At 47.1% G+C, this 69,831-nt stretch overlaps 4 protein-coding genes across 5 annotated transcripts; 1 reads left to right on the top strand and 3 right to left on the bottom strand.

Moving 5' to 3' along the window:
- Window positions 1–279: 279 nt before the first annotated feature.
- On the bottom strand, window positions 280–17,950 carry LOC121457862 (eukaryotic translation initiation factor 3 subunit C). Its single transcript, XM_041666913.1, has 20 exons — window positions 17,845–17,950; window positions 16,385–16,450; window positions 16,103–16,292; window positions 15,375–15,500; window positions 14,787–14,841; window positions 13,887–13,993; window positions 13,233–13,360; window positions 12,364–12,523; window positions 12,130–12,233; window positions 11,138–11,279; window positions 10,832–10,957; window positions 10,426–10,519; window positions 9,913–10,103; window positions 9,461–9,685; window positions 3,832–4,195; window positions 1,127–1,286; window positions 968–1,033; window positions 794–881; window positions 542–704; window positions 280–447 (listed from the first exon to the last, which is right to left on the bottom strand). The coding sequence occupies exons 1-20, from the start codon at window positions 17,943–17,945 to the stop codon at window positions 365–367; spliced, it is 2,739 nt and encodes a 912-aa protein (XP_041522847.1). The 5' UTR covers window positions 17,946–17,950; the 3' UTR covers window positions 280–364.
- An 8,207-nt stretch (window positions 17,951–26,157) lies between these two features.
- On the bottom strand, window positions 26,158–41,834 carry Cln3 (CLN3 lysosomal/endosomal transmembrane protein, battenin). Of its 2 annotated transcripts, XM_041666989.1 has the most exons (16): window positions 41,389–41,834; window positions 41,077–41,177; window positions 40,848–40,926; window positions 39,752–39,848; window positions 38,799–38,870; window positions 38,321–38,400; window positions 38,131–38,216; window positions 37,419–37,491; window positions 37,191–37,334; window positions 35,266–35,378; window positions 32,588–32,634; window positions 32,444–32,512; window positions 32,301–32,356; window positions 32,093–32,186; window positions 26,574–26,714; window positions 26,158–26,489 (listed from the first exon to the last, which is right to left on the bottom strand). In XM_041666989.1, exons 2-16 carry the CDS (start codon window positions 41,120–41,122, stop codon window positions 26,370–26,372), a joined length of 1,317 nt encoding a protein of 438 aa, XP_041522923.1. In that variant the 5' UTR covers window positions 41,123–41,177; window positions 41,389–41,834; the 3' UTR covers window positions 26,158–26,369. The 2 variants fall into 2 exon arrangements, with proteins under 2 accessions (XP_041522923.1, XP_041522922.1); XM_041666988.1 differs by lacking the exon at window positions 41,389–41,834 and having other exon boundaries at window positions 41,077–41,326.
- A 1,218-nt stretch (window positions 41,835–43,052) lies between these two features.
- On the top strand, window positions 43,053–47,306 carry Apobr (apolipoprotein B receptor). Its single transcript, XM_041666986.1, has 4 exons — window positions 43,053–43,147; window positions 43,445–45,937; window positions 46,023–46,285; window positions 46,370–47,306. The coding sequence occupies exons 1-4, from the start codon at window positions 43,091–43,093 to the stop codon at window positions 46,437–46,439; spliced, it is 2,883 nt and encodes a 960-aa protein (XP_041522920.1). The 5' UTR covers window positions 43,053–43,090; the 3' UTR covers window positions 46,440–47,306.
- Window positions 47,254–52,566, bottom strand: Il27 (interleukin 27). Its single transcript, XM_041666990.1, has 5 exons — window positions 52,536–52,566; window positions 50,733–50,893; window positions 50,546–50,644; window positions 49,181–49,339; window positions 47,254–47,631 (listed from the first exon to the last, which is right to left on the bottom strand). Exons 1-5 carry the CDS (start codon window positions 52,564–52,566, stop codon window positions 47,389–47,391), a joined length of 693 nt encoding a protein of 230 aa, XP_041522924.1. The 3' UTR covers window positions 47,254–47,388.
- Window positions 52,567–69,831: the final 17,265 nt, after the last annotated feature.

Here is a 69,831-nt window from a genome sequence, read left to right as displayed (position 1 = left end):
CCCTGGAACTCACTCTGTAGTCCAGGCTGGCCTTAAACTACCTCTGCATCCCAAGCGCTGGGATTATAGGTGTGAGCCACCATCAGCTGGTTCATATTCTTGTTAAACACGCTATAACATGTTCCTGAGAAGACTGAAGATCAGCAGCCCTCACAACTGACGAGCATGTAAAATTCATACTGCATCTGAACCTGGCACCTATCATGGGTGGAAACTCAAAAACATGTTTGGCAAATGAGTCCAACACAGCTATATGGCAACAAGCAGACAACAACTATATAAATTCTCAACAGACCTTTAATGACTGGGTGAATTTAGGAATGAAAAGCTAAGTAGTCTGGTCACAGGAACAGAAGTGGAGAATTCAGTAGGCTGTCTGAGACTGCTGCTGGCGGTAGCCTCCACGGCGCATATAGCCTTCATTTTTTCGGTAACCATCCTTTTGGTCTGCAGGTGAAAGGTAAACAGGAAAGAGGGGGTGAGTGAGTGGAGAGACAAAGGTTCAAGGATCCTCGAAGAATGGAGAGATGGAACCACTCACCTCGGAAATAGCCACCATAGGTTCCCTGCTTATGGTCAAACACCCGTTCATTATTCTCCACTAGGCTGCCAAGCTTCTCAGCCAGCTGCAGAGCCAAGTTCTGCTGTGCAGTGGGCTCAGTACGGTGCATCACCACTGTCTGTGTCGGCTGGTCCAGGGAGGCCTGACAGGAGTGAGAGGGACAGGCAGGATATAGGTCAAACTGTATTGCCTTCTTTGTGACCTGCTCAACCCACCACCTCTGGCCCTCACCATCAGTTCTTCATTAATGATCATCTTGCTGATAATGGAGTGAACAGTGGGAAGATCCAGCTCGAACATATCTGACAGTGTCTCCATACTGGGGAAATAAGGCAGGAAAGAGGGCTGTTAGGAAGGAACCCCGCTGACAAAGCTGGGACTTTGCACCCCCAGAGCCCGTTCTACCTGATCGAGTCATAGACACTGCTGTAGGTAAAGAGGTAGGTCCTCAGTGACTCTTCCTGGATCTTCCTGTGAGGAGAGGGCAGAAAAGGTGAGGTCCCAAGAGAAGGAGACCAGCCAATCTTTTCCTTCCCACCTACCACGGTTTCCTGTACTGCTCACCGAACTAGCATGGTGCGAACTTTGTCAGCCTCAGGGAAAAGGTCCCACACTTTCCCATTCATCTTTTCATTAATGATGAAACTGTGACAGGTCTTCCAGTCACCCATCTTCATGGCCTTGGAGGCAGCAACCACATGCTCCCTCATGGATTCAGGAGGACCTGAAAGGCGAAGAATAAGGAAGGACTGAAACAAACTTGGGACCACGACTCCTGCCCACATAAGTATTGTTTAAGGAGAAGCAGAGGCCAGAAGGGCAAATAACCGGACTAGAGACTTTCCCAGCACTCCACTGAGTAGCCACAGGACTGTTCAAGTCACTTAATAGCTGAAGACACTGACTTTAGTATGAACCAATCCATACAGATGTTTCAAAGGATACTGACTCCCTTGAAACTGCTGACGAATGGTTGCTTGTGGATACACTCATATGCATTTTCCTAGGAAAAAGGCCCACAGCTTTTCATCAGATTCTCTTAAAGTTCTTTGCCCTTAAAAAGAGTTACTGGGTGGTGGTAGAGCATGCTTTTAATCCCAGCAGAGGCAGACAGACCTCAGTTTGAAGTCAGACTGGTCTACAGAGTAAATTCTGTGACACCCAGAGCCACACAGGGAGCCCATGTCTTGAAAAACAAAACAAAAAGTCTAGGGGCTGGAGAGGTGGCTCAGTAGTCAAAGGCACTTGACTGCTCTTCCAGAGCACCTAGGTTCAATTTTCAGTACCTACACGGCGGCCCCACAATCCTCTGTACTTAAGTTTCAGCAGATGCAACACCTTCTTTTTGCCTCTGTGGGACGTAGTGTGCGGGCATACATGCAGGCAAAATACACACACATAAAATAATTAAAAAGAAAAGGGTGTAAGATCTTGGGGCTGGACAGATGGCTTCTGCAGTTAAAGTGTTCTTCCTGCTCTTGAGCAGGACCTAAGTTCGACTGTCAGCATCCATAAGCATCTATATCTCTAGTTTCAGAAAATCTGATATCCTATTATGATCTTTGCTGGCACTTGTATGCATATGGCGCACATAAAGGCACACAGGCAAAGACATATACACATTAAAAAAATGTTTGAGCTGTGTAAAATGTTTGAGGTGGTGTACGCCTTTAAACCCAGCATGCGGGAGGCAGAGGTAGGAGGACCTATGAGTTAAGAGGCCAGCCTGGTCTAGAGTTAGTTCCTGGACAACTAGGGCTACACAGGGAAACCCTGCCTCAAAAATCAAAGCAAAAAAGCTTAACATATTTCAAATAGGATAATATTTACCAAGCTTTACAATTTTATTCATTTATGGTTTTTCGAGACAGGCTTTCTCTGTAGCTTTGGAGCCTGTCCTGTAACTAGCTCTTGCAGAGGAGGCTGGCCGCGAACTCAGAGACCCACCAGTCTCTGCCTCCCAAGTACTGGGATTAATGGTGTGTGCCACCACCACCTAGCAACCTTATTTTTTTTTTAAATATTTACTTATTTATTATGTATACAATATTCTGTCTGTGTGTATGCTTGCAGGCCAGGAGAGGGCACCAGACCTCATTACAGATGGCTGTGAGCCACTATGTGGTTGCTGGGAATTGAACTCAGGACCTTTGGAAGAGCAGGCAATGCTCTTAACCTCTGAGCCATCTCTCCAGCCCCCCCCCTTTTTTTAATCTTACTTATTTTTATATTACCTGCTGTGGGGTATTTATACACTGTGAAGTTATATTGCTGTGATTGCTTTAATAAAGAGCTGAAAGGCCAAGAGCTAAGCAGGACTCCTAGGCAAAGAGGAAACTCGTGACAAATCTAGGTGTAAGACAGAGAGCCACCAAGAGACAAGAAGCAGGATAGGTTGGGGGCTGGAGAGATGGCTCAGTGGTTAAGAGCATTGCCTGCTCTTCCAAAGGTCCTGAGTTCAATTCCCAGCAACCACATGGTGGCTCATAACCATCTGTAGTGAGGTCTGGTACCCTCTTCTGGCCTTCAGGCATACATACAGACAGAACATTGTATACATAGTAAATAAATATTAAAAAAAAGCAGGATAGATGGTATGTGACAGAATATAGATGAATAGAAATGGGCATACACCTTTAACCCCAGCACCGTAGAGAAGGGCAAGTAAATCTTTTTGAGTTTAAGGCCAGCCTGGTCTATACCGTAAGTTTCAGGTTGGGCACTATACATGGTAAGACTATGCACTAAAAAACAAAAACTAAAAAATCAGTGATTAAAGAAACCAATGTTAAGATTCTTGGCTGATAAAACCCTATTATGCTTGTTTTGGTCCAAAGATAATGCACATGAAGTTGAAAAAAAAAGGAAAGTATTAACTGCACTAAACAAGGATAAACCATTTATGTTTTCCGTACTGCAGATTTATCATCAGGTGAAAGGTAACAAAAATACTCACACATCATGTTTTATTACTTGATGAAAATCTAATAAATATTGTTTTATTGAGACAGGATTACTAAGTAGCCCTGGGTAGTCTGGAACTTTCATTGTAGACTAGGCTGATCTCAAACTCACTATGTCTTGAGTAACAAATTATTATTTATCAGAGACTGTGCCAGGCAGAGGAGGCATCAATATAAAATAGAAATCAAATGCAATCATCTTGTGAGGAAGTTATACCATCAACTTCTCTTAATGCTTACGGGCAAGCAAAGATGCCTGTAAACAAAGATCCACTATGTGTACAGATTCCAGAGTGTCACACTCACCAAGCAGGGGCTGCCGCTCGCCTACCCGCAGTTGGTGATGGAACTGCTTGCTGATCATGCGTCGTCGGGCATCACTCTCATGGGCAGCCATGTAAGGGATCTCCAGGAGCATGGCAGACACCAGATAAACACACTCCAGCAGTTCCAGGTTGATGTGCAGATGAAAGGGTACTTGTCGGCGTCGCTCTACCTTCTCCTGTTCCTGGTTGCGTTCCTGCAGGCTGCGTAGCAGCAGACCCTGCCCCAGAAGTTCCTTGGCACGACCGCTTGACTGGATATCCAGAAGGGCATTGTGTGCATCCTTTGTCAGGCCTTGGCGGAAGGCACAGATGCCCAGCTGCACCATGGTACGGTTATACAGGATCTGAGCACAAAGAGCAGAGGTGATAGCCACAGGCAAACTATTCATTTATTCAGCAAATACACATAAAGCATCTATTATGTTTGAGCAGTAGGCCAGGGCCAGAGATAAGGCCTATCTTCCATTCTAGAGGACAAAATTACTCAACAGCGTTACTCTGGTTGTCATACTAAGAAACTCACAGAAATACAAAGGGGACACGAAGGCGAACCAGAACAATGTTCAGGAAAAGGGGAAGGAAAGGACGATCTGTTAAGAAATGACAGGGGAAGCCGGGCGGTGGTGGCGCACGCCTTTAATCCCAGCACTCGGGAGGCAGAGGCAGGTGGATCTGTGTGAGTTCGAGACCAGCCTGGTCTACAAGAGCTAGTTCCAGGACTGGCTCCAAAATCACATAGAAACCCTGTCTCGAAAAACCAAAAAAAAAAAAAAAAAAAAAAAAAAAAGAAATGACAGGGGCTAGAGAGATAGCTCAGTGGTAAGAGAACTGGCTGCTCCTCCAGAGGACCGGGATTCAGTTCCCAGACTACATGACAGCTCACAATCGTGCACTCCTGTTTCAGGAGACCCGGTACACTTAGACATACACGCACATAAATAAAAATAAATTAAAAAAAAAGAAAGAAATGATCACACAGACTACAAAGAAAAGTGTGAAGCACGATTGAAAAAACTAAGAGACAGAAACTGGGATTTCAAACTGAAGGTCAGAAAAGCAAAGCAGCCAGTCACTGGCCCTTACCTCAACCTCAGTCTGAAAATGGCGATCCTGCCTTCAGAAAACCTCAGAATGAAACTGAGACTGAGAGCTGTCTCCTCCTGTTTTATATTCCTCTCTAGTTCTGGGATTAAGGGAGCGCACCACTACTGCCTGGTTTCTATGGTAAACTAGTGTGGCTACTGGGATTAAAGGTGTGTGTCATTGCTGCCTGGTCTGTAAGGCCGGTCAGTGTGGTGTTTTACTTTTCTGGTTTTCAGGCAAGTTTTATTTATTAAAATACAAATGAAATGCCACTACAAAAATGACTTAAGAATCACACGTAACATGAAAGAAAAGAACCAGGCATGGGCCAGGCAAGGTGACACACAATGGCAATCCCAGCACTTGGTAGGCAGAGGCAGGCAGATCTAAATGAGACTTTGTCTCCAAAGAAAGAAAAGAAAACCAGCACTCAATAAGGCACTGAGAATTATGGTCAACGAGATGCAAAGATGTGTGGGCTTGCCACTAATCAAGACACAGACAACTGTAAACCAAAAATATGCAAGGAGGGGATTAAGGTTTCTTGTTTGAGGGTCTGGCTATGCTTTGAACTTATAACCCTCCTGCTTTAGCTTCCCAAATTCTGGTGCAGAGATTATAGGCTAGTAGAACTAATGCTGCACCCCCCAGGTTGGGGATTAAATTTAGGGTCTTCTACGTACTAGCAAGTTTTCTACTACCTCTGAGAACACAGCCCAACAATAAGCTTTATTAACAACAATAATAAAAATATTAAGGAATCATGAACATAAATTCAAAAAACCTCAAAAAAAAATATTACCAGACTGGGCAGTGGTGATGCACACCTTTAATCCCAGCACTCAAGAGGCAAGAAGCAGGTGATGTCTGTGAGTTCAAGGACAGCCTGCTATAGAGTGAGTTTCAGGACAGCCAGGGATACAAAGAGAAAACTTGTCTCAAAAAACAAAACAAAACACTACTACTCGAGCTAAACAGACAGCTCAGGGGCCAAGAGCGCATACTACTCTTGCAGAGCACCTGAGTGTGGTTCCCAGCACCCACATCAGATGGCTCACAATCTACCTCTTGCTTCAGCTTTGGGGAGCCTCTGGCTTTTTTGGGCACCCAAACTTATGTGCACATGCCCACACATAGATACACATGCAAGGCCCTGGGTTTGATTCCCAGAACGATAGTAACATGGAGGAATAGGACTACATTCCCAGCATTCAGGTGGTAGAGGTAGGAAAATCAGAAATTCAAGGTCATTCTTAGCTACGTGGCAAGTCTGAGGTCAAGGCTACAGATACTGCTTAAAAAAATATTAGCAATTGGGGTTGGGGAAGAAAAATAAAGAACGACTAGCAGGGCCAGATAGATGGCTCAGAGGGATAAATATTTGCCACCAACCCTGGTGACCTTAGTTTAATCCCAATGATCTACATGGTAGAATTAAGGAATCAACTCTTTAAAACTGTTCTGACTCCACATGTATGTGCTCATGTACACACCATAATAAATAATCAGAAAAACAAGTCCAAGTGTAGGATGGGGGACTGGCACAAGTTCCAGGCCAGTCTGGACTAGGGACTCACTGAAACTGCTCAAAAGCCAGGAGGGGTGGTGCACACCTTTAATCAAGCTCCATCAATCAACCAATCTGTCTATCTGCCTGTCCTTCCATCAGTCCACCCCTGAAACTGTTGGTCTCGTATAATGCTAGACAAAAATCAGGATCAGTGGAACAGAACAGAGAGCCCAGAAGTGCGACACTCCAACAGCCTTATGGTTGTTTTTGCAGTTTTTCACAAAACCACCTAAACAAAATAGTAGGGCAGGAATTTTTTGTTACAAATGATACTGGCACAACTGGGTATCATGTGAGCAGGAGAGAACCGACTCTAATCTCACACTGCATGAGAATATTTTGTTTTTTTTTTTTTGGTTTTTCGAGACAGGGTTTCTCTGTGGCTTTGGAGACTGTCCTGGAACTAGCTCTGTAGACCAGGCTGGGCTCGAACTCAGAGATCCGCCTGCCTCTGCCTCCCGAGTGCTGGGATTAAAGGCGTGCGCCACCATCGCCCGGCTACTGCATGAGAATATTAAGATAAACTTTAAACTTAAGATAAACTTATAAACTGTAAGTCTAAATGTAAAAATTAAAACTACAAAAGCTTATGAAAGGAGATAGGGAAAAAAGGTGAAAATACCTTCCTGAACTTTATTTTTATATTTCTCTCCTTTTTTTTTTTTTTTTTTTTTTTGGTTGTTTGAGACAGGGTTTCTCTGTGGTTTTGGAGCCTGTCCTGGAACTAGCTCTTGTAGACCAGGCTGGCCTCAAACTCACAGAGACTCGCCTGTCTCTGACTCCCGAGTGCTGGGATTAAAGGCGTGCGCCACCACCGGCCGGCCTATTTCTCAGTTTTTTTTGAGACCAGGTTTTTTGTTGTAGCTTTGGCTGTTCTGGAACTTAATCTGTAGACCGGGCTGGTCTCGACCTCAAAGATGCCTAAAAGGTGTGTGCCACCACTGCCCGACTATTTACTTTTATTTATTTAAAATCTTAGGAGCTGGAAAGATGGCTCAGCTCAGGGTCCTGCGTTCAATTCCCAGTAACCACAAGGTGGCTCACAACCATCTGTAATGAGATCTAGTGGCCCCTTCTGTCCTGCCGGCATATATGAAGACAGAACACTGCATACATAATAAACAAACAAATAAATAAACAAAACTAAAACAAACAATCAAAAATCCTTAAGCTGGGCATGGTGGCAATAGGCCTTTAATCCCAGCACTAGGGAGGCAGGTGGATCTCCACGAATTCAAGGCCAGCCTGGCCAAGTGTAACACAGTGAAATCATATCCCTAAACAAATAAATAAATGGATGAATGAATAAATGAACAAATAAAGTACTCTGACAAAAAAGCATAACTAAGACAAAAGAGGCAAACTACAGTGTGGAATGAAATATCTGAGCTTTGATAAAGGGGTGGTCATCCAGACAGACATGGTGGTGCAAGCCTTTAATCCCAGCACTTGCACAAAGATCTTTGTGAGTAATGAAGCCAGCCTGGTCTACAGAGTGAATTACAGGACAGAAAAACCCTGCCTCAAACACCCCAAAGGAGCGGCCATCCAAATATAGAATTCCTACCTCTTCATAATAAAAACATAAATACTCAAATGTAAAAGACTAAGCAAGAGTTGGCTTTTCATCAATGAAATAAAAGAATAAAGAGAAGATGGCGCACGCCTTTAATCCCAGCACTCGGGAGGCAGAGGCAGATGGATCTCTGTGAGTTCGAGACCAGCCTGGTCTACAGAGCTAGTTCCAGGACAGGCTCCAAAGCCACAGAGAAACCCTGTCTCGAAAAACCAAAAAAAAAAAAAAAAAAAGAATAAAGAGAAGATACTGTCTAAACCACCACAACTGGGCTAGAGAGAAGGCTCAGCGGGGTATGGTTCACTTGCTGTGCAAATGTGAGGATCAGCATTCGAATTCCCCAGAACCTACACAAAGCTGGATGGAGAAGAGTGCATTTATAACTGTACCGCTCCTACAGGAACAGAGGAGACAAACTCCTGGGAAGCCATGGGTCAGCATTAACAAAACACCTCAGATCTCTGGGAGTTCGAAGCCAGCCTGGTCTACAAGAGTTAGTTCCGGGACAGGCACCAAAGCTACAGAGAAACCCTGTCTCAAAAAACCAAAAAAAAAAAAAAAAAAAAAGAAAAAAGAAAAACACCATTGTTTTAAAAAAGGTGAAAGGTGAGGACCCACACCTGAGATTGCCCACTGACCCCTACACATGTCATAGCACACACATACCGCCACAGGTACTTTAAATTTAAAACCACCATTATAAGATAGGTTTACTAAATGGAAATGTAAACCGGGCAGTGGTGGCACACACCTTTAATCTTAGCACTAGGGAGGCAGAGGCAGGTAGATCTTTGTGAGTTCAAGGCCAGCCTGGTCTACAGAGTGAGTTCCAGGACATCTAGGGCTACACGAAGAAACTGTGTCGGGGAAGGGGGGAAGAACCTAAATGTATAAACGTATTTCCCGCTTGTCTTAAATACACACAAAAGGGGATCTACACCTCAAATATGGCTTTTGGTAATTTATATAAAAAGTTCTCAAAATGTTGCTATGCCTTGTCATGAACTCAGCTAATTTCACTGTGATAGTGTCCCAATAGAGCAGTTATCTAGGTTCCTTTTTCCTCTAGCTGAACAACTGCTTCAAAATCCTTTTCATCTTTCTAGAAAAGATCACCTCCTAATACTTTAAACCCAGACAGTAGGCAAATAAATATTGAACCCAAATCTAAGCAAATTATAATGTGGGATAGCACAAATTTTATGTCCATGTGTGAAAGCATCAAACAATGCTGGGATCTGGAAAAGACCAAGCACCTGTCTGGGTCTGCACTAGCTAAACAGGTGATAATTCTTATTGAGTCTATTTACCTAACAGAGGACAGCGGCCCAAAGCCTGGCTTCTCCTTCACCATGAAGGCCAGAAATCTCCCCCACCTACCTGTACTGGTGGATCTGCATGCTGAATGTTATCCTGTAAGTGGCTCATGAGCATGAGGTCACGGGCCTGATACCAGCGGGAGTGGAGAGCATGATGGTAGATATGGCAGAGGATGGCACAGGTACGGATCCGGTCTGTACGGTCCTTGGCATAGATGTATTTGCAAAGTCTTTCCATCAACACAGCTGAGTCCTCACCCTCATTTTCTGCCTGGTCTTGTTCAGACTAGAAGAATGGAAGATATCAGTGATGGCTATCCACCAAAGACCATGGCTTTAAATAGCTGAGGCTCCAGCAACAAAACATGGAATTCTTTCCAACCTCAGTGCAATCTCTCCTATCCTACTTCAGAAGTCCCCTGGGAGACAGAAGACTTACCATCAAGATCTAACAGATATAGAGGACAAATTCACACTTCTCTCACTCCTCACATGATTGCCAAGTGGTCTCACCTTTGAGGACCCTTCAGGAGGAGTAAGCTGACGCTGATGGGCCTTGTAATCGAACTTGTAATAAGTGTGCAGGATGCGCCTCAAGTAGATCTGGCAGATTTCCTCAGTGGTACCTTTCTCCTCCAGGTAGCGCTGCACACGTTCAATGATGGCACATACTTGTGCCTCATCCTTCAGGTGCTCCACATACTCTGGTAGGGAGGATATCCACACTCATCTCAGATGTGAGTACTGGCTTTCCCAACCATCTGTCTGCAGTCTATCCAACCACTCTGATTTGCCCTCTACAATTACACCCTGAAAACATCACCCTCTCCCAGGAGCTTACCACCTCACTGCTTAGGAAAGTATCTGAGTTACCACTCTGGTCAACAAGGACTATAAATCTAACACTTGCCTCCCCAGGGTTGCCCTTTCACTCTGACTTTAATGCTTATAAAACCTCTAAGTTAGTATGACCACCTGCACTGTTCCTTAGTATGACCACCAAAGCCCCTGTTTCCTTAGGCTTACCTTGGGAGTGAGGATCAGTATTTTGCATTATTTTGGTAAATTCTTCATCCATTCGCTCCACCAGAGTTAGGATGCAGCCGCGTACACGCAGTGGCTGAAGGATCCAAAGAAGAAACACATTAATCCAGGGTCCTAGCCTAAATTCAACTATTTTTTTAAAAAAATATTTATTTATTAATTAATTATGTATACAATATTTTGTCTGTGTGTATGCCTATCGGACAGAAGAGAACACCAGACCCCATTACAGATGGTTGTGAGCCACCATGTGGTTGCTGGGAATTGAACTTATGACCTTTGGAAGAGCAGGCAATGCTCTTAACCTCTGAGCCATCTCTCCAGCACCTAAATTCAACTCCTATCTCCACCAGGCCTTCCCAGTTATCCTGCCAATCCTTCCCCTTACCTGATCAAAATTGTTTAAGTTCTCACTCTCTTCCAAAATGTTCTCTCCAACAAAGATGTTGGAATGCGCAACCAAGATATCCATCAGTTCATTGATGCAGTCCAGGCACATCTGCCACATCTCTGGCTGTCGAGAGATGAAGGGACAAAGTTAAAGAATAGATAAATGTTGTTTCTGAAGAGCTATTCACCAAGAATCACAGGGCCTTCAACAAGGCTGTTGTGGGCCCCAAACCTTAAAACTCTAGGTATTTCCTCATGAGCCCCCCCACACCAATATAACCCTGTACGCTTCTGTTATTCTCACCTTCATGTATGTGGCCAGGTTAGGGTTGTAGTCGTAGAGAGAGGCAATGATATTGAACTTGATCTTGACAATGACACCCTCCCCTAGGTTGTTTTCAGAAGCAATTTGAACCAGCAGCTGAAGCAATTCAATCTGGGTAGCACTGGAGGGACACAGAACTGGGTAAGGCTTTGAAGATAAATCTGCCAGTCTCACTTATGCAGGCTATCCTTTCAGACCAGCAAAGCAGCTAATTCCACATCTTTACCATCTGTGTATGTGCTTCTTGTTTATTTATGGGTTCTTTTGAGACAAGGTCCCACATAGCCCAGGCAGACCTTAAGCATGTTATGTAGCTGGGAAAACCTTCAACTTCTGATTCTCAAGCCTTCACTACCCAAGTGCTGGGATTACAGCTCTTTTTATGTGCTGTCAGGATACAAACCCAGAGCTTCATGTATGCTAGGCAAGCACTCTACCAACTAAACTACAACCAACTGAACTACATCCCCAACCCTTGCTTCTCTTTTAAATTCCCAACAGAAACAATGGTAATGCCAGCCATCCTGAAGTGCTATTTACAAAAGGTCTTGATTATTTTCATCTTTTTGGTTACCTAATAACTAAAGACACGTATCATTTCCATAACAGAAGTTCAGTGGTTCAAAGTTATAAAAAGAGCATGTAGCAGAAAATGGACAGGTATGCTCCCAGTATACAACCACATATAATATTCTCTCAAAACAGAATAATTTCCACATCAATGTTTGTGTTGTAAAGAAAGCTGTCAAGAGAGGACCCTAAGAGAGACATGTATGGATCTACACAGGAAGGAGAAAAAAGACAAGATCTCCCGAGTAAATTGGGAGCATGGGGGTCAAGGCAGAGAGCAAAATGGGAGAAGGGAGAAAAAGGGGGGAGCTTAGAAAAATGTACAGTTCAATTAAAATAATTAAAAAAAAAAGTTGTCAAACTCTGAAAACATAGCCATGGGCCAAGGCCACAAATCTCACCGGTCTGTTCCCTTCTTGCCTCTAGCCTGCAGAATCTCATTCAGTTTCTTGATGACGACAGCATGAGTAATCTCAGTGCCCTTGGCAAACATTTTTGGTTTTTCCTGGGCAAAAATATATCCTGTCATACATACATCAACAGAAACCTATTCTTGCTTTAAGCTCCTTCCCACTCCAACAAGATGGACCCTGTGCACCTTCCTAAATCAGTCTCCTTTACTCCAAAACCCTCACCTTCACAAGTGGCACACCACCACGGACTCTTTCCCACTCCCCGCCTTCATTGTCTTCCTCTTCCTCATCCGGGCGCTTTATCTTCCTATCATGCTTCTTCTTGGCTTTGTCCTCCCGTTTCTTCTCAGCTGCTTTTTTGTCCTCCTCTGTAGTGGGTGCCCTGACAGGAGACAAGGGAGATGAAGAATGAATCCTCTCCTCGCCCCACCTCTTAGGCCTCTTTCTCCCCACAAATGCTGGGGTTACAGATATACACCAATATTTAATTTACGTATTGCTTAGGGATCGAACCCAGGGCCCCCTGCATGGCAGGTAAGCACTCTATCAACTGAGCTACAAACCTAGGCCCAAAACTGACTTGCACATATGACAAGCATACTCATTAAGTTGAATTCTCTTGGTCTAAAGTGACTATAAATTATATCAACAGCTCTGACATAGAACTTCTTGTTCCTGTTCCTTGAGTTTGCCCCTTATAATAAATAACAATAACTAGAATCTTTTTGAGTTAGCTTGGGATTATGTGACCCGCATCCTCACCCCCTTTTCAGTAACACTGAGCCACTCCCTACGCTACCTCAAACAGCTGTCCTGGGAGACAACTCAAGACTGCAAAGGTGCAGCTTGTCCACTATCACATAACTAACAGATGCCTAAATCGTGAGTTTTGTAATGAGAATGTGGTTAAGATCCGAACTACAAATCCTGTATTTTCAAGACAAGCTTTGTGATCAGGCACTAGAATCTAAAAACTGGCTATAAAAGGGGAGCAGTGGGATTCCATGAAAACAAAGAGCAACAGCCTTCAAAATGATTATAAAGGCTTTTCTACCCTCTCACTGTAACACTCAAACCCACGACTTCCTTACTTTTTAAGGAACTTTGAAGCCAGAACAGTTTGTTTTCCTTCTTCTTCTTCTGAGTCTGAGTCAGAAGAGGTAGAGCTGGTGTCCCATTCCTCATCATCTTCAGAATCTTCAGAGTCCTCATCATCATCCTTAGAGGAAAGAGAGGATCAGGAGAAAACGAGAGACCTTCACTGCTCTTGCTGACACACATTCCAGGCATTTGATTACCAGAAAAAGAGCAGTTACTGATAGAACCAAGATATTACATAAAACCGACCACTAAAACTCTCGAGATCATAAATTACCCCAAGAGGTCAGGTGATGGTGGTGTGTGTCCTTAATCCCACCACTGAGGAGGCAGAGCCAGGTGGATCTTGTGAGTTCGAGGCCAGCCTGGTCTACAAAGTGAAGTCCAGGACAGACAGAACTGTTACACAGAGAAACCCTATCTCAAAAAACCAGAACACACACACACACACGAATTATCGCAAAGCAAGTACTACAAAGCTCCCCAGCACAGTGCTGGGCCTGGCAGCTAGATCCCAATTCACCTAGTGTTCCAATCCAAATTCCCTAACTGTGAACTGCAAGATTTTATTAGATCAAGTTTCTTCTTCAAAGGACCCAAATAACCTCTGGCAGCAAATCACCTCCCAGTCTAACTCTGGATCTTACTTCCATCTTTTTGAGGAACTTTCGGCTGTCTCCAGAAGATTCTTGTTTCTTCTTCAAGAAAGCTGCAGCACTGACTCCATCATCATCCTCATCTTCATCGGAAGAGCCTGGTAGGAGATGGGAAGAAAAGAGCTAGAACATTAAAGAGCAAGACTGAAATGAGAAACTAGTACAAAGGAACCCATGACTTTCTAACTATCAGTGAGAGGAGGGTAATTTTAAAATGGAGAGGCTTGTGTTAAGGCTCTGCACAGTCTAAGGCATTAACTGTCGATGACCCCTCTTCTCTGTTTTGAAAACCTGACCAGTTCTCAGAATCAAGAATGGGGAATCTTTTGTTTTAATTAAGATGGAGACCCGCTGATGCGCTTCACATCCTTGACATCTGTCCAATGTCTGGGAGTGGACGTGCATACTGGACCAGGTGTTTGGACGATTGCTGATGACTGGGCAATGAACCCCTTTGTTCCTGAGGCTTAGAATCTTGCCTCAGAATGCCTCTAGCTGCTGCTGTTTCAACCCGGGAGAGACATGCAGTCAGATGAATGTAAGCCTGTGCCTGTGATGTTGTACTTACTGGTGATGCATATTCCCATGTTGTTCCAGTGATGTGTATGTAAGGCCTGCTCCCGTGACATTTACTGGAATGTGTATTTCCATGTTCTGGTGCTGTATACAGAACGCCTAGTGGTAATTCCCGGGTGAAGCACCCTGTCTTGGGGGTTTCCCACTCTATTCCTTTGTTTCAGTTAAGCTTCTTTATAGAGTAAATCTCTCTTTACTAATTTCACATCTCGTGGAAGTTCTTTCTCACGGATCGAATCAAAAATAAAAGTCTGCATAGCAAAGTGGGTAAAATTATTCACTCTTACTATCTGCAATCAAGTGATCTTCTCTCACCTTCTGAATCTTCCTCATTCTTCTCTGCATCTTCATCTGCAGACTGTTCAGGGTTCTGTATTGAAGAAAATCAGAGAATTCAGGATGCCTACCATAAACCAGGCATGGTGGTGCACACCTTTAATCCTAGCACTCAGAGGAGGCAGAGGTAGGCAGATTTCTGAGTCTGAGGCCAAGCTGATCTACACAGTGAGTTTCAGCAGAGTCAGATCTACATAGTGAGACCCCCATCTCAACCACAACAAAAAAAGCCTGTTAAGGGGGCTGGAGAGATGGCTCAGTGGTTAAGAGCATTGCCTGCTCTTCCAAAGGTCCTGAGTTCAATTCCCGGGAACCACATGGTGGCTCACAACCATCTGGAATGAGGTCTAGTGCCCTCTTCTGGCTTGCAGACATACACAGACAGAATATTGTATACATGATAAATAAATAAATAAATATTTAAAAAAAAGCCTGTTAAATATAACCAATCCTCCTCACACCTGTGGAGTTTGCTAAGGCTTTCTCTGGCCACGGCACCATGTACTAGTACTGAGTTTGGTCACAGAATCATTTTCCTAGTCTGAAGTTAGCCTCGAGCTGACTCACCTGCTTGTAGTTTGTGATATGTGACTCAAAATCTCGATTGTATTTTCGGATCTTCTGCCGCAAGGTACTCAGAGCCTTGGCATTGTTCTTATTCATCTTCTTTTTCCCTTCTTTATCTTCCCAAAGCTAGCACGGTAAGAAAGGAAGAACAGGGATCCAAGACTGTGGCATTTTCCAAAACTCAGGCTTTATAATCACATTTTGGGATCTTGCTATCTAGATACCACCCAAACCATCTATTAACCAAGACTGTAACTTTATTTGTAATGCTGGGGACTGAAACAATGCAAGTGTGCTACAACTGACCTGTATCTCCAACACTAACTAACATACGTTTTTGAAGATTCTTTATATATCACAACTACAAATACAAAACCATAAGTAAAAGGTAATTAAAAAAACAAAACAAAACACAACATGGGCAGTGGTGTCACACCCCATCAATCCCACCACTCAGAGACAAAGGTAAGTGGATCTCTGAAGTTGAGGCCAGCCTGGTACACAGAGCCAATTCTAGAACAGTCAGGGCTACAGAGAAACCCTGTCTCAAAAAGACAAAACAAACACTCCATAAATACAATCGAGCTCTTGTTTAAAAAAAAAAAAAAGTTTCTCCTGCTTTATCTCATTTTTTATGAGAACACGGTACTGTATGTAATAAGGCAAAGAACCCCGAGGAAGAGCATAGCCGGGGTTGCACCCTCCTCTGTATCCTCACGGAGTCTCACCTCATTAAGATAGTCCTCAAGGTCAGCCAGGATGCGGATATAGAATCGGGGGACACCTTCCTTATCCACAATACTCTTGGCTTTCCCATATGCTTTTCCCAGGAGCTCAAACTCTTCCAGACACTTGGTGACATCTCGAATCTTCATGGCATTACGGATGGTTCGTATAAGGTTGGTCAGCTCCTCAAACCTAGGCAGAGAGTTCAATATCAGATTGCTTGTTTCTATCATGGAGAAAATAACATCAGAACTCCCTTAGTACAGAGCCTACAGTGGCCTCACCTCTTGTCCTTGGCACTTCGGACAACTCTCTTTGTATCCTCCTCATCTTCACTCAGTAACAAAGGCCTGCATGGAAGAAACAGAGACCATTAACCTTCATTCTTATCTATCGCGATTCCTTTTCTCAGAAGAACCAGGAGGAGAATTAGAGCATCCACAATCCTCTTTTCTGATTCTGCTCTTCATACTCAGCTTAACAGCCATAACTTTTTCAACATGGCCCTAAGTCAAACCCACACAGCAACTGAAGAGTGTATGTATATACCCTATGAAACTGGTTACAAATGGGCATACATGGCTACAGAAGCACCTAAGAAAGAAGCAGAGAAAAGGTACTTCAACCCTAACAAATGGAAAAGCCTTCAAGGAGCTGGTACCTGAACCAGGTCCTAAAAAGAAACATCTTGTAAAACAGGACAGGCCACCTAGTAAAGAAAAGCTTTAGTGGATTCCAGGGTGGTGGTGGCACACACCATTAATAAGAGCATTCAGGAGAGGAGGGTGGATTTCTGAGCTTGAGGCCAGCCTGCTCTACAGAGTGAGTTCCAGGATATCAGGGTTACACAGAGAAATTTTGTCTGGGACATAAATAAATAAATAGAACCTTTTGCAGCTGGATAGATGACTCAGAGGTTATAAGAGCACTGCTCTTCCAGAGGTCCTGAGTTCAATTCTCAGCAACCACATGGTGGCCCACAACTGTCTATAATGGGATATGATGCATTCTGGCGTACAGGCAGGTATGAAGACAGAACACTGTTTACATAATAAATATTTCTTTAAAAAGTTTTGAGACGGGCCAAAGCATTCATTCACAACAGTTAATATTTTAAAATATTTTTTGTTAATTTTCCCTGATGGTTTTTCACTTTTGAACAGTTACGGAATTGTAGTCACATGAAGGTTATATATATAAAGATTTTATGTGTGTGTATAAATGCATATATACACATAGTTATATATAATACTACATTATTTTATAACACATCCTCATCTACAGTTCTTCATAAGTCTCTGTAGAGGTACATAAATAATAATATTAAAACACTACAGGCACACAGAAAAATAACTGAAGCTTTGAGAACTTTAAAAATTTTCAATTTGCAGAGATGGGGGTTAAGACAGTAAAATAAAGGCGAGCACAGCACCGTTTAACAACTTGTACGCAGACTCCAACAACAGGACAACAGACCAGACACTGCGCGGCACTCAATGGTTCCGTGAATACGAAGTCACTGAGGGCTGCTTGGTGGGAAGAGTTTTACCACGCCTAGTGCGACGCAGACAGGGAGAAGAGGACACGGGCAAGGCAATGTGGAGACGGAATCTCAAGATGCAGGCGTCTGATGCAACACCAAGAGGCGGGAATCCTCGGGTCCTTGGTCCTCAGCACCGCGGCGAGGACTCCCAAAGTCGGCAGCCGCTAGGAGAGCTGCCCTCCGCAGACGCCCCCAGCTCACCGTTTGCCGTGGGTCCCCGAGAAGGGCTTGGTGTCTAGCTCCTCCCCGGACAAGGACGACTCGGACTCACTGTCCGAACCAGTGGTGAAAAACCGCGACATGGCGACGGCGCAGACGCCCCCAGCTCACCGTTTGCCGTGGGTCCCCGAGAAGGGCTTGGTGTCTAGCTCCTCCCCGGACAAGGACGACTCGGACTCACTGTCCGAACCAGTGGTGAAAAACCGCGACATGGCGACGGCGCTGCTGAGGGGCTGAGGCTCGCGCGGCCGGAACCTGAGAAAAACCGCGGCGTCAGGGCTGGCGGACAACCGTGGCGACCACCTCCCGACCCCGACCCGGTTCCGCCTGAACACCGCCCCCCTCGCCCGCCGGGGAACACGCGGCCTAAGAGACACAAACCAGCTGAGCGACGGACTCCCCGGGAAAACACGAGTCAGCCCCGACGACGGAAAAGGAACTGATGCTGCGTTACTTCCGGGAAGCGCCAAAGAATGCGTCAAATAACTACAATTCCCAGCGGTCTTTGCACCATCTAGTTGCTGTGCAGGCTCTTTTTTTTTTTTTTTTTTTTTTTTTGGTTTTTTTTTTTTGGTTTTTCGAGACAGGGTTTCTCTGTGGTTTTGGAGCCTGTCCTGGAACTAGCTCTTGTAGACCAGGCTGGTCTCGAACTCACAGAGATCCGCCTGCCTCTGCCTCCCGAGTGCTGGGATTAAAGGCGTGCGCCACCACCGCCCGGCCACTGTGCAGGCTCTTTGACTTGCTGCTTCCAAAAACCGTTGCCCCTAGGCTGTAGGACTGAAAAGAGAATGTGGTTCCTGCCTGATGGTTTATGTCTGTAATCCGCAGACTAGGGAGGCTGAAGCAGGAAGATACTGGGTTCTGTAGAATCCTCAAAAAGTCACCAGAAGACCTCCAGTCACAATGCAATCAGCAACAGCATTTATGATACCACATGCAGGTGGGGTCGCAACAACCCAGAGAGGAATCTGTCAGCTCCTTTTAAGCATAGCTGTGGGGCTGGAATAGCTTGGTCACACAGCTGATGTCACAGGCTTCATAAAAAACAGTTGCCTGAATTTACTGGGAGGCAGCACTGGATTCCAGGAAAAGTCATAAGCTGACGTCATTCAGAAAAGCCCAGCGTCTAAGGGAAGTAACTGACATTCCAGACCTCTCAACTGTTAGATAAGATCACCAGTGTTCTTGAGTCCAGTACGCACCTATTCTCCTTTCACGTAGACAGCTTTAGACAAATCAGGGTCCTGAACCCTGAAAATCCCATCACTACCAACAACTATTATGATAAAAACCCTACCCTGCACAAGTTGGTCACTCTCTGATCTCCTACTCCTACTTAGGACACACGGAGGCTACAGGCTCAAGCTTGAAATAAAGGTTCTTCACTTTAACATACGGGATTCGGTCCCCATGGTGATCTTTTGGAGGTACCCGATCTGGGCATAACATAGCTACAGGAATTTTAAAAGCCATGTGATCATTCTACTTAGGATTGACTTATGAAAGTGGCAATCATATTAGTATATTACTAATTGGTTAAGTCTGGTCTGGACATGTCCCAGACTGTCATTTTTTGGTTATCGCCTGTGTGTGTGTGTGTGTGTGTGTGTGTGTGTGTGTGTGTGTGATTTAGCCCAGGCCAAGTGTGTGTAGGAACTGAGGCCTAGATCTTAACTGTGTTTTTAGGGACCTGCCATGGTACTTGCCTGGCCCTCTCTGTTTTGAGACCAGACTGGACCAAGAAAAATGCTCTGGCCTCCCATCTGATCTTCAGAGTAAGAATCTATGGGCAAAATGAGCCTATACTAGCAATAGGACCCAGGAGAAAATTCAGCCGAAAAGGCACTTGTCACCAAATCGGAGAACCTTAGTTCTCTGGGGTCACAGAGTGGAAAAGGAGAACGGACTACTGATGTTTGTCTCCCTCTCTCTATCTCTCTAAATGTAATGAAAATAATAATAAGCCGGGCGATGGTGGCGCACGCCTTTAATCCCAGCACTCGGGAGGCAGAGGCAGGCGGATCTCTGTGAGTTCGAGACCAGGTCTACAGAGTTAGTTCCAGGACAGGCTCCAAAGCCACAGAGAAATCCTGTCTCGAAAAACCAAAAAAAAAAAAAAAAAAAAAAAGGAAAATAATAATAAAAATACACCCTCACATTCAGCCATTATTTCATGCATACTTGTTAACGAAACGTTTTCTGTGACTGAGCGATGGTGCAGCCACAGGACACAGCTGTGAGTAAAAGTGGGCAAACTTAAAGAATTCACATGTGTGTTCCGGGAGGAACTACTGCTCTCCCAGGTGCTTTCGGCTGTGGAAAGACAGTGATTTCACAGCCTCTGTCGAGTATTCCAACAGTGACGTGATCATCTTTGTAGGATGCGCTGAAAGAGGAAATGAGATGTCCAAAGTTCTTCGGGACTTTCCGAGCTCACTATGGAAGTTGAGGGTAAGGTAGAGTCGGTCATGGAGAGGACAGCACTGGTGGCCAATACCTCCAATATGTCTGTAGCTGCAAGAGAAGCCTCTGTTTACCCTGGAATTACACTACCAGAATATTTCTGTGACGTGGGCCACCACATTAATATCGTGGCTGACTCTACCTCTAGATGGGCTGAGACCCTCAGGGAAATCTCTGGTGGCTTAGCAGAAATGCCTGCAGATAGTGGATATCGTGCATATCTCGGTGCCCAGCTGGCCTCTTTCTATGAACGAGTGGGCAGAGAGAAATGTCTCGGGAACCCTGGAAGAGAAGGAAGTGATAGCATTCTAACTTGACTACAAGTTTGATTATTACTACAGATGACTAACTACTAACCACTTGGGAGGATGAGGCAGAAGGAGAAACCTGGGCTACATGGTAAGACCCTGCCCCAGTCAAACAAATAGCAGTAAAACCCACACACATCCCCCCACCCCTTTTTGGGCTCATCCCAAATCAATAATTGCAGTGATGTGGGTAGCAAAACACACATTTCCACCATCCTTTGGTAAAGTTTTGGTTGTTTTTCTTTTTGCTGACTTAGGATCCTGAGAAGGGTATGATGAAACACACATGTGCACACAAAGCCACTATTACTGGAAGCAAACTTGGAGAATTACTGAATTATGCTTTTCCTTTTAAAAAGACTTATTTGTTTGATGTGTATTGTCCAAGTGTATGGGAACCGTGTGCATGCAGTGTCATCTATGGAGACCAGAGGAGCACAATAGATCCCCTGAGAAGTTTCCCTACTCTTCCTCCTTTCTCCTTCCTTCCTTCCTTCCTTCCTTCCTTCCAGGAAGGACCTCAAGACTGGAGAGATGGTTCAGGTTGGAAGCACTAGCTGCTTTTCCAGAGGACCCAGGTTCAATTCCCAGGACCCACATGGCAGCTCATAGCTGTCTGTGGCACCAGTTTCATAGGATCTGACACTTTCACAGACATACATACATGCAGGCAAAACGCCAATTAATGCACATGAAATTAAAAAAAAACAATCAAGTAACACTTTAAAAAAAAGAAAGGACCTCAAGCCTTGCTGTGGTGGTGCACGCCTTTAATCCCTTTAATTGCAAAGGTAGGTGGATCTCTGTGATTTCAAGGCAGCCAGGTCTACACAGAGATCCCTTTCTAGATAGATAGATAGATAGATAGATAGATAGATAGATAGATAGAGAGTCTCACTCAATAGCCCAAGCTGGTCTTGCCTCATGTTCCTCCCATTTTAGGTTCCCAGTGCTGGGATTACAGGAATGAGCCACATACCTGGCATTATATTTCATTTTGATGAGTGTCTACATCCTGTCTTCTTTCCCTTTCTTCGTTCACTATTAGGAATTGATCTAGGACCTCATGGATGTTAGGCAAGCACTCTACTCCTGAACTGCATTCTTTCATCTCTATATGGAGAGGGGAGGGACGACCTCATTGTGTAGCTCTGGCTGACCTGCAACTTAGTAAGCAAACCACGCTGGCCTCAAACTCACAGACATTCTCCTGCCTCTGCTCCTTTAATGCTGGGTCTAAAGGCATGCGCCACCATGACTAGTTTTGTTTGTTTGTTTGTTTGTTTTACATTTAAAAAATATTTTAGCTGGGTGGTGATGGCACAGTGCTCTAAATCCCAGCACTTGGGAGGCAGAGGCAGGTGGATCTCTGTGAATTCATCACAGTCTGGTCAACGAAGCTAGTTCCAGGACAGTCAAGGTTACATAAACAAACCTTGTCTCAAAAAGACCAAAATCCAGACTCAAGGTTTATTTTGTATCTGTACTGGTGTATTACCTGCATGCATGTCTGTGCACCACATGTGTGCCTGATGCCCATTTGGCCAGAAGAAGGCATCAGATCCCTTGACTCTGTAGTTGTAGACAGCTGTGAGCTGCTCTGGGGATGCTGGGAATCAAATCAGGGCCCTTTGAAAGACCAGTAAGTGCTCCAAACAACTGAGCCACCTTTTTAGCCCTTTATTTTTAATTTTAAAAATTATTTCTATGGATATTTTATCTACCTGTATTGTATGTCTGCGCACTACGTCCATGCCTGGTTCCTGCAGAAGTCATAAGAGGGTGCTGGATCCTCTGGAACTGGGGTTACAGTTGACTCTGAGCCACCGTGTGGGTGCTGGAACCATACCTGACTCCCCTCAGAAGCAGCAGGCGCTCTTAACTACTGAGTCATCTCCTCAGTCCCAACTAAACTTTTTTTTTTTTTGTAAAATTGTTTTTGCCTTGTTTTGGGAGACAGGGTCTCACTATGTATCCCTAACTGGCATAAAACTCACCTCACCCAGTCCCAATCAAAACATTTTTTTTCTTTTCTTTTTTTTTTTTTTTAGTTTTTCGAGACAGGGTTTCTCTGTGGCTTTGGAGCCTGTCCTGGAACTAGCTCTGTAGACCAGGCTGGCCTCGAACTCACAGAGATCCGCCTGCCTCTGCCTCCCGAGTGCTGGGATTAAAGGCGTACGCCACCATCGCCTGGCTCAGTCAAAACATTTTAAATAACTCTATTGAGACACACTTCACAGGCTATACAAATGGTCTTTATTTTTGTTTTTTTTTTTTTTTTTGTTTTTTTGTTTTTGTTTTTCGAGACAGGGTTTCTCTGTGGTTTTGGAGCCTGTCCTGGAACTAGCTCTTGTAGACCAGGCTGGTCTCGAACTCACAGAGATCCACCTGCCTCTGTCTCCCGAGTGCTGGGATTAAAGGCGTGTGCCACCATCTTTAGTATAATGAAAGATGCCTGTGAGTGTGTCCACGCAGATGTGAGTGTGTCCACGCAGATGCCTGTGAGTGTGTCCACGCAGATAACTGTGAGTGTGTCCACGCAGATAACTGTGAGTGTGTCCACACAGATACTTGTGTGTCCACAATCTGAGATCACATTTATCACCTTCAGTAGAAATCCTGGCTGGGCATGAAAGAACTCAGGTTTGAAGCCAGCTTGGGCTACACGGTCCCTGTCACAAAAACAAAACTAGGTGGCCAGAGAGATGGCTGAAGGGTTAATAGAACTTGTTGTTCTTGCAAAGGACCCAGCTTCTGTTTCTGTGACCCACATGGTGGTTCCCAATCATCCATAACTCTAGTTCCAGGAAAGGTAATGTCATCTCTGGCCTTCCTGGACACCAGGTACATACATAGTACACATACATACATGCAGGCAAAACACTCAGAAAACAAAACAAAAAAGTTGAAAGCAAAACCACCCTTTTCTTTTTGTTAAAAAAAAAAAGTGAATTGAAAGAAATTCTGAGCCAGGCATGGCAGCACACACCTAAATTCTGAGCCAGGCATGGCAGCATACACCTAAATTCCAAACCTTCAGGAAACTGAAGGTTCTCAAGTTTAAGCCAGCCTGGACTTCATAGCGGAATTCTGGGGATTGAGAACAAGGAAGGAAGACTTCATTTGCTGATAGGGTCTTACTGTGTAGCCCAGGCTGGCCTATACGCCCAGTCTCCTTGCTCCAGTCTCCTGACTGCTGGGATTACGCCCGCACCAGTCTGCTGGGCATCTGTGCCATTTGTTTTCTGTCCTCTCTCTGCTCAATCACTCATAGCCCTCCAAGCTGCAAGCCTACTTCCTTCTCAATACATCATTTTTTTATGGCTGAATATTATTTCATTGCAAGGCTATGCAGCTATATTCATCCATCTGTTAATTGATGGACATTAGGATTTCAGGGTTTTTTTTTTTAGTATGAACAATGCTGTTATAAACACTTACATTGGATAACATCAAGGAGAATTGCTAACTCCTTTCCCAGTAGTGTAGACTCACTACACCCTCCCCAGTACTTGCTATTCTGTGTGTGTGTGTGTGTGTGTGTGTGTGTGTGTGTTTGGCTAGTTTTGATTTTGTCTTGTTATAGCTATTCTCACTCTGATTTTGATTTGTATTTACACTATTGGTAAAGATGTTAGACATTAAATCTTTTTTTGTTGTTTCTGTTTGTTACAGGAAGTCACACACATGTGAAAGATTTAGAGTTGTGGTCTTGTCAGGCTTGGCGGACCACCCCTTTAACTGCAGCACTCCAGAGGCAGAGGCCAGAGGGTTTCAGAGTTCGGGGCTAACCTGGGTTATAGAGCAAGTTCCAGAACAGTCAGGGTACAAAAAGAAACACTATCTTAAAAAAAAACAAAACAAAACTAGAGATAGGTGTGGCCTTGTTAGAGGAGGTGTATCTCTGAATACAGGCTTTGAATTTCCAAAGCCCGTACTTTCCCCAGTTTCTGTCCCTGTCTCTCTCCATCTGCCTCTTTGTTCCATAATCTCTGAGCTCCTGCTCCAGTGCCGTTCATGCCTGCCTGCTGCGACACTCCCTGCCTGATGGTCATGGACTCACCCTCTGAAACGGTAAGCTCTAAGTTAACTCTTTCTTCTGCAAGTTGCCTTGGCCATGCGTGTTTTCTTCACAGCAACGGAAAAGTGATTTAGTCCTGGAAGCTGCAAAGGCATATGCATACACATAGACTAGCACTCGGATCAGAGAGGTAAGCGCACAAACCCACAGACCAATGCACACAGCCAGGCAGGCAAAGGTGAAGCATCAGGCCTCTGATGCCGTGGGATATTTGTGTGCTGTGTGAAAATGTATCGCTGTGATCGATGTAATAAAAAGCCACATGGCCGACACCTAGGCAGGAGGTATAGGTAGGACTTCTGGGCAGAGAGAGGAAGGAAAACAAGGAATCTTCGCATGGGGAAAATGCCAGGAGACCCAGAGAGGAAACAGGAGGTGTAAGATGGAAGAGAGGTAATACCGTGTGACAGACTGTAGATTCCATATGAAAGGGTTAATTTAAGTTGTAAGAGCTAGAGGGACAAGCCTAAGCTAAGGCTGTGCCTTTATAATTAAGTCTCTGTGTCATTATTAATGAGCTGGCAGCCATCCCCCCCGCCCCCAAAAAAATCCAACTACATATAGAGGAGACTTGAATAGCCAAACATAGGGTCTGAGAAAGCTAAGAAAAGTTCTGGACAAAGAGCTGGATGTGGATTCCTAATCTTGCAGTCTCTCAGGCAGGCCAGTGCTCGGAGTGCACAGAGAGACACAGCTCCTAGTCGTTGCCTATAGGCTGGAGACAGCTGCCAACACCAGTTTTCCTTGTTACCAAATTCTAAAAAGAAACTCACCAAAGAGATGTAAAGTGCGTAGGGCTGAGAGACATAAAAGCTTAAGTGGTTTGTCTAAGAAAATGTTTTTAAGTTTAAAAAGATATTTTTCAGTTAGTAATACAAGTTATGATAGAAAATGGTTTGGGAATAAAACTCTGGACTCACCAAGATAGGATAAATTGTGAAGTAATTTCTTTAAATATGCCAAATACAAATGGCCTGGACATGTGGATGTAATTCTGACCAGATAACTGTTCTTATTTTATATGGTTTTACTGTGGTAGAGTTAAAACCTTCCCTTTCACTTAGACAAAAGGAGGGAGGTGTTGTGAATATTTGTGGACACTGTGAAGATGTGTCACTGTGATTGGCTGAATAAAGAGCTGAACGGCCAATAAGTAGGTGAGAATAGGCAGGATTTCAGGGGAAAGAGAGCATGCTGGGAAGAAGAAAGGCAGAGACACCAGGAAAACACACAGCAAACTGGACATGTAGCACAGAGGGTCCAAGCCACATGATAGAAGATAGATGAGTAGAAGCAGGTCAACTGAGCAATAAGAGCTAGTTGGGAACAAGCCTAAGCTAAGGCCAAGTTTTCACAACTAATAATAAGTCTCTATGTCATTATTTGGGGACGGGGGCGATACAAAGATAGTCCGACAGAAGGCTTGTTACACGGCACAAAAGGTAAACTGATAAAATAAGCATTTATTAGAAGGGCATGAGGCTGAGGGAAAACTCCCAGAGACCAGCTCAGGGGTGGGAAACAATGGGGGCTCCTTGCTGAAGCGGGGCAGGACTGTAGCTCTTCCCACTCCCCAGCCTGCTAGGAAGGGCTAGAGCAGAGCTCACAAGTGTGTCTCATCTGTCTGCAGGTCAGTGAGTCCCGAACAACCCATGTCAAGGGAGATGGCAGAGGAAGTCATGCAGAGGCAAGGCCAGGACCCCTGACATGGAGATTCCCAAGGTGTCAGAGATACAGGCAGCCTCCATGGCAAACTCTCGATGCTTGTCACTGGTCTAGGAGAGCAAAGAACAAGGCGTTAGGCTTCCACCCACAAGAATCTGGAGGCCACCCAAAGCCCTTACCCAGCCAGCACAGACCTCTAGAGCAATGTTGTGGAAGGTGTTCACGTAGGCGGCCCCACCCAGGAACCCTTCATACAGAATGATGACGAAGATGAGGTAGATGTTGGGCAGGAAGCTCAAGCAAACATCAGCCAGTAGGATGGCCAGGTTGAGGCACTGTGGACAGAGGTAAGGGGAGGCTTGAGACCGAGCCACAGCACAGCACTGAGGTCACAAGTCTCAAAGCTGGGGAAGGAAAAGAAGGGACTAACAGGTCTGGGTGGGATCCCAGTGCCCAGCCGGGCCTGCACGACCCTGAGATCTTGGTGGGCCTTCCCTTGCCCCATCCTCATCCCCATACAGCTTGTAGGTTCCTCCCTTCCTTTGCTCCCATAACTCCTAGCCTAAAGTGCTCCTCAACTGTCCCTCACTGGTGATCTCTCAACTTGGAACTTGGATCATGGTCATTTCCACTGAGGTCAGTGGTCATCTCATTTCCTCCTTGGCTTTTTTGTTTTGTTTTTCTTTCTGGCATGAACCATCACACCTAGACTCCCCCACACTGCTCTCCTCCCCACTGCCTGACCCCCGCCAGCAGATGGAAGTCAGGACCTTGTGCTTCACAGGCAAGTGCTCTACCAGTGTTATCTTCAGCTCCCCAGGGCTCCCCTGAACACCCCCATTCTCCCCTCATTACAGGATGGAGACCTCCCTGTCTGTCTCACTGCATCTAGTCAGGGACACCGCTAACCACCCACGATGTACAAGACGACAGCACAACAAACTATCAGACTAGGAAAATGGAGACTGGAAAGACGGCCCAGTGGTCACTAGAGCTTGCTGCTGTTGCAGAAGACCTGAGAGTGGTTCCTAGCACCTATGGGACTCAGGAATATCTGTAATCTCAATTCCAGAGGATCTGACACCCTTTCTGGCCTCCACAAGTGCCAGGCACACAGGTAGTTCATACACACACTCTCACACACGCATGCACATGCAAGCCAACGTTTATATAATAAATTAAAAAAAAAAGAGGGTCGGTAATGTGGTAGAGCACACCGTTAATCCCAACACTCCAGAGGCAGGCAAATCTCTCTGAGTTTGAGGCCAGCCTGATCTAAATAGTGTATATTCCAGGCCACTCAAGGATACATAGAGAGATCTGGTCTCTCTCTCTCTCTTTTTTTTTTTTTTTTTTTTTTTTTTTGGTTTTTCGAGACAGGGTTTCTCTGTGGTTTTGGAGCCTTTCCTGGAACTAGCTCTTGTAGACCAGGCTGGTCTCGAACTCACAGAGATCCGCCTGCCTCTGCCTCCCGAGTGCTGGGATTAAAGGCGTGCGCCACCACCGCCCGGCCTTTTGGGGGGTTTTTTGAGACGGGGTTCCTCTGTAGCTTTGGAGCCTGTCCTTGAACTAGTTCTTGTAGATCAGGCTGGTCTCGAACTCATAGAGATCTGCCTGCCTCTGCCTCCTGAGTGCTGGGATTAAATGCATGCACCACCACCGCCTGGTGAGAAATCTGGTCTTAAAAAGTCAAAAAAATTGTTAAGAGTCCTGGTGTTTGAGAAACCATAGTTTTCATGTTCTCATTTCAAGAAGCCTCCTTGATCCCCCACTTGACGATGCCAATCCCTCCTCTGTTCCAGGTTCTGCTATTTTAGGACACTGTATGCCCTCCCTCGAGTGTAGGTCACCACCTGGAGGCTCACAGGATCCACATACAAAGTCTTAACTGGGGATGTGTTAACCAGGGACCAGGAAGGCCTCCTCATTCTGAAGCCATCACTACGTCATCTGGAAGGGCTCAGCGATCTGCATTAAGAACGCACTCCGGGGCTGGAGAGATGGCTCAGCGGTTAAGAGCATTGCCTGCTCTTCCAAAGGTCCTGAGTTCAATTCCCAGCAACCACATGGTGGCTCACAACCATCTGTAATGAGATCTGGTGCCCTCTTCTGGCCTGCAGACATACACACAGACAGAATATTGTATACATAATAAATAAATAAATATTAAAAAAAAAAAAAGAACGCACTCCGTTGACAGAGATGCAAGGGGAGGAGCTGCAAACCTACACCTGTGGCATGAGGCCTGGTGCTGTGGGTAATGGTAGGGATCAGGGATAAGGTAACTCCTTAGCCTGTAAGCTAATACGTCCGGCGACTCTAGAATCTTCCATGTGTAAATGCTGACAACTATTGACCTAGCCTTGGGCTAATATCACTGATCGGATTTATAGGAGGATCAGAGGCTATTGAGCTTCAGAATATAATCTATACTTCTGTATTTCATCATAGAATTAAGTTTTCTTACATTAAATTATTAAGTTATTACATTTATTTGGTGTATACGTGCACTTATACACATGTATGGAAATCAGATATCAAACTCAGGTTGTTAGGCTTGGTGGCATCACTGAAACATGCACCCCACTCCCCACTTTCACTTTTTTGTTGTTGTTGTTGTTTTGAGACAGGGTTTTGTGGTGTAGCTCTGGCTGTCATGGGACTTAGTTTGAAGACCAGGCTGGCCTTGAACTCACCAAGATCTGCCTGTCTCTGCTTCCCCAGTGCTGGGGGAAAGGCACGTACCACCACCTCCTGGCACACTTTTTGATTTTGAGTGTACAAGTGTGTGTGTGTGTGTGTGTGTGTGTATGCCAGTGCACATGTGTGTAGAGATCATAGAATTTTCAGTAGTTGATCCTCTCCTTCCACTGTGTGGGACTTAGGGATTGCACTCAGGTAGTCAGGCTTGGTGGCAACAGGTACCCTTACATCTTTCTGGCCCATCATCTTAATTTAAAAAATGATATTTTTAATTACACATATTTTTTGAGGGGTGGCACATGGCACCTGCGTGGAGGTAGACAACAACTTCTGGGAGTCCCTTTTCTCCTTCCACCATGTGGATTCCAAGGATCAAACCTGGGTGGTTAGGCTTGGTGGTGAGTAAGCGCCTTTACCCGCCGAGCCATCTCTTTAACCCCATGAATTGAGCTCCTCAATGTTAAGGGCAAAAGTATTTTCCTGTAATGCAGGGAACGAACCCCTTAACATTTGGAAACAGAAGGATTTTTTAGATGTTTTTAGCTCTTTGGAGTATTAGCATATACATAATGATAGATCTTGGGGATAGAGTCAAGTCTAAACGTGAAACTCATTTTTCATGTATACTCATACATGTGACCTGAAGGTAGTTACTACAGTATTCGTCGGCATTTCCCCATGAAATGAAGCTTTGTGGTGTCGTATGCATTAGTACATTCTGCATTTTGGGTTTCAGATGTTTACATTAGGGATGCTCAACCCATAGTCAGAGGTTTAAGTCACTTTAGGGTTGGAGATCTCTAGATGAATGCTGGTGCGTGAGGCTCCTCTTGGGAGACTGCTACAGAGAGCCATATTTACTAAGAACCACAGATCTCTGTCAGGGCAGCTGAATTTGTTTCCAGCAATTATTCATGGATAAAAACACTCATCTGACCAAAAATGCCACTGACGTTATTCTAAGTAACCTAACCTACCGTGAAAGAAGCATGCATTTGCTCCCAGGTGCAAGCAGTATGTCTCTGTCTGATTTGAAAATATGTCTCTTTGCATAAAGTGTTGACAAATAATCATGAAACACATTTCGACCAATTAAAATGTGGAAAAAGCCAGACATGCGGGCCTATACCTGAAATCCTAGCACTCTGGAAACAGAAGTAGGAGGATCATCAAGTTCAAGATCAGCCTGGGCAATACAGTGAGACCCTGCCTTAAAAACATGGGGCCAGGCGGTGGTAGTGAACACCTTTAAACTCAGCACTTGGGAGGCAGAAGCAGGTGGATCTCTGTGAGTTTGAGGCCAGCCAGGCCTACAGAGCTAATTCCAGGACAGGCTCCAAATTGACGGAAAAACCTGTCTTTAAAAAAAAAAAATGGGAGCTTGGTGAGAAGGCTTGGTGGTTAAGAACACTCTGGATGTGGGTTCAGTTCCCAGCACCTACACGGCAACACACAACCATCTGTAACTCTAGTTTCCCAGGATCTCATGCCCTCGTCTGGCTTTCGTGGACACTGAAGCATGTGGTGCATAGACATACAAGCAGGCAGATAAATAAAAAACACCCATACACATACAAACTCAAAATAAGCAAAACCGACAAACTCAAAACAAAACAAAACAAAACAAACCCACTAAGGCTGGGGTGGGGAGTAGGGAACGTGGGAAGATGGCTCAGCAAGTAAAGACATTTGCTGTGCAGGTCTGACAACCTAAATTTGAGCTCCCAAAACCCAGAAGGAGAGACAAAAAAAAGGTGTTCTCTGGCTTCCACATCCAGGCAAGTGTGTGCACACCCCTGTGGGCAGATACACATACCATATATTATACATACAATAAAAATACATACATATGATTTTATTAAAAAATAAATCAGCCAAGTGGCACATACTTTTAAAGCCAGCCCTAGTAATCTGGAGGCAGAGGCAGACAGATCTCTGAGTTCTAGGCTAGTCTGATCTACAGAATGAAGTCCCCAGCGCCAGAACTGTTACTTAGATAAACCCTGTCTTGAAAAACAAACAAACACACGAAAAACAAAACAAAACAAAAAATTTGCCTCCAAATAAAATGCTTGGGCTGATGAGATGGCTCACTGGATAAAGGCCCAAGCTTTTATCCATTGCTCCCAAGCTGATGACATGAGTTAGATCCCTAGAACCCACATGTGGGAGAAGAGAACCAATCTGCAGGTTGTTCTCTGACCTCCATACACACTACTTGGCAAGCGCCTTCTCTCCCAATAAATAAGTAAAAATCTAATTATAATTTTTTTAAATTGTAAAAATAAATAGAAAGTTTGAAGGTTTAAGATGTACCTCAATAAGAGCACCGACCTAACATGCACAAGGCCCTAGGTTCAATCACAAGGACCATAAAAACAAGCGACAAAGAGGCCAGGCATGACGGTACATGCCTTTAATGCCGGTATTTGTGAGGCAGATCTGGGAGCTCCAGGACAGCCTGGTCTACATACTGGATTCCAGGCCAACCAGAGCAACACAGTGAGATCCTGTCTCAAAAACAAAGAAAAAAAAAACCCTAAAAAATAAAACAAACAACAACAATGAAACCAAAATAAACCAAAACAATATCTTATTCTTCCACTTGCCCCTCAATGCTGTTGTACAAAACCATGAGAAATAGTTGTTGCCCACAGCTATTAAACATTTTAGTCTCTGCAGTACTAAGATGGAACCCACAGCCTTACACAGGCTAGGCAAACACTCTGTCACTGGGTTACATATCCTGACCCACCACATCTGATTTCTCAATGGGGAAACTGAGGCTCATTAGAGGTTCAAAGACCTGCTCTGAGTCACACAGCTATTCAGTACAGAAACTGGTATTTGCCCACAAGTATGGCTGGCTTCTGATGCCACCACACCTTTTCTACGGAACCCTGCCGGCGTTTACTACTGTACTTAGGAATGCTAGTGTACACTAAGATCTTCTGAGTGAGGGATGCTGGGAGTCGAGGTGAGAGTGGAAGAGAGGGCAGGGGCTCAGTACCTGCAGCAGGGCTAGGACCCAGGTGAACCGGATTCGGCAACAGTTCAGAGAAGAACGGGAGACAAACACGCCAGCCTGGTAGAGCATCTGGTACCTGAGGTGGGGGCAGGCAGGATGAGGACGCTCCTCTGGTCCTATGGGGTTAACTCCAGGTCCCCAACACAGAGGGATCCTCCTAGCCCATCGCCCACCTGCCAACTTCTCTCACCATCGGTACTGCTCAGCGTGACTCAGGGATGTGTTCCGGAAATACAGGAGCTCAAACTGCAGCAGAGACCAGACAAGTGGGGATTTGTGGAGCCTCAGCCCTATTTCTCCTCCCGCGCCCTCTTCCCAGCAGCCCTCACTCACAAGACCCTGGTTGATGAAATACTCGGCAAAGTAAACCAGCACCAAGGGGGTGATATATCTCAAGAGGCCCTGGAAGAGTGGGAGAAGTAAGTGGGAAGCAGAGACAGAGGCTCCTCACGGCGCACCCACAGCCACCGTCCAAACCTTGAACACTGTCCACCGTTCCTGGAACGAGAGGTCCCAGCTGGAACCTAGAGAGCAGGGAGAAAGGGGGAAGAAGTTGAACGCAGAATACCTAGCTGGGCACCATCATGCGGCGAGCAACCAGACACCAGAGCAGTGCGTTTGTATTAAATGGGGCTGGGATGCATACTTAGTAGCGGCTAAAATGATAGATTTCATAACTTGTACACATGTATACACACACACACACACACACACTAAACTTTTTTTTTTTAAAAAGCAGCAAGACTGTAGATCAGTGTACAGCTTCCCTCTGCTCACCCCATCCCAGACTCTGGTTCTGCTTTCTGTCTCTAAAATAGTCAGACCTTTTCTACCACAAGGCCTCAGTCAGAGATGTTTCCTGAGCCCGGAACATCTTCACCTACACATTCACAAGGTTGACTCCTGGACAGACAAGTTTCAGTCCAAAACTGTCCTTTAAAGAGCCTTCTGGGGCTGATGAGATGGCTCACACGGATGAGGGTACGTGCTGTCAGGCTTGACTGGGTGGAGTTCAATTCCCAGAACCTCTGACCTCCACATTTGCGCACATGCCCTTTCCCCAGCTCACCCTCCCACTCCCAGTAAATAAACGGTCTGTTGTTGTTTTTAAAAGCTCTCTTGGGGGCTGGAGAGATGGTTCAGTGGTTAAGAGTTCTGGCTGCTCTTTCAGAGGACCCAGGTTTAATTCCCAGCACCCACATGACAGCTCACAACTGGCTGTAACTCTGGTTCCAAGGGATCCAACACCCTCAAATAGACATAACATGGGCAAAACATCAGTGCACATAAAATAAAAATAAACAAAACATTAAATAAAGAAAAGGTTTCTCAGAGATGTAGGGATTGCTAGGAGGTTAAGAGCACTTGCTGTTGGACAGTTCTAAGACGGTTATTTTTACTTTTATACTTTTTTTTTTTTTTTTTAAAAAAAAGAGTCTCGGGCTGGAGAGATGGCTCAGTGGTTGAGAGCATTGCCTGCCCTTCCAAAGGTCCTGAGTTCAATTCCCAGCAACCACATGGTGGCTCACAACCACCTGTAATGAGATCTGATGCCCTCTTCTGGCCTGCAGAGATACACACAGACAGAATATTGTATACATAATAAATAAATATTTTTTTTTTTTTAAAAAGAGTCTCTTGCAGGGTGGTGGTAGCACACACCTTTAATCCCAGCACTCAGGAGGCAGAGGCAGGCGGATCTTTAAATCTGACGTCAGCTCCGGTTCACAGAGCAAGTGCCAGGACATCCAGGGCACACAGAGAAACCCTGTCTTGAAACAAAGAGCACTTGCTGCTCCATCCTGAGGACCAGAATTAGAATCCCAGCCCCACATCAGGTGGTTCACAACTGCCTGCAACTGCAGCTCCAAGGGATCTGACATCCTCTTCTGGTCTCTGAGGGCACTCAACACATTCATAGTGTAAATTCACAAAAACCACTTACACATAAATAAAGATAAAAATAAATCTTAGCCAGGTGTGTAGATGGCACACACCTTTAGTACTAGCATCTGGGAAACAGAGGCTGGTGGATCTTGTGAATTTGAGGCCATTCTGTTCTACAGAGTGAGTTCCAGCTCAGCAAGGGCCATACAAAGAGACTGTTTTTGCTTTTTTTTTTTTTTTTGGACAGGGTTTCTCTGTGTAGTCCTGGCTGTCCTGGAACTTGCTCTGTAGATCAGAGCTGACCTCAAACTCAGAGATCCACCCACCTGCCTCCCAAGTGCTGAGATTATAGGCACGTGCCACCACTGCCCTGTGAGAGACTCTGCAAAACACACACACACACACACACACACACACACACCACACACACACACACACACGGCTGGAAAGATGGCTCAGAGGTTAAGAGCACTGACTGCTCTTCCAGAGGTTCTGAGTTCAATTCCCAAGAGCCACATGGTGGCTCACAACCATCTGTAATGAGATCTGGTGCCATCTTCTGGCATGTGGGCATACATGCAGGCAGAACACTGTATACATAATAAATAAATAGAACCTTCTGTAAAGCAGAGCCCTTAATCCCCCCTGGTAATTTTTTTTTTTCTGAGACAGGGGGGTCTCTGTAGCTTTGGAGCCTGGAACTTGTTCTGTAGACCAGGCTGGCCTCAAACTCACAGAGATCGGCCTGCTTCTGCCTTCCCAGTGCTGGGATTAAAGGCATGCACCACCACTGCCCGCTCCCCCTGGTCTTCTTAACTATCATTTTCTGGTTTTGTTTATTTTTTTCTTTTGCAGGTGTGTATTTTGGGTTTTTTTTCTTTCTTTCTTTTCCTTTTTTTTTTTTTTTTTTTTTTTTTAAACTTTGAGACAGGGTCCTGTTGTGTAGCCCTGGCTGGTCTGGAACTCCTATGTAGATAAGGGTGGCCTTTAAGTCATACAGATCTGCATGTGTCTGCCTCCAGGGGTCGGGATTAAAGGTATGCACCACCACTCTGGGCCTGATCGCTGTTCTCCGTTCTGTGAAAATGTCCTCATATCATCTTGAACACCATGGTCTCAGCAACTGGAATGCCTGGCATGTGGTCAGTAAGTACACATGACTGCTTTGACCCAAAGCTGCTCATTCAGCCTGTCCCTCTCAACAGTGGACACAGTTGAGACCAAAACCCCAGGGGGAAAGTGACCCTGGGAGGGCCTTTGTCTCCTACCTGGATTTGACTCTGGGGTCTCAGTGCCTATGAGTGGCTGCCGGGCAGCAGTCTCTGCCTCGTCTTCCCTTCTAGGGTCCTGGGCTTCAGGAGATGTGAGCAACAAGAAGTAGCTGGGATGGAACAGAAAAGCAATAGTCACTGAGCTCTTGTTCTGACAAGAGCCCCAGGGGTCCTGCAGGCCACACCTTTTTGGGGACCCCTATACATCTGTATGTATCTAAAGATGGGGAGCTCAGACTCTCAGGTATCCAATCCTGTGCTGTGAGAGCCTCAAATGCATCCTTTTGTTTTGTGGGTTTTTTTTTTTCTTGGTTTTTCGAGACAGGGTTTCTCTGTAGCTTTGGAGCCTGTCCTGAACTAGCTCTTGTAGACCAGGCTGGTCTCGAACCCACAGAGATCCGCTGTCTTTGCCTCCCGAGTGCTGGGATTAAAGGCATGCACCACCACCACCCCGCCAAATGCATCCTTTTGGAGCCCAACTTTGGCTCTTTGTTTCTACCAGGGGGCCTCATATGACTGGGTTCACACCAGCAACTCAATTCCATTTCCTTGTTCTCATTAGCCAACAGCTGCTCTAGTACCACTTCTTAAATATTTACCGAAATTCTTACTAAATGTGTTCCTTCACGTTTTAATACATGTCTCTACTGCACTCTGGTTCCTCTCACCCCACCCTCCCTGTCTTCTTCCCGCACCTCACAGATTGTATGACCATGGGCTTTTATGTCTTCATTTAGTTTTTCTGAGACAGAGTCTCACTATCTGGTCCTGGATGGCCTGGGGCTTGATATGTTTACCAGGCTGGCCTCAAGCTCACAGAGATCGGCCTGCCTCTGCTGCCTGAGTGCTGGAACTAAAGGCATTTGCCATCAGATCCAATTATCTATATTTAGTTTTTGAGCCAGGGTCTCCAACATGTGATCCCTCTGCTCCAGTCGCCCAAGTGCCGGGATTAGAGACTTTCACACTACACACATCCTGACTTCTTTTTTGCCTTGCCCTTCTAACAGGCTTCCAGACCTTAGCATGACTGACTCCATGACGGAGGTGCCACTCAGGCTATAAAACTCAGCATGCAGACAGCACCACCTGCCAAAACTAAAACAATGACCTAATCCATCAAAGTCCCTAGTTCTGGGGAAGTCTCTAAATGTACTACCCTCAATTTTTAGCTTCTGTACTTCTGTTTCTGGGTAACTGTTCTTGTGAACTGAAGTATATCAACCCAGACCATGTTTTTTTGTGCTTAAAAGTTCACCCTGAGAAAGGCTCGGTGCTACACTGGGATCCTGCACACCCAGAGTAGTTGTCAGCTGACTAACAAATACTTTTTACTGACTTAAGACCATGTTTGAGCAGTCTTCTCTGGTAAATACCCCACAACAGTCCTAAGCTATAGATGAAATTACAGCTTTAACTGGCTAGGTAATGTTTTCTTTCTTTTTTTGTGGGGGGGGAGGGGAGGGTCTCACTATATAATTCTGGCTGTCCTGGGACTCATTATGCAGTCCAGGCTGGTCTCAAACTCACAGAGATCCCCCTCCCTTTGCCTCCTGAGTGCTGGGTTTAAAGGCGTGTGCCAACACTCCTGGTTTAATGTTTTCCCTACACACAGATCCACACAGAATAAACACTGAGCGCGCTCAGCCCTAGTCCAGTCTCAGAGCCCCACTGTGCTGATGCTTCACGTCACCATTGACACGAAAGGACAACCACTGTGACGTTACAGAGACAACTGGGGGTCAGGAATGAAGTTGTCCAGAGTCACCCAGCTAATACATGCCCACTCTGGTACTTAAATTGAGGGCTGTTGAGAGCCCAGAATCCACATGCCCTCAGAAAGCTGAGCAGATCTCAAGACTGGAATGGGATCAAGTTTCTCCTCCCCCACAGTTTTGTCCTTTGGGCCCAAGGACACTCACCTGGCCAGCAGCAGAATGGGAATCCCCAACATAGAAAGCAGGGTGTGTTGCGGGGAAAGGCCAGCCTGCGTGAGTCCCAGGTATGACAGCGATCCAAGGAGCCCTGCACCCCCAGTCCCCGAGGACCACCAGGAGATCACAGCACTGAGGAGAACACAGGAACACTTAGGAAGATGGAAGCCAGCAGGGGGCATACCTCTCCTCTTCCTTCCTGACCAGCCTGCTTACCTGGGGTAGAAGGCAGTGAGTGAGAGGAAGGTGACCTCTCCTAGACCTGAGGAGATGCTGGCCAAAACCACTCCTGGGAGGATGAAAAGCATATGGTGGCCTTTAACGGAAAGGAACAGTCCCCAGCGGCACTTGATTATAGCTTCACCTCTCCATTCGCTCAGCGAGCTAAAAGCAGACGTCACTGAACAGACTGGACAGGGTAGGGTCTCATCTGAAAGAGCCACACCCTCTTCCACGTATCTTCTCTGAGACTGTACCCCATCCTCATCCTCCCATTTATTCAGCCCTGCTCAGCCCAGTCTGTACTGGTCCACCCATCTCTTCCTCTAACACCTCCAAATTGTTCCTAGAGCACACTCTGATTGGGGAGCTCTAGCAGGTTTGTTTTTTAGACAAGGTTTCAGTATGTAGTCCAGGCTGGTCGGGAACTTGCTGTGTAGATCAGCCTGGCCCGGCACTCTCCTTTTTTTTTTTTTTTTTGAGATAGCATTTTGCTGTGCAGCTTAGGGTAGCCTTGAACTCATTATGTGGCCCAGACGCAATCACAATCCTCCTGTCTCTCAAGTGTGTGTGTCCCAGACAAACACCACTAGCAGTCTCTTGGGGTTACAGACATATCCTTTTACTCTGGGAAGCTGGGGAGACTACCTCAGCAGCGGACTGTGGAGGCTTCTCCAGGCCCATCCACCCCACAAAACAGCATACTCACCACACAGGCTTAACCCCACTGAGTGAGAAAAGGCAACCAGGATAAAGCTTCCAGCAGAACAAACTCCACTGACGAGGACCCGGGGACTGAGAAGAGGTGGAGAGGAACTCAGAAGGCTGCCTCTATTCGAGACTAGCCAGACTCTTGCTACCTCCCATCTCTGCCTTCCTCCTGCCACCCTGACCCAGACCTGTAGGGCAGCAAATGAAGGCCAAGAGGAGCCAGGAGTTTGATGATGAGGGTGGGAAGGATGTCTGCCAGGAGCACTGCCTGAAAAGGGAGAACAAAGTAAGAGCCGAGACCCTCCCAGAGGTAATCTTCCCAAACCAGCAGCAGAGCCAGCCGAGGAGACCTCTGCAAGGTCAGGCTCTAGAGTTAGACAGACCAGGGTTTAGTTTCAGCTTTCCCAGAGTTGCGCTTCTCCAATGGGTGTAAAGGCATTTATTTAAACGCTCTGAGCTTCAGTTTCCTCATCCCAAAAGGGGAAGCGTGCAGTGCCTCGTGCACGAAGCCACCTTGAGGGTTGGTTACCTGAGCTATTTACCACTCACAGAAAGGGCCCCCAGTCACTGGCAGTCTTGATCATTGGAATACTGACAGTCCTAACTGGGTGCAGAGGGGACAAGGGTGCAGAGGCACGGATCATGGGGCCTTGTGTGGGTACTCACAGCTGTGGAGATGGAGTTGCAATCGAATCGAGACGAGCTATTGTGAGGTAGGGGTGTTGGGCCTGGCTCCACCTATGAGAGAGAAGAAAGTCTTTCCTATAAGGAGGTAAGAGGTTTAACAAGGCCCAGTCCCAGCTCTGCCCTAACTTGACAGATGGCTTTGGGTAGGCATGGACTTCCTGGAGCCTTAGTTTTTCGACGTGCACCGTGAAGGAGAGTGTTGATAAGCAATTCAAACTATTGGCCCAGAGGACAACGATGACCCCCCCTAAGATGGATATAACATATTTTTTTTTAAAAATATTTTTTATGGTTTATTTAACTTTATTTTATGTGCATTGGTGTGAAGGTGTCAGATCCTCTGCAACTGGATCTTCAGACAGTTGTGAGCTGCCATGTGGGTGCTGGGAATTGAACCCGGGTCCCCTGGAAGAGCAATCAGTACTCTTAACCACTGAGCCAGCCCTCCAGCCCCTGGATATAACATATTTAAGAGCATTCATATAGCAATCTGGGTTTCTGGAAAAAATCTCACCTTGGACCAAATTCCCTATTGAACCTGCAAAGTAGAAGCTGTTCTTAGGGCAAATGTTTTCTAGATCAAGGGGACAAGAAGTTCTGCACCTGGGATGATTTTACCTGCTAGCAACGTTTGTAACATCTGGAGACATTCTTGGCTGTCACCTTTGGTTGTACAATAGTCACCCAGCCCCAAATGTCAACAGGACCCAGATGACAAAACACCCTATAGAACAAAGTCTCATGCAGCCAGTTAGTTGAGTTCACCAACCTGGTACCTGTTGCTCTCCAGCATCCCTCCGGCCCTGTGTATGGGAGACTAGGGACTTTAACTCCCTTGGTCCACCCGTGGCTACTTCATGAGTTTTTCAGGGGACCTCTGGCCCTGGATGAGTCCTCAGTAGTCCCGTGGTGGTGAAGAGGGGCTCACTTACGTGGCTCTGGTTCCCAGACGCCTGCTCTTGCTTAAGGATGTCATGAGCAGCGCTCAGCATCACAACGTATGAGAAATTGTTGCAAAGACCCAGGATCCTAGAACGAGGAGAGAGCTTCACTTCCTGGCTTTCTGTCGACCTATAGCCCTTAAAGATCTTTCCCTTCAAACACCAACCTCAGTAACAGTGTCGGGGTTAGAAATAAGAGGCTTTGATATTGGACCAGCTCATGGCCAAGAGTCAAGACCTCTCCCAGGAAGCTACCCTGACCACTCTTTCTTCTATGCTGGCACTAAGATTCCATTCTGGGGGCATTTCTCATCCATATATATACTGTGGTACAACAGAAATACCCAAGGCTTGAAACCCCAGTCAGTTGCTTCCTACTTCTGGGGCCTTCGTATATACTTATGCAAAATGGGGGCAAGTTCTCATCTGACCTTAAAGAGAACTGGAGGAATCAAAATAATACCAGGGCTCCTTTTGATCTGTAAAGTAATAGTTCTTATTTTCGCCTTCCAGAGCTGTGCTCAGGGTTAGGCAAAAGCAAAGGGACTGTGGACAGAGCTCCCTTGTATAGCACTCTCCTTTTGATCTGTAAAGTAATAGTTCTTATTTTCGCCTTCCAGAGCTGTGCTCAGGGTTAGGCAAAAGCAAAGGGACTGTGGACAGAGCTCCCTTGTATAGCACTCTGTGAGCACCCGGAAGGCCCTGCGCTGCAAATAAAAACAATGGGGAGCTGGGCATGGTACTACAGGCCTGTGATCCCAGCACCTGGAAGGCAAAGGCAAGAGGATTAGAAATTCAAGGCAAGCCTCCACTGCCCATAGAGTTTAAAGCCCGCTTCCATTAGAAAAAAAAAAAAAAAAGTTGCAACTGAATTGGTGAGAGAAAAGCATTAAGAACGTTACAGATGGTAGAAGCTCTGATCAATAGGTGACGGCGGTAATTTAATGGGATTTGGAAAGCTCACAGGTAGCCATGGGTAAACAAGTTGTGACTCAGTATTTGTAGATTCAGTTGCTTTTTGCGGCTTGATTCTCACCCCTTTTCTTCCCGTCGCACCTGACCTTTGCACAACACTCAGACCACTTACCAGAAACCCACCGCATTCTTCCACTGGGCCCTCTGACCATTCACCGGAGGGGCGTGGGGCTCTGAGTTCGTCTCCTGCCCTGGGAGGAAGAGAAGGCATGACCCACCACTCACGGAGACCCCGCGTATTTTATGTATTCTGTTGCGGGGGTCAGGCCAGTTTCCGAGCTCCTCAGAAGCCTCGTGGGGCAGAGGTGGTCACTCTCAAGACAACCGACAAGAGTACTCACTCTCGGAATCCTCAAGGCGCCTCCACGAGCCCGCAGAGCTTTCCATAGCATCGAGTTCGAGTCCCCCAAAGGGCCCAGAGTCAGCGTGTGTTCGGGGTTGGCTTCAAGAGAACAGATAAAAGTCTGGGACAGGTGGGTGCGCAGGATCAACACCAGGCGGTCAGCCCCGGGTCCGGCTGTCTGCTACACAGGACCGTCCGTAAACAGATCCCCCAGATCCCCGGAACTCCATCTCAGGTCCAACCACGCCCCACTCTTCGGACCCCGCCCCCAGCCCCTCTTAAAGCAAAGCCTCCGCCCCCGGACCTGTACCTTTAAGAGCAGCTGAGCTAAGCAAGGTAGAGTAGCAGGTTGGAGGGTCACGTGTCAGAACCAGCGCCTCTCCCATCACGTGCTTAGAAGGTTCCCCTACTTCCGGGTCCTGTTTTTCGCCTTTGGCCTTCCCAAACTTCGGCGAGTGAGAAAAGGAGAATTCAAGAGAAGCACTGGTTTGAACTGGAACGGTGGTGGGAGCCACAAGTAGAGTCGTGAAAAGCGGCACTCTAGTCGCCGACCAAATCTGCCAGTACTAGTCATGGCGCAGGAGGCTTCAGCTTCTTTCCTGCTGCCCTCACTTGCCTGAAACAAATATGGCTACTTTCTTACTCCGGTACCAAGACCCACCCAACTCTCCAAGGACTAGTTCTGCTTCGGAGCAAGGCGACCAGCCTCAAGTCCTTCTTATCTGTTGTTCTAACAGACTATTGTAAAGACCTAAAAAGTAAGCTACTGGGAGGTAGGTCAGAGTAGATTACCTAGAAAGTTAAAAGATAGCAGCCACCAAACAGGTTTTCATGAATTGCCTATGGCAACATTCAAGGCGTTAAGAAATGTCCTTTTCCATATTATTCTAGAACCAACAAATATCACGAAAGTAGTCCAACCCCTGGTTTTACAGATGAGAAAACCGAGGTCTCTTTTCCCCAATGTTAATCCTGCATTAGACCTATAGGTGACTTTAGAGACCCGTTTAAAAAAAGAAGAAGAAGAAAGAAAGCAGAGGTGCTGAGTTCACTGAGCAAGAATTTTTCCTGTTCTGTGATGTCAGTCAGTTGTCCTCTTTGGAAATTAGGAAAACGGGGCTGGGAGGGCAGTTGGAATATGTCACCTCACATAGCCCCAAATAAGGAGTCCTTCCCTTACCTTCCTCTCGGTGGTAGGTCAGCATCTTGACCACTCTTCATCAAGCCCATTCCTCTGTGGGAATGGCTTCTAGCAGCTTGTGCCCATTTCTACCGGTTTTTTTCAACCGATAGATCATTAAGATCGCTGTTTGAAATATGCCCTCCTGTTGTGTTCTTCCTAGCTCACTCAACCAATGAGACAAGGATCCTGCTCCCCATGCAGGGCCCTAGAGATACCGCAGCCTCTGTTCTTAATGAATTCACAGAAAGCTGCATGACACATGACCACAGTACAATAGCTACAGGTGAGGACATGGGTACTGGAAACACCAATCCAGGCCCTTCATCCCCTCAGAAGTGTCAGTGGCATGGAAGTGGGAAGCCAGAACTTCCACTGGCCTCGTTCTCCATCCTACTGCTTCTCCTCAGACAAATCAGGAACCACAAACCCGAGCTTCCTCTCACTGAAGGCTGTGGCTTGGAGGAGACGGAACTGGCTGAGGTGTGAATAGAAGACCTGAGTCACTCAGGCTGCGCTTGCCACATGCCCCCTCCCCCATGCCCAAATCTGCCGTGTCCGGTTCCCACCTTTCCTTTCTGGCCTGATCCTCTGCCCTGTAGCTCCAGATGTGTCCCTGAGCCTGAGACACCTGGACACTGTACAGCCGTCTCCCTGCCTGTCGTGAAGTCATCCATGAGCTTGGGGGAGGTGCTCAGGGCCTGGGGTGGAGAGACGTCAGGGACAGGCAGGGGAAGAGGAAGTGTCTTGGGTGCTGGGGAGGACTGGCTTGCACTCGTGGGTGGGGACGGATGGTCATTGTGAGCTTTCTGGACAGACAGAGACGGACAGGATGGATTTTCTCCGGCTTCACCTCCCTGGGCTACATCAGGCCTTGAGGGGAGCACTGGTGAGAGGGGCAGAGAGATACCAGAGGCTTCCAGCCACTCCCTGTAGTCTCACCTTTCCCCCTCCCTTAGAGCCTCTCCTCAGGTGTGGGGTCCTTTCCTACAGTCAGCCAGACTTCCTGGGTTTCAATCTCCCGCTCCCACGAGAGCATGCATGTACTTCATACTAGGCCCTGTCTTGGTCCTTACGCAGGTTTCCAATCCCAGATTTCTTACCTGGACTTTTTTTTGGTGTAATGCCTCTAGGGAAAGGGCTAGATTTCCCCTGAATGTCTTCACTCTGCTCTCTTCTCTTCTAGGATTCCTTCAGCGCTTTTGTGTCCTACCTCATAGGAGATACAGTTCCCACGGTGGAGAGGGAGAGGCAGGCAGCTGAGGAACTGGGGGAAGTGGCTGCAGGGAAGCCGGGGAAGTTTATACAGGAGGAAGCCCAGAAGGCGCTGGAGGGATTTAGAAGTGACCAGAGTCAGAGGGTAGCAGCACCTAGAGAGATCATCAGATGCCAAGAAGGAAGTTTAGCTGGTGAACAGGCATGGGGGTGGAGAGCAGACAGCTCCCCAAGGCCCCGAGCAGAAAAGCAGGACACTGGGTCCAGGAAGGCAGCTGAGGGTGCCAGGGGCCAGGAGCCAAATGCTCTGCTGAAGCCTGAGGCAGGGCCTGGGACTCAGAGAGACAGAAACAGTAAGAGCGCCCAGGAGATCTGGGAGCACGGTGAGCAGGAAGTGAATAGTGGGGAGCCGCTGAGAACCTGTGAACAGAAAGAAGAGGAGGAGGTGGTCAGAGCAGCAGAGCCCGGAATGGCCAGGGGTGTGGAGTTGTCACAACCAGCCTGGCACAGGGAGCCTGAGGGGAATGCTGGTCCTGACGGGCAGAATGTAACAGCGAATAGCAAAGAGACAGACTGGGTGGCCAAGGCTAAGGGGTTTGAGGCCAAAGGGGCTGATGAGGAAGAAGAGAGGATAGTCCTGGTGAGGGATGGCCAAAGTGCAGGGGCACAGGGAGCACAACACCCAGGGGCAGAATCTGAGGCCATGCTGGATAGAAAGGCCTGGACAGTCTCAGGCAGGGAGGACGCTGATGACTTAGGCATTAGGGAAGCAGACTATGGGCTAGACTCAGAAGACAGCATTCCAGAAGCTACTGGGAGAGTCTGGGTCCTAGAAGAGGCTTGCCAGGGAGAGCAGCAAGGTGAGATGGATGAGAAGAGAGAGGCTGAAGCTAGAGATGAGCCCCAGACCCTGGAGACCGAGAGGACTGAAGAGATGACTGAAGGCCAGATAGTAGGGAAGGAGACTGTGGAAGACCAAGAGATGCAGGGCAGCTTTGAGGGCGAGGAAAGGCAAGACTTAGCCAGTGCTGATAGGAGGGTGAGTCTGGAAGAGGAGATGCAGGTAGAAGAGTTCCCCGAGGAGGAAAGGGGCTATGGGACCACAGAGGCTGTGTTAGCCCTGGACAAGGAGGCTAAATGTGAGCCTGACTTGGAAGACTCTCCAGAAGCCAGGCCTGAGGAGTTGTTTATGGCAGAGGAGAGTGAGGCCACTCAGATGAGACTAGAGGTATTGAGAGCAAAGGTCACTGAAGGACAGGACCCTGAGCTGCTGAGAGGTTCCCAGACCTTGACTGAACACCTTGAGGAAGGACAGCAGGGTCAGGAAGAGACCAGGAGAGCTCCAAACCTGAGCCCAGAGGGGGCGCTGAGCTTGGAGGACTGCCTCAGGCCTGTGGGATTTGCAGATCCTGAGCTAGAAGCTCAGGAAAACCAGGGAAGGGATGTGGACAATAGAAATACCCAGGATGTAAAAGTAGATGCTGAAGAAGAAGAAGAAGAAGAGGAAGAGATTGCAACAGGACAGGCAGTGGAGGTCGAGGTTGAAAGAGGCCAGGAGTCCCAACAGCCAGAGGTTCCAGGGTGGGGAGCAGAGGCAGAACTGACCTCCATAGCAGTGGACCAGGAGCTGGAGGGAAGCCAAGGAGCAGAGGCAGCGACAGGCCAGTCAGTGGAAGAATTCAAGCCCACGGAAAGCAAGACTAGTGAGGGGGAGACTGCAGTGCCTTGGGAGACAAACAGAATGTGTAGGAAGAGGAGCCTGGAGGAGGTGGCCCTGAGCCTGCAGGACAGTGAAGATATGCAGACCAGTTCTTCAGAGCCTGAGATTAGCATGGGTATCAGGACTGAGGGAGCTGAGGAAGGGCCGGAATGGGAAGCTGGGGTGAGTCAAGAGAGGGAATTTGGGAGAGCCCAGCATTCCAAGGGCAGAGGGGAGACCGGGGGAGGCATGGAGCTGGAAGAGGCTACAGAGACGCAAAATGGGCAGGAAGTTGCCTCGGAGAGCTCAGTAGAGGAGAAGGCACCTAGTTATGATATCCAAGAAATTGATGGGACTGGAGAGAGAGAGCAGGCAGATATGGGGACATCTGTAATGGCAGAAGGAATGACAGGAATAGATGGCGTGACTTTAGGCTCCCAGGTAGAGAAAGCTGAGGGGTCTATAACCATCATGGAGACTGAGGGTCGCCTAGGAGATCAGATGTCCTTAGAAGAAGAAGCTGGAGGAGGGCTATCAAGAGAGTGGGAGGCCCACAACTCTGAGAGAGAGACACAAAAGCTGCATGATGTGGAGGATGCCGAGAGAGAAGCACAGAGGACAGAGATCCAGGAGAATGATCCAGAACCCTCAGACCAAGAGAGGCATCAGACACACCAAATCCCCACACTAACTGTGCCTGGCTTCTCTGAATCGGGTGGGGCCACAGCAAGTGCCCCAGGGGATGCTCACAGCAGCTGGAATGAGGTGAGGGCTCCAGCAGGACCCTGAGAGGGACAAGCAGAAGTTGGAAGTCAGCTCTCCATAGTCCTCTGTGTCCCCTACCCTGCAGGCCCTGCTCCCTGGAACCCTCCTGGACGTCTCTGTCCCACGGAGTCGTGTGCTTCTCTCTCGAAGTTCCTCACGGCGGCGCTCAAGGCCCTCGCTGCGCAGAATTTCCGCTCCTGAGCCGCAGTATGACCCTCCCAGTCCCCAACCCCAGGAGGAGCTGTTCCCTGAGCCGTCGCCTCTTCAGCCAGAGGAAACTTCAGAACTAAGTGCCACAAGGCCTGTAGACACTCCGGTGCCAGCCAGGAGAAAAATGCTGGGACCTGGGTAGGCATGGGGCACTACACTTGGGATGGTGAGGAGGCTGTGGGCACCTGGGATCCAGTTCCCATGGGTCTGTTCCTTCTACAGGTTCGGCTTCGCCCATCCTGGCATGATGCAGGAGCTGCAAGCCCGACTGAGCCGGCCAAAGCCACAGTGACAGGGCCTAGAGCCCTTGTGAGACAAGCCTCCTAAGGGAGGGTCAGGACGCTCTGCTGGACTCTGGTTACCCTCGACTCCCTCAGCTACTGAAACATATCTTTGTACCTCTGTGGGCCTCAGCTAAACCAGACGTTTATGAAGACCTTGAATCTAAGGAGTCTGATCCCACAGTGTAAACTGGTGGAGCACCGGTCCCACTGGCATCTATCATGGGTCCTTCCCTGGTCACATTTCCCATCTGTCTTGGCTACTCAGGAGACTACAAGGAAGACAGGATTAGGGAGACCTCCTTCCCTAAGTCTTCCCTGTATGATCACCCCCACCCAACTACCCATCATGCTAGAGCCCCGCAGAGAGCTGTGTAAGGTAACACACCTCTGGGGTGGAAGTCAGCCCGAAGGAAAGAACTTCAAGGGCCTGGAGTTCAAAGGTCATGAGAAGCAGACCAGCTGCTTTTGAGTTTCCAAAATGATAGCTCAGCATCACAACTCTGCAGGTTGCTATGGTAACCTCCAGGCCAGAGTTGGGGTACATTGTAGAAACTTTAAGAATATAGAAGTAGAGAAAGGTTCTGGGCAGGTAGAAGCTTTGGACTCTCCCCAAGCTGTCCTGCTCTTTGGGTGTCCGACACTCCTGTGAAGACATGGAGGCTCAAAGTGGGCCAGAAGGCTTTATTAGGCACCCGGCACGGTGACCTAACTCAAGAATGAGACAATAAATAAACCATCATTTCCTAAAAATAAATAAATATCCAAGAAATAAATATCTGGTGAGGACTGTTGGACATTTAAGTTATTGGGTCAGGGCTGGGGACTAGTGAAGCCCTGCCTGGTCTAAGGCAAATGGGCTAGAGGCTGTCCTATACTGTTGGCCAGCCTCCAGCCTTAGCGTCTTAACAGGTGTGGGAAGGGAGTCGAAAGTCACTCCATAGGGCCGGAAGCTAGGTGTTAGGAATCCCAAGCCGGGCCTGTGTGCTGGGGCATGGTCAACAGCAGCAGGTCCCGAACAGCCCGAGAGAGGACAAGCTCCAGGGAGTGTAGGAGCTGGTAGGTATAGAGCAGCTGGGGCCAGGACACTTGGAATGACACCTGGTTGGGGCCATCCAGAGCCCCTAGGAACAGCTCCTTCCCTTCTTCCTCTTCCTCTTTGTCTTCCTCCTCCTCAGAGCAGTTAAAGCCTGCAGCCAGCACCTGTGAGGAAAGGCCCGCGGATCACACAGCGCCGCATGAAGAACCTGAGAGTCTTCATTCCTTCTGTTGCCCATCACCTCCTCATGACATTCATGACCACGGCCATGATTGTTCTGGACGGCCTCTACCCCAGACCTCGGGTGTCAGCATCTCACATCTTATCGGAGTCTGTTTCCTTTTCCTTTAAGATTATCTGTCTATCTATCTATCTATCTATCTATCTATCTATCTATCTATCTATCTGTGTATGTGCGTGTACCTGAGTGTATGTATGTACAATACATGTGTGCAGTGCTTGAGAAGATGAAAAGAGACATCAGGTCCCCTGGGACTGAAGGACTGAAGTTCAAGATGGTTGTAAGTCACCGTGAGGATGCTGGGACTCAAACTAGGGTCCTTTCCAAGAGTAAACAGTGCTCTTAACTGCTGAGCTATCTCTCAAGTCCAAAAATTCTTTTTAATTTTTAATGGTTTACTTGTTCTTATCTTACGTGTATGAGTGTTTTGCCTGCATGTATGTATGTGCACGGCCTGCAAGACTGGTGTTCTTGGAGGCCAGAAGAGGGTGCTGGATGTCCTGACACTGGAGTTAGGGATCTTAGTGAGCATTTATCCTCTGCAAGAGCAACAAGTGCTCTTAACTGCCGTGTTCTCTCCAGCTCTATATTTCTTGCATGCGTTTGTTTCTACAGAATCTTCCTATGTAACTCCAGAATGGCCTTTAGATCACAATCCTGCTGCCTCAACCTGCCAAGTGTTTGGGACTACAGGAATGCATCACCACACTTGGCTTAATAGATTAAAAAAACAAAAACAAAAACAACTTTTACATTTATTTTATGTGTATGGATGTTTTCCCTACATGTATGTCTGTGCACCACCTGTGTGCCAGGTCCCAAGGAGGTGAGAAAGGGCATCAGATCCCCTGAGCTGATGCTTGTGAGCTGCCATGTAAGTACTGAGAATTGGACCCAAGTCCTCTGGAAGAGCAGTCAGTGCTGTTAACCACTGAGCCATCTCTCCAGCCCCCTTACCTATTATTTTTTTAATTAAAAAAAAATGGCCATAGTAGAGCAAGGCATTACAGCCAGGGTGGGATTGATCCCCTGGGTCACCCTGGGGGTCAGGCTCAGGAAATCCCTCTCTGCTCTTAAGGAATTTTTCAGGGTCATCAGGTGTGACAGGACCACTTCCCGCTCTTGCTTGCATTTTCTATTCCCCTTTTACTAAGGTAAAATTTCTATTGCCCTCTGACATGTCTAGGAGAATCTGAGTGATGTCAGAATCAGAGGGAGAAGAGAACAGATACTGCGCCTGATGATGGCAGAGTCTGTCCTGGTGACCCTGGGTTCTTTCCTTGGAATCCAGTCCCCAAGAGCAGGCAGAGACTTTGGGGCAGAGCCAGGCTCTGAAGCCACTATTTACTCACAGGCCCTGAAGGTCTCACTAGGCTTCCACAACCTGATTCACAGGGGTCTTTCAAAAGGGAGCCAGTGAGTTCATTTGGCTTCTAGATCCCTGGGGGTCAAGGGCATAGTGGCCACACTACCTGGAAGCGGAAGTGCCTGTGCAGGTCCCGGAGATCCAGCCTCATGGCCCACAGCTGCACCCTCTCTGAGCTGGTCCAGGTCGCCTGACTCCCCAGTGCTCCCAGCAGGGCAGGGAAGGGCCTGAGTGTGGTGGAGAGGAAGCAGAGCCTCTCTGGGTCCTATTAAAGGGAAGGGGGATGGTCAAGAGACACCTGCAGAACCCCAAACCCAGCCTCATCTTCATGTGGGTCTCCTTTTCATGCCAGCTTTCATTTCATTCTCAATTTACTCTTTAAAAATGTATTATGTCGGCCGTGGTGGCGCACGCGTTTAATCTCACTCAGGAGGCAGAGGCCGGTAGATAGATCTCTGTGAGTTTGAGGTGAGCCAGGTTTACATACTGAGTTCTAGGATAGCCAGAGCAAATAGTGAGAACTTATCTCAAAAAACCCAAAGAACTCATTACACTGTGTTTGTTTATAGCACGTGCGTATGTGTATGTGTGCGCATGCCTGTGGAGGTCACAGGACAACTTGCTGGGATTGGTTGTCTTCTGCCATGTAGGTCCCAGGGATTGAACTCAGGTCGTTAGGCTTGACAGCAAGCACCTTTATCTATTGAGCCATCTTGCTGCCTCCTTGAATTTATTCTTGTGTTCCCTCACCATTGGTGTGAGCTCTATCCCATCCCCTCCTTAGCCCATACTCTTCTCTGGTCTCAACTCAGCCCATCTCCCTCCATCCACAGTCTCATTCCACTCCTTCTGTTGCCACCCTGTCCAACCTGTCAATCACATCCTGATTTCAACATCTCTACCTCTTTCTGCCTCATTCCCACTCCTAACCCAGTTCCCTCTGCAGACTCAGATTCCTTGTTTGCCCCTTCCACCCACTTTGCCCGTCCCTAGCCTAAATTTTCACCATGATTTCTACAGCAGTCTTCTCATCTCTGACCTGACCCCACTCCCATCCCAGTCACTAGCCCACTTCTTTCCTCCACCCCCAATCCACTGCACTCCCAGCCCCACCTCCTCCCCTACCCAGAGTCAGTCTCACCATCTTCCTTTCCCATTTTCAAATTCCAGCATGCTTCATCTCTCTCCTTCTCTCTCTCTCTCTCTCTCTCTCTCTCTCTCTCTCTCTCTCTGCCTCTGTCTGTCTGTCTTTCTCTCTCTCCCTCCTTCTCTCCCCCCTCTCAAATTGAAGTCTCTGCTTCCTAAGTACTGGGGTTACAGATGTGTGCCACTATCCACTATCCTTTCAGCTTCTCTTCTATATACAGAGAGGCATATTAACCACACAAACTTGTAGATCCATGTTCACTTAAACCCTTGTCTGTGTACCAGGCTCTACTGCCAGTTTCCCCACTCCCTGCCCTTCACTCACAGAGAGGTGACGCCATGCCTGGAAGGTCAGGGAAACATTGGGGAGATGATGTCCCAGGGGCAGGAGGTCCAGGTTCACTCCTGGCAACCGAGATTCAGCCTGAAGGGTAAGTTCTGTTAGTGGGGCCCAGTGGGACTTGGGGGTGTCCCCACCCACCTCCAGACCTGACTGCATTAAGGAGACTCACAAAGCTGTGGACATAGCTCTGAACCTCAGAGAGCAGCTTCCTGGCAAGGTGCAGGCTGGCTGTGAATTCCCTGCGCAGCTCCTGCAGGCTCAGGGGGCCTGTTGGGAACCCCCAGGCACCAGCTTGCACCAGAAGCAAGGGTAGCAGCAGCAGGCTGAGCCCTGGAGAGAGGAGAAAGGGCTCAAGATAAAAAAAGAGGGCAAGATAAAGGCCTGAGAACCCTAGAGAAGAGAACCAGTCTATACAGCACTGAGTCTCTTTCCCTGGCATCTTCAAGCTGTCCCCTTAGAACCATCATTTGGACCATAGAAGCTGCCCTGTGTCATCTCTGCACAAGTGTCACTGTTGTAAGGAGACAAGGTGGGACCTGTACACATACACCACCCCCACTGATTCCCTTGGTCAGTTGCCTGCATAACTGCATGCATGTAGCCTGGTCCTTAGTATTGTCTCCATTTTGCAGTGGAGATGGATCTTGAGACGGGAAACGCAACTAGCCGGAACCAGACAGTGAGAGGAACCAGGAGGCAGGGCTGGATTCCAGAGCCGTCCAAACACAGTCCAGCATGCTTTCCCCAGGGAACTCAGATGAAGTAGTCTCCTGTCCCAGAAGTGGGGACTCTGCTCTGCTAAGGATTCTTTGGACTCTCCCAGGCAGCTCTGATGCTTTGAACTAACCTAGGGCTATGAAAGAGACCTGGCAAAGCCAGTGGCTCTATTCCAGGGACTCAGATGGAAGGGCCACAGTGCACTGGAGCCCTTCTGGGGTAAATCAGCAGCATGGCACTGGAAGGGACATGGGGTGAGGTGGCACTGATGGGAGGGAGGAGGCTATCCTAGTCCTTCCTCGAGCAGGTCACTTGTTATCTCTGTGTTCCAGGCTCCCAAGAAGGGAGCAGGACAGTGGAGTGGAAGAGGGCAGTCTTCAAAGGTTTCTCTCTCAATCGGGAGTTACACAGTTCCTCTCGAAACCCAAACCCAAACCAACCCCAAATCTGTCACCACTCCTGCTCTTCTCCATTCCCCTTCTCTGTCTATTCATAATCTCTAACCCACCTCTGAGTGCCCTTGGAAGAAGTTAATGGGCTTTCAGAAGTAGGCAGTGCTTGAGATCTCTGGCATTCAGGCTTCTCGGCTTGGGAACTTTCTGACTCTCTAGCATCCTGGAGACTAAAGCAAAGCAGAATTCTTCCTCGCTCTAGGATGAGGATAGAACATGTACCCTTGGGCCCTAGTAAAGATTACACCCCAGACTAACCTGTGCTAACTCATACCCTCTTTAAGTTCTGGACATGCCAAGATCCCTTTTGTAGTGAATCCTGCCCTCATCCTCCAGCTCTCTGATCCTACCCAGTCCTGCCACTTGTCCTCCTACAGTTCTGTTCCTAGCTCCTTGGTTACCAGCTGCAGACTGGGCAACCTCTAAGCTTCAGAGCGGCTGCCCACTTGGTCCCAGGCATCGCTCGTTCCAGCCCCCTCCCCATGCTGTTCCTCTGACAGTCCTCAGTTTTCAGCCCTGTCTCCATTTGTCTATAGAGTCCTACTCCTAGCCACATCGCTTATCCAGTCTTTCTTACACATCCCAGCCAAACTGTCCTAACACTTGCCCAATCTGGGCAAGACTATAATCCCACTGTTCCAGCCCCTGCCCTCTTACTCCAGCCTTGCTGTATGGCCAGCCAGCCATGCCCATGAGCTGGGCCAAGGTGCTGCCCCTCAGCCCTCTGCCCCTGCCCTACCTGTCCAGCTCTCCCAGGCTCTCCTTCAAACCTCCCATCCCTTTGCCCAGTCCCAGCAACTCACGCCAGCCAAGGCCTCCGGTCACCTGGCCCATGTCAGGGCCCAGCCTCTGAGTGCAGCCATCTCCTGGGTAGGGGGGTCTTATACTGGGGGTTGCGCCCAGTTTCACTTTCTGTCCTGCTTGTACTTTCAGCTTTGTGCTCACCAAGTCTTCCCTTCTAAAATGGGGAAATGTAATTTCCCTTCCCAGAGGGGGAAGCAGGGGGGTGGCGGGAAGCTCGGGGTTTCAGCCCGTCTGAGCTCCGGACCTACTGCTGGGCTCCCAGGTCCAGCCCCTTCCTCAACTCCCCACCTCTAGTCCACTCACATAGTTCCGTGCACTGGTGGAACTCAAAAGATCCAACCTCCTCATACTTCTCAACTGCTACTAGCATCCGAGGGCCATGGCCACTCCATTGTCCTGTGAATGACAGATGGCCAGGTAAGGGAATTACCCACAAGAGGGGACTTGGTGGGGTTGACTCATCCATACCCTCATTCGGTTTACCAGATGGCTGAAGAGTGTGCGGGAAGTCAGAGCTCCATAGTGAGGAATGAGTCTGTGTGGGGCTGGCAGGGCCTAGTTTGACGCACCGAGAGCTGGCATTCAGGTATCTGTAACCAAGTGTCAGGGCTGAAGGAGACCAATCTTGAGACCACGGTATCATAATCAGCTTTATTCAGACAATGGCTCTGTCTATGGACAGAGTCACATAGGATTAGGGCTCAGTCCACATCAAGGGTCAGAACTTGGTCTAGGGCCGAACTCAGTGCCTAGTCTGGGGCCAGTGTGTGTGCTCTCTCTGTATTTGGGGCCAGAGCTATCAGTGAACCCTCTGCTTGTGGCTGGTCAGTGTTAGGCTTCGGGCTTCATGGGTGACAGAGCTGTGTAGCTTCTGACGGAGGCTGTGACTCAGTGAGGTGAAAACTTAGGCTAGGCTAAGACCTCAACCAATGACCAGAACTGAGGTTCAACCTGAGGCCAGCTTGGGGTTGTATGAGGTTCAAGCCTCAGTCAGGCCCCGCAGTAAACCCAGGGTTTCAGGACCATGAGGATCATGGTCAGGGATGGAGCCTGACCACAGCGTCCCTGCTACTACAACTCTGCTCTCAGCCACACCCTTGATTTCCCATCTTTTGAGAGAGCATGGGGGTTTCTTGGTCTTCCCCAAACTCCCACTTTCCTTTTGGGACTTGTGGGGTTTCCCTACAGGGTTCCTTCTGTGAGACAGAAACCAAGGGGGCTTCCCCTTTGGGTACCCTAGCTCCTCAGCACTGCCTAAGAACTGCCCACCCAAGTATGCCCAGGACATAGTGCCAGGGAGATACCAATCCTGGAAGCTGTTGGAGAGCTGCAGGGGAGAAAATGGAAACTGGACCAGCACATCCTGGTCCAGTCAGGTGTCTTCTGCCCCACCCCCAGGGTCAGCAGCTCCTCCACCCACTTCTGATGTGGTAGGGGTTCGGGAGCTGCGGGATGATAAGGACAGAGATTGGTTTGGCCTTCTGCACAGCCACCCCACTCCCCACCATGGAGCACACAGTCCTTGGTCCTCCCTCAATTCTGTCCACTGCCCCTCCCATTGTCCGTCCTCTCATGAATAAACCACATCTCTGATTATTGCTTCTGGACCTCTGGCCTTCCCTCCCAGTCCCTCTGGCCTTCATCATCCCCCCCCTCTCGCTTTATGCCAGTTCTAGCCATTGGCGTGCTGTCCCCAGTGTTGGACAAGTGGCTCCACCTGAGTCCTGGACCTATTCCCTTTTGGTTTCCCTGGCGTTCTGGCCCATCCCCTCCTGACAAATCTTATCTCAAATGGATTCTTTGCAGTTGTTGTACCCTGCTCACTCCACTCCCACACATGTTTCTGCCACACTGGCCTCCTGTTGCTGTTAGAGCATCAAGTCCTCGTGGCCTTTGCACTTTCTTCTCCTTCCTTTCCTCAGATATCTCAAGAGTTTACTCTTTGAAACAGCCCCGATACCTCCTGCCTCACGTTCTCAGATGATCCACCCAGCAGATAAAATTCTCCCTCGGGTGGGAGTTACACAATTCTTCTCAAAACCCAACCTAACCATCCACTTGTCTTTGCATTTTCTATCCTTTCCCTGCTTAGTCATTGTTATTATTGATAATTATCATTATTAATTTTTTATTATTTGTTTTACACATGTGCATGTAAGGCATGTGTGTCAAAGTGCACATGTGGAAGTCAGAGGAAAACTCTGGAATCGGTTATCTTTTTCCACCTTTGTTCAGGTTTTAGGGATCCATTCTAGATCCTCAGGCTTGTATGGCAGGTGCTATACCCCCTTAGCCATCTCACTAGCCCTCCATACTTTATTTTTGAGCCTTGCCTGCCTGTCTGTCTGTATCTATCTATCTATCTATCTATCTATCTATCTATCTATCTATCTATGTTTTGTAAGTGCTTGGGAACAGAAAGAGGCAGAGCTCTATGAAGTCGGCCTAGCCTGCAAGGACAGCCAAAGCCACATAGAGAGACCCTGTCTCAAAAAAAAAAATACTAAAAACTTTTGAAAAAAAAGAAAAAGACAGACTGGCCTCAAGCTTGAACTCTTCCTGCTTCAGTGTCCCAAAGCTGTGGCTTTAGCCTGGAGCCAGCAGGAAATGGAAGGGATGTGGTGAGAGGTGAGAAAAGGAAACTAGGGAAGCCTGGGGCGTGGCTTCTAGGGTGCGACTTGGCAATCTCGGACCTCAGTTTCCTCCTTGAGACTTGACAGCTAGTTTCAGAGTCAGCCAGTGATATCACACACAGAAATTAAAACCCAGAGCAAGAGCGAAAGGACCGTCTGCCGAGTTTCTAGTTCTTTCCCACACCCTGTGGGCTCTCCAGAGCTTGGGGGGAACCCTGAGCTTGGGGCAGCATTGATTTCAGAGGAGCCATGGGAAGGAAAGTCTCACTGGAGGCGAGCACGTGGAGAGCAGGAACAGAACGCAGTCCGGAACTCAGCTCGCGTTTCCAGCTTGTGCCGAACTGGGGAATCCCCAGGTTACATGATGTCAGTGCCAAAGTCCTAACGTGGTGCCACCAAGATGGCCTGTGGGGAAGGCAGGAAGGTCTGGAGTTGAGCCTCACATGGAGGTTTCTGAGCCCAGGTGGAGAATTCTGATGTTGGGAAGGCTTCCACTCCCTCCGACAGGAAGGTGGATGTGGCTATAGCAGGCCACATTCCACCCGGGGCCTTTGTTTTGTTTTTGTTTAGAAACACTTTTTTTTTTTTTGGTTTTTTTGAGACAGGGTTTCTCTATGGCTTTGAAGCCTGTCCTGGAACTAGCTCTGTAGACCAGGCTGGTCTTGAACTCACAGAGATCCGCCTGCCTCTGCCTCCCGAGTGCTGGGATTAAAGGCGTGCGCCACCATCGCCCAGCTAGAAACACTTTTTAAAAAATTATACATATTTATGTGTGTGTCTGTGTTGGGGTTTGTTTATAGCATGTGGGTACTAACAGAAGCTTAGGTGTTCAATCCCCTGGAAATGGAGTTAGAGGCAATTAGTTGTATTGTCTAACATAGTTCCTGGGAACTGAACTGATGTCGTCGGAAAGATTAGTAAGCGTCCATAACTGCTGAGCCATCTTTCCAGCTCCCTTCCCCTTTCCAGACAGGGTCTCACTGTGTAGCCCTGGCTGGCCTGAAGCTTCTCTGTAGATGAAGAACTCAGTGAGTGACCTCTACTTTTTGAGTGCTGAGATTAAAGGCATGTGCCACTGTGCCAGCCCCTACCACCTGCAACACACTTTTTTAAAAAAACATAGGATTTTGTCATATAGCCCAGGCAGGCCTGGAACTTTCCATCCTTCTGTTTGAGTCTACCAAGTTCTGGGGCTCTGGGCATGTGCCACTATGCCTAGCTAAGATTCCTTTTTTCTCTCAGGGTCTTGTGTTTGTTAAGGACACTCTACCATTGAGAGTCTACCAGGAGAAACCCTACAGTGTCCACTCACAGAATGAGCAAGGAACTTTATTGTCCAGCTCCCTCCTGATTACCATCCTGCACCCAAACACACCTGCATTTCTAGACCTAACTTTGCAATGTCCTTTTACAGGGAAAAAAAAAATGAAGGTTTTACCTCTTGCCCTCCAAGGCTGTTGGTTCCATGACAACATATTTAGGCACAGGATGGTAGGCATACAGTGAGTTCCAGGACAGCCAAGGCTATATAGTGAGTGATTCAAAGGGGGACCCTGCTTAGACTCCTAGCAGTCGGGGATAAGTAACCTGAACTGACCATCTGCTGAAACCAGATTGGTGTCTGGCCCAATTGTCATCAGAGAGGTGCCATCCAGCAACTGATGGAGGCAGATGCAGAGACCCACAGCCAAACATTAGGCAGAGTCTGGGAATCCAGAGGGGAAAAGAAAAAGGCATGTAGGAGCCAGAGATGTCAAGGATGCCATGGGAAGGCTCACACAATCGACTAACCTGGGCTCATAAGGGCTCTCAGAGACTGAACCGACAACCAGGGAGCCTACATGGGACTGACATAGGCACTCTGAATATATGCTACAGTTATGTAGCTTGGTCCTCTTGTGGGATTCCTAATAGCAGGAACAAGGGCTGTCTGTCTCTTTCATTGGCTTTTGGGACTCTACTCCTTATACTGGGTCACCTTGCCCAGCCTTAATACATGGGTGTGTGTGCATTGCTTAGTTTTACTGCAACTTGGTAGGCTATATTTTATTGATACTCATGGGAGACCTGCCCTTTCCTGGATGGAGTTGGAAGAGGGAAAGGGGTGGAAGTGGGGTAGAGATGTAGGGGGGGGGGTGATGAGGAGCGGCTGTGGCTGGGATGTAAAATAAATAGATGGATAAAATTTAACAGACCTCTTGGAAGCAGTCTGTCTGGAGAGACTGATGGACAGACTGGAGTCCAGGACTGTGGAGAGCTAAGAATGTCATCAGATAGCATCTTGGACCTTTAAAATGTTTCCCCCATCTCAATGCATCTGCCTGTCTGGTGTGCCCACCAATGTATTTTAAACTTGCCTTGATTTATGACTTTCTTTGTTCTGTAACACTGAAAAATCCCTGTGAAACTGCTTACATGTTGGAACATGGAATTTGGGGGTAACCTAAGCCTGTGTTCCAGGATCATGGTCACTCATAAATGCTCCAGAATAAACTATGTTTTATTCCTTTTAAAAATAAAAAAAAAAAATGAAAAACTAAGTCAGCACAGCCGCTGGGTAGCAAGTTGTTTGGCTGGCAGATTCCCTATCTGTACCATCTGTATGTGAGACAAAGAGTGCCAACGGCTACACCTGGAGGATTCACCAGGCCATTGTGCATGAAGCAGTAAGCATAAGGCCCTGCATTGGTAAAACAGGGGTTTAGCTATTAGTGGTTATTATAAGGCCTGACCCACAGGAAACAACAAGAAATACCAGTTCTTGCTAATCTGAGATGAGAGCCCAACAAGGCACTCGGCTTGTAACTTGCTGGGAAACCCTTGAAAGTCACAAAGATCAGAAGTCTTTGTTTCTTCCCTTTCAGAATGGGGTTCAGCAACCAGTGGTCTCCTTCCCAGAGGAACAAAGGGCTCAGAGGAACAGAGAATGCTACATAAAGAGACGTCCCGAGAAAGGGACCCAAGCCCAAACACATTTGTTTCTTTTATATGTGACTTATACACACACAGCCAGACTGGGTGGTGGTGGTACATATCTTTAATCCCAGCACTTGGGAAGCAGAGGCAGGTGGATCTCTGTGAGTTTGAGGCCAGCCTGGTCTACAGAGAAAGTTCCTGGACAACCAAAACTGTTATACAGAGAAACCCTGTCTCAAAAAATCAAAACAAAACAAAGGTATACACACCCAAAGGTATGTCATATCCTTTACATTTGATCGCACAAGGCTGAGAAGCAATAATGTTATATATTTCCAATGGTCCAGTGCTTTGTCTGGAGTCACAAATTCTAGTGTGGAACATCCCACTGTGACGTCATTTTGGCACTCAGAAGGATTATATTGAGTCTGTCAAGATAGTTCCCTGGAGGCTGGAGAGACAGATCATTGGTTAAGGGTCAAGTTCATAAGTCTCAGCATCCACACAGCTGATCCCAATTCAATTGTTTGTAACTCCAGTTCCAGAAGATCTTTTGCCCTCTTCTGGCCTCCCCCAGGCACCAGGCATGCATGTGGCACACAGACATACATGTAGGCAAAACACCCATCCATAAACATAAAAACAATAAAAAAGATTTTTAAAAAGCTGGGTGATGGTGGCACATGCCTTTAATCCCAGCATCCAGAAGTAAAAGGCAAGTGGGTTTCTTAAGTTTGAGGCCAGCCTGATCCAGAGAGAGTTCAGGACAGCCAGGACTACACAGAGAAACCCTTCCTTGAAAAACCAAAACCAAAAAAAAAAAGAAAAAAAAAAGACTCAGCTAGGCGGTGGTGGCACACGCCTTTAATTCCGGCACTCGGTTGGCAGAGGCAGGTGGATCTCTGTGAGTTCGAGGCCAGCCTGGTCTACAAGAACTAGTTCCAGGACAGGTTCCAAAGCTACAGAGAAACCCTGTCTCGAAAAACAAAACAAAACAAAACAAAACAAAAAAAAGGCTCAGTTGTTTAGGGCTACTGATGTCAAGCCTGATAACTTGAACTTGACTCTCAGGACACGTGATGGAAGGAGAGAACTGACCAGCTGTAGTGTGGGGTGCTTCCCCTCGCTCTCCTTCACACATACATACACACACACACACACACACACACACACACACACACACACACGCCTTCAGGATCTAGGAACATTTAGATTTCAGATTTCTGAGTTAGGAATGCTCAATCTATTTGATAAATAAGTTAAAACCTGTCAACTGGCCAGGGAGTGAACGAGTAAGGAGGGCCTACAGGATACAGTTGACAGATCATTCCCACCTTTTTATTTGAAATGGAGTCCTCCACTCCTTTTTAAATGAAAAAAAAAAGTACTTGGAGCTGAGCATGGTTGTGTATGATATCCCAGCACCTGGAAGGCTGAGGCTAGCCTACGCTACAAGGCAAGATCCTGTCTCAACTACCCTTACCCTAACCAAAAAAAGAGAAAGAATAAAAATTAAAGTCTTGGGGTACGATCCCCAGCACTGAGATAGAGGTGGATGTCTAGATAGGCAGACAGGTAGATATAGATGTAGATCTATGGGACACCAGTTAAGTGTGGCCCAGTCATTGCTCTACTTTTATTTTTAAATTTTACGTATTGTTTCATTTTTAGTGATATAGAGATTGAATCCAGGGCCTTGCTTGGGCTGGGCAGCCTACCACTGAATGAAAATCACAGCCCTAGTCATTCTTAGTGAAGCCTATGATCCGTGCCATGGAATTATAACTGCACTGTAGTCAAATGCTTATGAAGTGGCCAAGGCAATGACATCTTGTCCTGTGTGGTGGTTTGAATAAGAATGGCTCCCACAAGCTCATATAGTTGAATGCTTAGTCATCAGGGAGTAGCTCTATTTAAGAAGAATTAGGAGGCATGTCCTTGTTGGAGGAAGTATGTCCCTGAGGGTGGACTTGAACATTTCAAAAGCCCATACCCATTCCAGCCTCCCTCTCTCTTTTTCTCTCTCTCTGGATCAGGATGTAATTCTCAGCCACTGCTCCAAAGCCATGAGCATCACCACACTTCTGCCGTGCCCCCACCATGGTGACAATGGACTAACCCTCTAAAACCGTAAGCCAGCCCCCAATTAAATGCTTTCCTTTATAAGAGTTGCCGTGGTCATGGTGTCTCTTCACAGCAACAGAACAGCGACTAAGGCATCATTATCTTACCCTGGCCCCGTTTTTGTGTCTGCTCAGGCAACTTTCAGTCCCTAAACCCCCTGAACAGTCATATCCACCTTGGCAATGAATTCACATCCCATTCGGGACTTTTCACGACCTTGACCATGGCCCAGATGAGAACCAAAATAGCTGCTGAATTTATAGCTAACTCAAATGTTACCAGGTTTCCCCGACCTACACCTGACAGTGGTGCAATTTCGAGTTTTGCTGTTAAAATTCTCTGTACTTCTGAGCTTTGGTGGCAAGAGTTCTCTAGGGCAAGGACTTACTCTTGTTGCTGGCTAATAGCAGAGTCTAATTTGGCTTCCACTCTTGGTGGTCTGGAACTTTCTCACCTGGGCTATAATATTTACGCATGTCACACACTTCAGCTGTTTCCTTACTTAACACCCCCACTGTTCCTGTGCTGCTGGCATTATTCTTCATGCTCATTCTATATGAAAGAGGCTCAGGAAGACCTTCCCAAGCTCACAGAGCCAGCAAGTGGTAGCTTTGGGATCTGAACCCAGGCAAACTGGCTTTGTTAATTTAGGACAGAAAGAAAAAAATTAAAGGAATATAGGAATGGAAAAGAGCCTGGAAATCTGGTGGAATTTTCTTTCCAGCTGAGAGTCAAGATTCCCAGTATATGGTGCTGGATATGACTCAGTGGCTGTTGCTCTTTCAGAGCTCCTGGGTTCAGTTGCTGATGCACGGTGCTTCACAATCACCTGTCAACTCCAGTTCCAGGAGACCAGGATTCAGGGTGCTCTCTTCTGACCTCCGTGGGTGCTACATGTGCATCTTGCATAGAGACACTTCAAGTGAATGTTAAGATAGAGATGAATCATGCTCAAGGCTTTAGCATCTGTGGCTGCTCTCCTTTCCCAGATGCTAACCTGCAACTTTCAAGAAATCTCACAAGAAAAACCACCTACGGGAAAGACATATTTCAACCCATCTATGGGAGGGACCCTTCTGTTCCATGTTTTATCTTAACTAATTACAGTTTTGTCCCCAGAACCACCTGCAATCTCACTCACTGAAAAGGGGAATGGATAGATGAGACAGCAGAGACGAGTCTTAGAAACCCACTGAGCAACGGGATCCCCAAAGCCTGCAAAATCCCCTCCTTCGCTACCGCTGCGACAATTTCAACTCTCCCCTGAGAAGCCTTCACCCACTCTTGAAAGTGTCTTATTCTCTCTCTACAAGTCCTTTCTCTCTCAGTTAACTCCTCTCCTCGTAGCTCAGTTTAAAGTTCTTATTCAGGAAGAGCTCTGGCTGGCCTGGAATTCACTATATAGACCAGGCTGGCCTCAAATTCACAGAGATCCGCCTGCCTTTGCCTCCTGAGTGCTGGGATTAAAGGCGTGCGCCACCACTGCCTGACAAAGATACCATTTTTTAAAAAAAATATTTATTTTCTTTTATTTTATGTGCATTAGTCTTTTGTCTGCTGCATGTCCATGTAAGGGTGTCAGATTCCCTGAAACTGGAGTTACAGACAGTTGTGAGCTGCCATGTGGATGCTAGGAATTGAATCCAGGTCATCTGGAAGAGTAATAAGTGCTCTTAACCGCTGAGCCATCTCTCCAGCCCAAGCTACTCTTTTTAATTATTATTATTATTATATTTATTTATTTATTTATTTTTTTGAGACAGGGTTTCTCTGTAGCTTTGAGGCCTGTCCTGGAACTAGCTCTTTTTTTTTTTTTTTTTTTGGTTTTTCGAGACAGGGTTTCTCTGTAGCTTTGGTGCCTGTCCCGGAACTAGCTCTTGTAGACCAGGCTGGCCTCGAACTCACAGAAATCTGCTTGCCTCTGCCTCCTGAGTGCTGGGATTAGAGGCGTGTGCCCCCACCACCTGGCTTATATTTCCTCATTTTATTTTGTGAGTGTTGGCTACATGTCCATATGTGCACCACGTGGGTGTCTGATGTCCGCAAAGGTCAGAAGAGGGCATTGGATCCCCTAGAACTGGAGAAACAGATGGCTGTGACCACCATGTAGGTGCTGGGAAATGAAACCTTGTCCTCTGCAAGAGCAGTAAGTGCGTTTAACCACGGAGACATCTCTCCAGTTCCCACGTGATAACACTTTTTTTTTTAAGGTAATAGGGTTTCTCTGTGTAATAGCACTGGCTGTCCTGGAACTCGATTTGTAGACCAGGATGGCTTTGAACTCACAGAGATCTGCCTGCCTCTGCCTCCCGATTCTGGGATTGAAGGTGTGCTCTTCCATGCCTGACTCTTATATGATAATAAAAAAATTATTTTAAAAAACCTTGCAGGCTCTAATGACTCATGCCTGTAATCTCAGCACTGAGGAGGCCAAAGCACTAAAACTGATGAGTTTGAGGCCAGACTGATCTATGTAGCAAGATCCTGTTTCAAAAATACCAATAAACCAAACTTTTTTTTGGTTTTTTTTCGAGACAGGGTTTCTCTGTGGCTTTGAAGCCTGTCCTGGAACTAGCTCTGTAGACCAGGCTGGTCTTGAACTCACAGAGATCCGCCTGCCTCTGCCTCCCGAGTGCTGGGATTAAAGGCGTGCGCCACCATCGCCCAGCTCCAAACAAGTATTTTTTAACAACGTTGTCAGGTGTCCATGTCGATCCTTTCTTCCTTCCGTTCTTTCTTTCTTTCTTCCTTTCTTCCCTTCTTTTGTTTTTCGAGACAGGGTTTCTCTGTGGTTTTGGAGCCTGTCCTGGAACTAGCTCTTGTAGACCAGGCTGGTCTCGAACTCACAGAGATCCGCCTGCCTCTGCCTCCCAAGTGCTGGGATTAAAGGCGTGCGCCACCACTGCCCGGCCTCCTTTCTGTATTTATTCTGAAAATTCATGAGCCTTACTTGCTCTATGGCTCAGCAGCAAGACCTACCCCTGTTCCCTCATCCCTGAAGATGTGATTGTCATGACCGTGCTGGTCAGCAGAAGGCAGAGCACACAGGGGACTGGAAGCACTTTGTGGGCAAAGGAGACGGTGGAAGCCCCGCTGGGTCCCTCACAGCTGTCCCCTCTCAACCTGTTGCTGCTCATCGGGTTAAATGGGGGTGTAAAAGCATTTCAAGCTCTCCCAGGAAAAGCCAGGAGCAGAGATGGAAAAGAGAGGGACCAGGCCATTGGGAAGGGGACTACATGGAGTTGCCCCTCTGAACCTCCTACACACATGCGCATGTGCACACACACACACCAACTCTGCACCTCCTACACACACACATACACACACAGGCACACACACATATGCATGCACACACACACCAGCCCTCTGCACCTCCTACACAACACATATACACACACACGCATACACACATATGCATACACACACGCACATATATGCACACACACACAGGCCCTCTGCATCTCCTACACACATACATGCGCATACACACATATGCATACACACACACACCGGCCCTCTGCACCTCCTACACACACACACATACACATACATGCACAAATATGCATACACACACATATGCATGCACACACACACACACCGGCTCTCTGCACCTCCTACACACACACACATACACACACAGGCATACACACACATATGCATACACACACACACACCGGCTCTCTGCACCTCCTACACACACACACACATACACACACACATACACACATGCACACATATGCATACACACATATGCATACACACACACACCGGCCCTCTGCATCTCCTGCACACACACATATGCATACACACACACACATACACACACACATACACACACACACACACACACACAACACCCCAGTTCTGGCTGTGGACAGACTGATTCTGTCCCCCCCACCCAGGACTGGTTAGTTAGGACTTCAGAGGCCTCAGGCCATCCTCCTGGTCTGATTCCAGAAGGCCACTTGTTACTGGAGGAGGAGAGCAGAGCAGGCCCTGCAACTCCAATAGAAGCCACAAAGTTATTCTAACACAGCTTTTGTGCTTTACTCAAAAGAGAAGATGTGGACACAAACCCTAAAATAGGCCGCGTTGACCAAAGAGGGCACAGATCTGTAGTGAGAGGATGGAGCCACTTAGAGGAGGAAGAGGCACCCTGACCTCTGAGCCTTTACCTCAGATGGGAGGAAAGAGCCTGGACGGCCTAAACCAGGCCTCAGGTCTGTGTCCAAATTCACCTCTGAGCCACTTCCCCATCAGAACCCAAACTTGTAAAGATTTGAGCAAACGTGTTTCTAACAGCTCAAGGTATGATCCCTCAGATTACCCCATCTCGACTTACAGGGCCGGCCCCAGAAAACTCAAGGCAGCCAAAAGAATTTATTGTTGTTAAGCATGGAGGCACCCACCTGTGATGCTAGCACCCAGGAGGCTGGGGCAGGAGGATGCCCAGTTGCAGTAAGTCTTTGACTCAAAAAGTCAAGTGTGTGTGTATCACATATTGGTTCCTATGTTTTATCTGTCTATCTGCTTGTCTGTCTTGTTGGAGTCAAGTGCATTCATCACACACACACACACACACACACACACACACACACACACTCCTATAAACCCAGGACTACAAGTTCAAGGATATCCTGAGCTACATAAGGAGACCTTGTCTGGCTATCAGGGTAATATTGTTTGTTCCAGCTGTCCTCTGAAGACAGAGCCCTGTCTCATAGCCTCTAAGGAACCTAATTTTATAACCACCGCTTAACCAAACCCCAATGGGTTTCACATGAACCAACACTTCCTTTCTAGCTTTTGAATTGGCGCTCACGACATGCCTCTTCCTGATTCCCTCACTCTACTCTGTAGAAACCAGAGCTGAGTTCAGTTCACCCTGGACTACTTTCCGTATTGCAATAATTTATTATTGATTCAGATCTGCTCCTATTAGGAATGAGATGTGGCTAAGTGACAAACCATTTTCCCAGAATCTCTGAGGCTCTGGGTTTGAGCTCCAGTACGGTGAATACAAACAAAATCTATTCGAATGTTCTAACTAGTGTCTGCTATTTATTTATCTATTTATTTACTTATCTATCATCTATCTATCTATCTATCTATCTATCTATCTATCTATCTATCTATGGGAGAATGGCCACGTTACGCGGGTCAGTTTTCTCCTTCCATCACAGAGGCTCTGGGGATCAAACTCAGGCCATTAGGCATTATAGCAAGCACCTTGGCCCACTCAATCATCTTGCCAGCCCTTTGTTGTCCCTGTGCCTGCAGCTTTCGCAACCAGCATAGCTAATTGTGTCAGAATGCTTGATTTTCAGCTGGCAGGAGGCTCCATCCAGACTGGAGGGAGGGTCCCTCTTCCTTCCTATGACCCCACAGTTTCCCAGTCTCCCCACCCTGCCTCAGAGTGAACAGCAGCAGAAACCGTCTCTGAGTTCGTAAGCAGTCTGTCGGCAGTGCTGGGACCACTGTGTAGTTGAGAGGCCGTGGATTGGCCTAATACTGGAGAGTCCTAGGCTGGGCAAGGTCTCCACTTCATGGGAATCCCTTAGATTAAATGGCCAGCACTCGAGAGGCGGAGGTGTGAGGAAAGTGTATGTGGTTTGATCTGCGATTATCCATGTGCTCAGCCCAAACTAGGTTCACTTGTCACAGCCCAACACTCAGCACACTATTCTGAATTGTCTGTCGATGTGAGCTGCAGTCCACAAACTTCAGAAATGGAGAGCTGCGTAGAGGGGCCCAGTTGGCTGCTGTGTCCTATGCTGGCCAGATTTCCTCTCAAAGTTCGTTGCTTTTGTGTCAGAGGTCACTTGTTTCAGACTCATGCCTATTCAAACAGTGGCGCGGTGGCTCCCTCTCTTTCCCCCACCACTTGAGCATGAATTGGTGGCACCTCAGAAGCCAAGCTGTTTGTGTCCTTTGACCAGGCAGGGTGATAAGGGCCTTTATGTGGCCTGTGCTATAATCCAATCCCTCTGTCCCCTGCACATCCACGCTGCTGTACTTTGTGTTCATTGACAGACGCAGACTAGACTTCGTGACTTACTTCTAAGAAACAGAAAAGAGCATACATGAGGGCTCTTCAGGCATGGAAGACTCACTTGCAAGGGTGATTGTTACATAATAGCGAGCTTGGCAGATTTGGTGGCCCCCAAAAGCCCAGCAGGGAGAGTGAGGTAGGGGTGTGACTTGTAAGGGTCTAGGGTAGCTTGGGCTGCCTAGTGAGATCTTGTCTTAAAGGAGAAAAAAGAGGAAGCCTGCTTGGTTCCTCTCTTGCCACCTGATATCAGCCTCATGCTGTGACACAGCCTGACGGGGTCGACCAGATGCTGATACCGTACTGTTGGATATTCTAGCCATTCCTAGCCATTAGCAGTCATGAGTTAAATAATCTTCTTTTCGTTTACTTGGAAAACCCCAAAAGGTTTCTGTTTATTTTTTGTTTTGTTTTTGAGACAGGGTTTCTCTGTGTAGCCCTGGCTGTCGTAGACCAGGCTGGTCTTAAACTCAGAGATCCGTCTGTCTCTGTCTCTCCGTTGCTTTACCCCATTGGAGTAAAGGCATATCTAGCACACCTGGGTAATTTTCTTAAATGAAGTTGCTTTGCACGTAGTCCAGTCCTTGAACTATAATCTTCCTACCTCAACTTCCTGAGTGCTAAAATTTTGATTGTTTTTTACTATCTTCTGATTAAACTTTTTTTAAAATTAAAATATCCAGTCTCTGATTTTGTTTTGCTTCATTTTGGTTTCAAGAAAGGGTTTCTCTGGGTAGCTCTGGCTGTTCTGGAACTGCTTTGTAGACCAGGCTGGCCTTGAACTCACAGAGATCCTCCTGCCTTTGCCTCAGGAGTGTTGGGATTAAAGGCACGTGCCACCACTGCCCAGCTTTATCTCTGTCTGTCTATCTATCTATCTATCTATCTATCTATCTAGCATTACAAAATGAACTGAGAACTGACCGGTAGGGGCTGGAGGGATGGCTCGGCATTTAAGAGCATGTGATGTTCCTGTAGAGGACCCAGGTTTGATTCCTAGCACCTACCTGACAGAGAGCTCACAACTGTCTATAACTCTAGCTCCAGGGGCTTATATGACATCTTCTGGCCTCTGCGGGCAGCAGGCACACACATAGAATACATACGCACAGGCAGGCAAACCACTCAAACACAGAAAATAAAAATAAAAAAACTTTAAAAACCAAACCAAAAATGTCTGATCACAGTCAATGGGGACTAAAGGCCTGCGGCTTCCACTGAGTGAGTGAGGAAGCAGCTCTTGCTCCAGGTCTGAGTCTTAAACTGACTGCAGGACATGTTCCGTTCCCCCCGCCCCCCGCACCTCCACATCAGCTCCAGAGCCCTGACTGGCAGGTTTGTGAGACTGTGAAGGGTTGGGAACCAGAACCACACACCAATGCCCAGACCCCTAACCCATAAATATATATGGTTTAATTCCCAGCACTAGAAAAATAAAAAATAAAAAAATTTTTGTTTTTGTTTGTTTTCATTATTCTTAAATAGGGGATCTCACTGTATTGTCCAGGCTGACTCAGAATATACAACCCTCTCGCCTCTGTTTTCTCTAAAGAAATATCTTCTGATCTTTTATTTCATCCATCATTATCAATCAGACGGTTTTATTTAATATTTATTTATTTATTTTTGGTCTTTTTGACACAGAGTCTCTCTGTTATGCAACTCTGACTGTCCTGGAACTTTCTATGTAAACCAGTCTGACCTTGAACTTCCAAGTGCTAGGATTAAAGGCATGTGCTACCATGACCAGCATTATTTATTTTATTCTTAACATTATTCATCTAGTCAGTAAATATTTATTGAACATTTACTATATCCAGGTAACAAAGAGAAGGCAGCGGACTAAACAGCCACTCAATAAAGATATGGCGATATAATGTGGCAGGTGCATGACAATGTCCTCTTAATGAGTAAGCAGGAATTGTAGCATGACAGGACTTCCTTCCGGCCTTGCTTAAATGCTTCTTGATGTAGCTTCTCTTACCCAAGGTACTTAAAAATACACAGTGTGGTGAGATTCTTATCTGCCTGTTCTCTTGTAGTTTTGCCCTACTGTTCATGAAAACTCCAGAAAGAATGAAGTGTTTCTCTAGTTACTGCTGCGTTTGTAGCTTCTAGAATATTCCCTATGACACCACAGGGACTCAAGAAAGATTTGTTAAATAATAAATGTTTGTTTTCCCCCCAACAAAACCCTCCAAAATGGCTTTTTAGGAAAGAGAGACTAGGATAAGGGTGTTCAGATCTGGTAAGAACACTCCATGATGGGATTATAGTGGGTTAATTTCATAGTTGAAGGGTGTTTTGCAAGAGCTGGGAGGAGGGTGCATTTAGGACTTGGAGGACAGACCAAAGCCTGGAGATTCTCTTGTGATTCTGTAGTCACAGTGCTTTAATAGTCAGAAAAAGAAAAAGAGTATGTTCAGATGACAGACCTGGCTGTTGGCCCTGCCCTGCGGAGTGGCCTTGTCCCTTAAGTGGCTGATAGCACCAGCTCGCAGGGTCATGGGTTGGGGGTTGAGGGCACTCCTGGAGCTCCTCTCCTTTGCTATCCCCCTGGAATACAGTAGTGCACTCCTTTAATCCCAGGACTGAGGAGGCAGAGGCAGGTGGATCTCTGTAAGGCTAGCTTTAACCTATATACCAAGCTCCAGGCCAGCCAAGGCTACGTATTGAGTGTCAAGTTGCAGAAAAAACAAAACAAAACAAAAAAATAGCCAGCAGCCATCAGTTGTAGTGGTACAAGTCTTTAATTCCAGCAGTTGGGAGATAGAGTAGAAGGATTGGAAGTTCAAGGTCAGCCTGGGTGCAGAAGGCACAGCCTATGGGCTGCAAGCATTCCTTATAATATCATGCTAATATAAAAGTTAAACAGATGTCCCAGCAACCGGGCACAGTTGTTTAAGCAGAAATGCTGCTGCAGGGTTCCCCTGGGGAATTTTCTCTGGTGCGGGAAAGCTTGCAGGCCTAGTTCTGCTGGGGCAGTCTGAGAGGCTGGCCCTGATAGAGGGTCAGAAGGTCCTTGAGAGCACAGGCCAGTGGTTAGCACTAACAGCGCAGGGACAGTGCCAGGAAGTTCAAGGGTCATTGAATCCCGAGTCATGCAGTCTCAAATCCTCTAGGAGATGGATATCAACACAGAGAGGCTAGAGAAATGGTGTCTTGGGTACACAGCAGTGCAATCCTAGAAACCATTCCCAAAATTCCAATTTTATTTATTTGTTTATTTATTTATTATGTATACAATACTCTGTTTTATGTGTATGTCTGCAGGCCAGAAGAGGGCACCAGACCTCATTACAGATGGTTGTGAGCCACCATGTGGTTGCTGGGAATTGAACTCAGGACCTTTGGAAGCACAGGCAATGCTCTTTTTTTTTTAAATTTATTTATTTATTAAGGATTTCTGCCTCGTCCCCACAACCGCTTCCCATTTCCCTCCCCCTCCCCCAATCAAGTCCCCCTCCCTCATCTGCTCGAAGAGCAATCAGGGTTCCCTGACCTGTGGGAAGCCCATGGACCTCTATCCAGGTCTCGTAAGGTGAGCATTCAAACTGCCTAGGCTCCCACAAA

Source organism: Microtus oregoni, unplaced genomic scaffold, assembly GCF_018167655.1.
Source record: "Microtus oregoni isolate MIOR12 unplaced genomic scaffold, Mior012 000016F_ref0000370, whole genome shotgun sequence".
Classification (NCBI taxonomy): Eukaryota; Metazoa; Chordata; class Mammalia; order Rodentia; family Cricetidae; genus Microtus; species Microtus oregoni.
The sequence above is the reverse complement of the archived record's forward strand: the minus strand, read 5'-3'. Positions and strand labels throughout refer to the sequence as shown.

Bases quoted from the DNA above. Each gene is read 5' to 3' on its own strand.
- Cln3 (XM_041666989.1), bottom strand. From the start codon at position 41,122: ATGGAAAGCTCTGCGGGCTCGTGGAGGCGCCTTGAGGATTCCGAGA. The intron at 40,927-41,076 runs GTGAGTACTCTT...TCTTCCTCCCAG, and splicing joins GCGCCTTGAGGATTCCGAGA to GGCAGGAGACGAACTCAGAG. The intron at 26,490-26,573 runs GTCTGTGCTGGC...TTGCTCTCCTAG, and splicing joins TCCACAACATTGCTCTAGAG to ACCAGTGACAAGCATCGAGA.
- Apobr (XM_041666986.1), top strand. From the start codon at position 43,091: ATGGATTTTCTCCGGCTTCACCTCCCTGGGCTACATCAGGCCTTGAGG. The intron at 45,938-46,022 runs GTGAGGGCTCCA...CCTACCCTGCAG, and splicing joins CTCACAGCAGCTGGAATGAG to GCCCTGCTCCCTGGAACCCT. The intron at 46,286-46,369 runs GTAGGCATGGGG...TTCCTTCTACAG, and splicing joins AGAAAAATGCTGGGACCTGG to GTTCGGCTTCGCCCATCCTG.
- Il27 (XM_041666990.1), bottom strand. From the start codon at position 52,566: ATGGGCCAGGTGACCGGAGGCCTTGGCTGGC. The intron at 50,645-50,732 runs GTGAGTCTCCTT...CTTACCCTTCAG, and splicing joins AGAGCTATGTCCACAGCTTT to GCTGAATCTCGGTTGCCAGG. The intron at 47,632-49,180 runs GTAGTGTGGCCA...CTTTCCTCACAG, and splicing joins ACAGGCACTTCCGCTTCCAG to GTGCTGGCTGCAGGCTTTAA.
- LOC121457862 (XM_041666913.1), bottom strand. From the start codon at position 17,945: ATGTCGCGGTTTTTCACCACTGGTTCGGACAGTGAGTCCGAGTCGTCC. The intron at 882-967 runs GTAGAACGGGCT...TTATTTCCCCAG, and splicing joins AGTGTCTATGACTCGATCAG to TATGGAGACACTGTCAGATA. The intron at 705-793 runs GTGAGGGCCAGA...CACTCCTGTCAG, and splicing joins TCATTAATGAAGAACTGATG to GCCTCCCTGGACCAGCCGAC.